The sequence below is a fragment of the Ranitomeya variabilis genome, chromosome 3 (assembly GCF_051348905.1).
Source record: "Ranitomeya variabilis isolate aRanVar5 chromosome 3, aRanVar5.hap1, whole genome shotgun sequence".
In the NCBI taxonomy this organism is placed as follows: Eukaryota; Metazoa; Chordata; class Amphibia; order Anura; family Dendrobatidae; genus Ranitomeya; species Ranitomeya variabilis.
This window is the reverse complement of record NC_135234.1, coordinates 261940964-262013052: the sequence shown is the minus strand read 5'-3', so window position 1 is coordinate 262013052 and position 72089 is coordinate 261940964. Positions and strand designations below refer to the sequence as shown.

The 72089-nt window shown below is 45.9% G+C and overlaps 1 protein-coding gene across 2 annotated transcripts; it reads right to left on the bottom strand.

The window, feature by feature from the left end:
• Positions 1-25847: 25847 nt before the first annotated feature.
• Positions 25848-62069, bottom strand: LOC143815808 (acidic mammalian chitinase-like). Of its 2 annotated transcripts, XM_077295424.1 has the most exons (11): positions 60400-62069; positions 60175-60204; positions 56370-56571; positions 56153-56209; positions 55909-56074; positions 48437-48561; positions 48122-48245; positions 44917-45102; positions 35964-36080; positions 27421-27550; positions 25848-26252 (listed from the first exon to the last, which is right to left on the bottom strand). In XM_077295424.1, the coding sequence occupies exons 1-11, from the start codon at positions 60422-60424 to the stop codon at positions 25918-25920; spliced, it is 1497 nt and encodes a 498-aa protein (XP_077151539.1). In that variant the 5' UTR covers positions 60425-62069; the 3' UTR covers positions 25848-25917. The 2 variants fall into 2 exon arrangements, with proteins under 2 accessions (XP_077151539.1, XP_077151537.1); XM_077295422.1 differs by lacking the exon at positions 60400-62069 and having other exon boundaries at positions 60175-60285.
• Between the last annotated feature and the right edge of the window lie 10020 nt (positions 62070-72089).

Genomic DNA, 72089 nt, shown 5'->3' with positions numbered 1-72089 from the left:
ACATCTGGCTTATATCAGGAAACTTAAGCAATGTTGACATTTCCTTTTATGGACGCATTCCTTCTTGATATTGTAACCTTTTACCTACATACTAGAAGCTGTACCTTATCTCTAGTATAGACTGTTTTTGTAAAAGGATGTGAAATATGAGCGCTTGTGCGCATGTCTGTAAAAGTATAACTCTTTTCTATATAAAGGAGGGGTAGAGCCCAGTGAGTCAGACGTGCTCCTGGGCTTCCCCTGTATATGATCACACAACCTTTTGTGCTGCGTGTCATTTCACTCGGATCCCTACCTCTAGTAAGCCAGGGACTGAGAAGGACTCAACAGTCACCATGTGACAAGTGGGCCTGTGTGACTTCAAATGCCAGGGCTGAATTTTAGTCCCAGTCCGGCCCTGCCATCCAGTATGTGGGTTCCAAGGCATAATGGGGTGCACATGACTGACTATGCAGCAAGTCTGGCCTTGCTGCCAATGTGTAAAACAAATGAGTAGTGGAGTACAAAATGCATATTGTGAAGTGGATTTTCATGAGCCCATCCAGTATGTGGGTTCCAAGGCCTAATGGGGTGCATATGACTTACTATGCAGCAGGGCTGGCCTTGCTGCCACTGTGTAAAACAAAGAAGTTTGGGCGTTCACAATGCATATTGTGAAGTGGATTTTCATGGGCCCATCCAGTATGTGGGTTCCAAGGCGTAATGGGGTGCATGTGACTGATTATGCAGCAGGGCTGGCCTTGCTGCCATTGTGCAAAACAAAGGAGTACGGGAGTACAAAATGCATATTGAGAAGTGCATTTTCATGGGCCCATCCAGTATATGGGTTCCAAGGCGTAATAGGGTGCATATGACTATGCAGCAGGGCTGGCCTTGCTGCCAATGTGTAAAACAAAGGAATACGGGAGTTCAAAATGCATGTAGTGAAGTAGATTTTCATGGGCCCATCCAGTATGTGGGTTCCAAGGTGTAATGGGGTGCATATGACTGACTATGCAGCAGGGATGGCCTTGCAGCCAATGTGTAAAAAAAAAAAAGAGTACGGGCGTACAAAATGCATATTGTGAAGTTGATTTTATTGGGCTTATCCAATATGTGGGTCCCTAGGCATAATGGAGTGCATATGACTATGCAGCAGGGCTGGCCTTCCTGCCAATGTGTAAAATAAAGAAGTAATGGGGTACAAAATGCATATTGAGTAGTGCATTTTCAGGGGCCCATCCAGTATGTGGGTTCCAAGGCCTAATGGGGTGCACATGACTGACTATGCAGCAGGGCTGGCCTTGCTTCCAATGTGTAAAACAGAGGAGTACGGGCATACATAATGCATATTGTGAAGTGGACTTTAATGTGCCCCATTCAGTATGTGGGTTCCAATGCATAATGGAGTGCATGTGACTATGCAACAGGGCTGGCCTTCCTGCCAATGTGCAAAACAAAGGAGTACGGGCGTACTAAATACATATTGAGAAGTGCATTTTCATGGGCCCATCTACTATGTCGGTTCCAAGGCGTAATGGGGTGCATATGACTTACTATGCAGCAGGGCAGGCCTGGCTGCCATTGTGTAAAAAGAAAGGAGTACGGCCATACAAAATGCATATTGTGAAGTTGATTTTAATGGGCCCATCCAGTATGTTGGTTACTAGGCATAATGGAGTGCATATGACTATGCAGCAGGGCTGGCCTTCCTGCCAATGTGTAAAACAAAGGAGTACGGGAGTACAAAATGCATATTGTGACGTGGATTTTCATGGGCCCATCCAGTATGTGGGTTCCAAGGCATAATGGGGTGCATATGACTGACTATGCAGCAGGGCTGGCCTTGCTTCCAATGTGTAAAACAAAGGAGTACGGGAGTACAAAATGCATATTGTGAAGTGGACTTTAATGCGCCCCACTCAGTATGTGGGTTCCAAGGCATAATGGAGTGCATGTGACTATGCAACAGGGCTGGCCTTCCTGCCAATGTGCAAAACAAAGGAGTACGGGAGTACAAAATGCATATTGTGAAGTAGATTTTCATGGGCCCATCCATTATGTGGGTTCCAAGGCGTAATGGGAAGCATATGACTGACTATGCAGCAGGGCTGGCCTTGCTGCCAATATGTAAAACAAAGGAGTACGGGAGTACAAAATGCATATTGTGAAGTAAATTTTCATGGGCCCATCCATTATGTGGGTTCCAAGGCGTAATAGGGAGCATATGACTGATTATGCAGTAGGGCTGGCCTTGCTGCCAATGTGTTAAACAAAAGAGTACGGGAGTACAAAATGCATATTGTGAAGTGGACTTTAATGGGCCCATCCAGTATGTGGGTTCCAATGTGTTAGCAGCGGGTTAATCAGCGTTTTGTCCACAACAAGCAACAGAGAATGTTCATTTATTAAGAATTAAGAACATCCAGCTTACAACATGAGAACAGGATCAATCTGGTTTGGAAGAGAGAGAGAGATCTGCTGTGACCTTCAGCTTCAGCTGCACACACTAGAATGTGCTTACAGGGAAGGGGAGGAGGAACATCCGGTCTGTAAATGAGGACTCTTTTTTTTTTTAACTTTGTTGAAATGTGAACATTATGCATGCAGATATATAAATCACATCATATTAAACAAACAATAGTTGTTGCAATACATAAAGATCAATGCATTAGGCCAACACAATGCATAATGGAGTGCATATGACTATGCAACAGGGCTGGCCTTCCTGCCAATATGTAAAACAAAGGAGTACGGGAGTACAAAATGCGTATTGTGAAGTTGATTTTAATGGGCCCATCCAGTATGTGGGTTCCTAGGCATAATGGGGTGTATATGACTATGCAGCAGGGCTGGCCTTCCTGCCAATGTGTATGTAAAACAAAGAAGTATGGGCCAACAAAATGCATATTGAGAAGTGCATGTTCCAAGGCGTAATGAGGTGCATATGACTATGCAGCAGGGCTGGCCTTTCTGTCAATGTGTAAAACAATGGAGTATGGAGTACAAAATGCATATTCTGAAGTGGATTTTCAGGGGCCCATCCAGTATGTGGGTTCAAAGGCTTATTCGGGTGCATATGTTTTGGTAGCAGGGCAGGCCTTGAATTCAATGCAACACTTTTTCAGGAGTCCCCCCTAGACATGTTAGGAAAGGGGTATTGTGGTGTGTCGTAATTCTTGGTGGCCCATCCACTCACAGCATAGGCTACAACAGCTTAGGAGACCCACTGTTTAATAATGGCCCTTTAAGAAGATTAATGCCGCCTGATGCACCAGTAAAATAGACTCTGTGACTTTAAGAGTCCCTCCTTGATAAATGAAACAAGATGGGTCTGCTTATGTGTCACACACCACATGGCCAGCTAGGGTTTTTAAATGTTACAATGACATTTCCCAGTGAATGCATTTGTAGTGGTTGAAAGCAATGTTAAAGTTGAAAAAACGCTTCAAAAACACTGCGCCTGAACTAAGCCTAAGTGGGGGAGGATTTTTACGGTCTGGGGTTAAATATTTGGCCTTACAGGCAAGTCATTAACCTGCAAAGGATGTACCTTGACATATTTCCCAGCAAAATCTGTTTTGGTTTTGTTTTAGTGTGTTTTTTGTTGCTCCGGGAAAAATTGCATGAATCTCGGAAAAAAATGTTTACCATACCTCCCAACCGTCCCGATTTCAGCGGGACAGTCCCGCTTTGGCACCGGGGTCCCGCTGTCCCGCTTCGGGCATTTAAAATCCCGAATTTGCGGCCGCCGGTGAAGCCCCGCCCACTTCCGGGACGTAGAGACGATTAGGACTAGTCCCGCACTCCGGGCGGGGTCAGTGACGTAAGCGGCCGGCATGATCACACTCTGCAGCCTTTGTTTAGTAAATCTGGGCCAGGAGATCGGGGAAGGAGGGACCAGCTGCGTGCGCGGCGCCGACTCCAGCCTGGTGTCTCCCCCACCACGCACCGCAACGCGCATGCGCGGGAATCTGTGGTACCCGATGCTGAGGCGCAGAGTCTGGTCCTTGTGTCACTCGGAGGCGGCAGCGGCGTGTGAGGGGGAGGGAGGCGGTCATCATTACCGGCACACACCGGCATGCATTGTGTATGGCGGATAAGGGGCGGCAGGGAGAAGCCTGCAAACCAGATAGTGCAGTGTGTCCATGCACCTCTCCATCCACAGGTAGCACTGTAACACCTCTAACAGTGCCAGCCAGCACCCTCCTAGTGCCAACCTGGCTGTGGGTGTGTGTGTGTGATGGCTGGGTGTGTGTGTGATGGCTGGGTGTGTGTGTGATGGCTGGGTGTGTGTGTGTGTGATGGCTGGGTGTGTGTGTGTGATGGCTGGGTGTGTGTGTGTGATGGCTGCGTGTGTGTGTGTGATGGCTGCGTGTGTGTGTGTGTGTGTGTGATGGCTGCGTGTGTGTGTGTGATGACTGCGTGTGTGTGTGTGATGACTGCGTGTGTGTGTGATGGGTGTGTGTGTGAAGGCTGCGTATGTGATGCATTTGTGTCAAAGCTGCATGTGTTTGTGAGCTGCGTTTGTGATGCTGCGTGTGTATGTGTGATACTGTGTGTGTGATGCTGCATGTGTGTGAGCTGCGTGCGTGTGTGAGCTGTGTGTGTGCTGCGTGTGTGTGGGCCGTGTGTGTGAGCTGTGTGCGTGTGCATGTGTGTGAGCGTGTGTGTGTGAGCTGCGTGCCTGTATGTCATTATACAGTATGGAGAACTGTGGCCATTATACAGTATGGAGCATCATGTGCGGTCATTATACAGTATGCAGCATCATGTGCGGTCATTATACAGTATGGAGCATCATGTGTGGTCATTATACAGTATGAAGCATCATGTGCACCCAGCATACAGTATGGAGCATCATGTGTGGTCATCATACAGTATGGAGCATCATGTGCGGTCATTATACAGTATGGAGCGTCATGTGCGGCCATTATACGGTATGGAGCATCATGTGGGGCCATTATACGGTATGCATGCCGTCATTATACAGTATGGAGCGTCATGTGTGTTCATTATACAGTATGGAGCGTCATGTGTGGCAATTATACAGTATGGGGCATCATGTGCGGTCATTATACAGTATGGAGCGTCATGTGTGGCAATTATACAGTATGGGGCATCATGTGCGGTCATTATACAGTATGGAGCATCATGTGCGGTCATTATACAGTATGGAGCATCATGTGCGGCCATTATACAGTATGGAGCATCATGTGCAGTCATTATACAATATGGAGCATCATGTGCAGCCAGTATACAGTATGCAGCATCATGTGCGGTCAATATACAATACGGAGCATCATGTGCGGTCATTATACAGTATGGAGCATCATGTGTGGCCATTATACAGTATGGAGCGTCATGTGTGGCCATTATACAGTATGGGGCATCATGTGTGGTCATTATACGGTCTGGAGCATCATGTGCAGTCATTATACAGTATGGAGCATCATGTGCGGCCATTATACGGTATGGGGCATCATGTGCGGTCATTATACAGTATGGAGCATCATGTGCGGTCATTATACAGTATGGAGCATCATGTGCGGTCATTATACAGTATGGAGCGTCATGTGCGGTCATTATACAGTATGGAGCGTCATGTGCGGCCATTATACAGTATGGAGCGTCATGTGTGGCCATTATACAGTATGGAGCGTCATGTGTGGCCATTATACAGTATGGAGCGTCATGTGTGGCCATTATACAGTATGGAGCGTCATGTGCGGTCATTATACAGTATGGAGCACTGTGTGGCCATATTTTTTTGTTTATAACTATTGTATATGAAACAGTGTGATCAGCAGTGCTAAATGGGTGTAGTTGGGACGTGGATATGGGTGTGACTAATTATGAATGGGTGTGGTCAGAGGCGTGGCCTAAAATTTGCCGCGGCGCGCTTCGCGCGCCGCTAACTTTGTCCCTCTTTCCCTTCTTCAAAAGTTGGGAGGTATGATGTTTACAGCTGTGAACTAGGATTCAGGAATGCTTCCAGGAGCGATCCCCATGATGTTCCTGTGTCTTTTGAGCAGTGTTTCCATCATTTTCAGATGTTTTTAGACCTTAAAAGGACCCCCGGAGGGGATCATCGTAAAAATACTCGGGTCTCCCATAGACTTACATTGGGCTCGTTGTTCTGGCTGAGTACCCAAGTATTCAAATTTGCTCGACCCGAGCAATGAGCACCCAAGCATTTTAGGGTATGTGCACACGTTGCGGATTTTACTGCGGATCCGCAGTGTTTTTGACACTGCGGATCCGCAGCAGTTTTCCATGCGGTTTACAGTACCATGTTAACCTATGGAAAATAAAAACCGCTGTGCACATGCTGCGGAAAAAAACGCGCGGAAACGCAGCGGTTTATTTTCCCGAGCATGTCAATTCTTTGTGCAGATTCCGCAGCAGTTTTACACCTGCTACATATTAAAAAACCGCAGTAGAATCCACGCAAAAACTGCGGTAAATCCGCAGTAAATCCGCAATAAATCCGCAGGAAAAACGCAGTGTTTTTGACCTGCGGATTTATCAAAAACAGTGCGGAAACATCCGCACACCAGTCCGCAGCATGTGCACATACCCTTAGTGCTCGCTCATCACTAGTGAGCAATCCTCAGACGTGAGGATAAAGACTTGTGATGGTGTCATGCGTTCCTTATATACTAATACAGACTGCTCTATAAGAAACAAAAGGGTATGTTAGTATACTGGCAGGAAACATATTGTATCATAAATGTCAACTTCAATGTCCAGTATACATTTCAATCATACTGCATTGATCACCAGTAATATCCATTATATAAAGGCTGATAATGCATACTCCCTATTCAGGCCTTTTTTTCTCATTATATCTAAAGTATGGATCCAAAAGGCTTCACGCCTTTTCAGGGTAAGGATCCTATTGCCCCCCCCCGACGTGGGGGTGGTATCTGTTCTACCACCTGGTACCTAAGTTGAGAAATATTGTGTCCATGAGTAATGATATGATAAGGAATGGGAAGGAGAAGATTTTTGCACCGGATTGTGGATTTGTGTTTCGAAACTCTATCACAAATCAGATGAGATGTTTCTTCTACATATTGGAGGCCGCAAGGGCATTCAATAATATAGACTACATATGCAGAATCACATGTAAAGTAATTTTGAATTTCTTACCAGAAAAGGGGTGTACAACTTTGTCCCCTTTGAGAACGTTATTGCATTGAACACAATGTAGGCATGGAAAGGTCCCCCCTTTTGGTTTCAGTAGAAATCGTTGTTTATTAGTAGGTGTCACGCTCACAACCAGACTGGTTGGCGCGGGCGTGTGGCCCCACTGGACCACAGACCAGACTACCCTGGAAGGTATGTAACTAAGTAGCTTCCTTGGTCTTCGCTGCAGCCTCTGATGGTGAGGTCAGATTTGTGCGGCTGGAAGCTACCAGGTACCACTCCAGGGTGGTGTATGGCTGTGGCTGCTGATCTCACCGGGGGAAATGGAACATAGACAGGCAATCGGGCACGGCTGGCACACTGGTAGACAGGCGGGCACGGCTGGGACACAGGCAGGCGGATACAACAGAGACACTGGCAGGCGGGCACGGCTGGCTCTCTGGTTGGCAGGCAGGTACGGGTGGCTCTCTGACAGGATAGGCGGACTGGGCTGGTAGACTGGAAGAACAGGTAGGGACCGGTCTGCAGGCAGGTATGTAAAACAGGTAAGAACCTGTTCGGACAGGAGAACTTAAGAATAGGTAGAGAAAGACCGCAAGAGCGGATGCAGAGCGAAAGCACAGGAGCTAGAGCCAAGAACAGAGACGCAGGAGGCGGAGCCAGGAGGAGGAGCCAAGTGCAGAAACGCATGAGGCGGAGCCAAGTGCAGAAATGCAGGAGGCGGAGCCAAGAGCAGGAGGCAGAGCCATGAGCATAAATGCAGGAGGTGGAGCTGCAGCGCCCCAGAGTCCTGGTCGTTGCAGTAATGTCGCTCTGCCACTAAGGGGAGTGATGTTACGTCTGATTGCACTAAAGGAGTTTCTCTGACCAGGTAACACTCACACTACACTTCACACTCCGGCCACCAGGGGTGGTGGTTCTATCTAGTAGGCCACTCCTCACACTCTGGTAAAACTGGGGGTTGGACAGGAAGACAGGGAGAGAAGTAACTGGGAAGAGCTAGTGAGAGGACCTGTCAGGGATGGGATCCTGGCAGACTCCTAAGAGCAGAACTAACCAGTGAACAACGGGAATACAGTAAAGAGGAATTAGGACCAGAAGGAGTCGTGCTGTTAGACCGAGGCAACATCCTTCTGAGGCGCAAACAGTTGGTGGCCGGAACGCTGAGCAAGTAAGAGACTCTAAGTACTACTGCAAATCACGGCCGGACAGCCAATTATAGGTTGGCTGTCTCACACAAATCACATAAGCAGACAACGGAGGCAGCTGTGGGAGAGGGGCGACTCTAGGGTCCCGGAAGAACTCCAGGCCTACCCCGTCATACGGGTGCGTCCTACCATATCACCTGGGGGACGGAGAGAACGAACATCAGAGACAGGCAGAATCAGTTGTGAGGACTATCCTGGGAGCTCAGCAGGGAAGAACTACAACACCCAGCGCTAGAAGGTAGACACTGATTCCCACCTGTAAAGGGAGCTCCTGATGTGCCTTTGGACCGGCCGGTCTCTGACAGCCCTGTTGACAGCACTCTGGACTGAGGACTCTAAAACCTTCAGTAAAGAGGTAAAGAGACTGCAACCTGGTGTCCTCGTTATTTACTACGACCTCCACTGCACCGCAACATTACCATCACATCTATCATTGTGCGCCCCGCAGCAGGGTCACGGACCGGGTCTAGCCACCGTGACAACCCCAGAGCAGAGACTCAGAGGCCCGGTACCGGGTACCCCTCGGCCCTGCAGCAGTGGGGGCGCTACAACTTGGCGTCACGAACAGGATCTACTTAAGCCTGAAGAATCAGGTCATGTGTGCCTTGGAACTGTGATTTATTGTGCTTGGACTGTAACTTATTGCAAAGACTGTGCGTCGACAATTGCCGCCAAGAGTTCCCGCCACGATTCGCCATCGCAGTGTGCGGAGGGAGGAGCCACAGCTTCGTGGGCGGAACCGGCCAAAAGAAGCGCGGAACGAGAAAGCGCGGTAACGTGCCGATCCCGAAAGAGGGACCCCGATCTCCAGCAGGTTAGTGGAGGAAGGGCCAGCCATGTCCGAGTCGGGAGGAGCGGAGGAGGAGGCCGCAACCGGGGATGCAGGGGCACCTCCGGGCCCCGCAGCGGGCGAAGCCGCGGCCCTAATACCACCACCGGCTGCCGCAGAACCCGCTGCCCCCAGCAGTCAGTCGGACACTGCCGCTACCACAAAGGCCATAATGCCCTTCTCTATGCCGTACCTGCCCGGAGCGGCCTGGCTCCCGCGATACTCCGGGGAGTCGCATACATTCACTGACTTTAAGGAAGGGCTCTGCAGCCTGCTCGAGTTCTATCCCCTGACAGAGCCTCAGAAGGTTCACATGATAACCGGCCAACTCTTTGGGGCGGCTCTGAGAGAATTGAAGTCCTGGCCCACCGAGGATAAGGGAACTGCACAGCAGATTTTCGCAAAGCTTAAAGCCACCTTCGATACTCGCACTGCTACAGAAATTAAACTGACTTTCTATGGATGCAAACAGAGACCGCAGGATAGCTTACGGGACTATGCCCTTAATCTCCAGGAGGCGATGCGGGCCATTAAGCAGAGTGACCCCGGCAGCATGCAGGATGAGGATAAACTCCTGAAGGAGCGGTTCATTGAGGGGCTCCTGTGCAGTCACCAGCGGGGCCAATTGCACTTCTTGGCCATGCAAAATCCAGACTTAACTTTTGCGCAATTCAAAGATAAAGCTATCCAGGCATTGCAGGAGCGACAGCCCAGCCGTGCAGCACCTCCCCGGCGCCCCGCGCTCACATACCACCAGGAGGTGGCGTCGGATGCCCCAGTCGCCGCCGAGACCGATGCCCAGAGCCTAGAGGACGACTCCCCTGCAGGACTTCGCCTCCAGATGCAGGAGCTAACCAAGAGCGTTGCTGCCCTGGCCCGGACGGTGCAGTCCCTACAGGAGGCCCCCAAGGAGAAGATCCAGTTGGCCTCCAGACCAGAGGATGTCCCTTGGATGCGACAGAGGAGGACTCCGCCGACCAGAGGCCGGAACGACGATCGCTTCCACCAGGACGGACGACCCATCTGCCGCCGCTGTCACCAGGTGGGCCACCTTGCAAGGTACTGTCCTTTAAACGAGCAACCCCTGGGGCAAAGGGCCAACCCCCAGGAGTAGGACGGTCCAGCCCCCAGCATTGGAGAACCAAGTACATTGGAGGACGACCAGTTCTCCCTGTAGTGGTTGATGGAATCCCCTTGAACGCTTTGCTGGACACCGGTTCTCAGGTGACGACTATACCTTACGTGCTTTATAGACGGTATTGGGAGGACACCGATATTACTCGTGGCCCTGACGATGATTTCACCATAATAGCCAGTAATGGTCAGCCGTTGCCACAAGTGGGGTATAAGGAGGTCACCTTCAAGGTGGGGCGGGTGGAATTGAAAGCCCAAGGGATTGTGATTGTTGATATTGACCGTCGAGAATGTAATCCCATGATGACTCTTGGTACTAATGTTATAGAAAATTGTCTTGCAGAAGTTATTGTTTTATTGCAGCAGGTGGCAGAAACCGCTGGCCACAGTGAGCAACGTGCCTTGCAGAAGGAAATCAGAGCTCTGATGCAGAGACAGCAGGTAGAGCTGACTGGTGGTGAGATTGGTCGTGAGTGATTCAAACCCCATCGCGATACCCCCCAGGAGTGAAATGTTAATATGGTGTCGGGCAGCCATAGGCCTCAGGGGAAAGGACTACCAGGCCTTGGTAGAACCCGTATATTCAGACAATAGGCCTACTATTCTGACAGCCCGGGGGGGGGTGGTCGACGTTCGCCAGGGGAGAGTGCCCGTACGTGTCCTCAATTGTGGGGAGGAAGAGGTTCACCTCACCAAGTATGCCACGCTTGCCAAATTGTTCACTGTTAATAATAGTGTGATACAGACACCTGAACCCTTGGTCCCGTCAAACGTGGCGGAGGACAACGGTTCTGCAGAGCACTCGAAAGACTGGTGTCGGGAATTGCATGTGGGCACTGACTCCACCCCATCCCATCAAAAACGGGGCCTACAGGGTGGTACACGAGTACGAGCAGGTATTCAGCAAACACCCCTTAGATTTTGGACAGGTGAAAGGGATCCAACACCATATCCCCACGGGAGATCACCGACCCATAAAAGAGAGATATCGCCCTGTACCCCCAGCTCATTACCAGTGTGCCAAGGACATGTTGCGGGAAATGAAGGAGGCTGGGGTGGTGAGAGACAGCTGTAGCCCCTGGGCAGCTCCGTTAGTCCTTGTTAAAAAGAAAGATGGTACAATGAGAATGTGTGTTGATTACAGGCAGTTGAATCGCATTACACATAAGGACGCATACCCACTGCCCAGGATAGAGGAGTCTCTGGCTGCCTTAAAATCTGCTAACTACTTCTCTAACTTAGATCTCACCAGTGGGTACTGGCAGGTTCCTGTAGCGGAGGCGGACAAAGAGAAGACAGCCTTCACGACACCAATGGGTCTCTGCGAATTCAATTACATGCCCTTCGGATTGTGCAATGCTCCCGGGACGTTCCAGAGGATGATGGAGTGCTGCCTGGGACACATGAACTTCGAAACCGTGCTGCTGTATTTGGATGATGTCATTATCTTCTCTAAGACCTACGAAGACCATCTGAAGCACCTGGCCGAGGTTTTTGAAGCCCTGTCCAACTTTGGCTTAAAGGTGAAACCGTCCAAGTGTCATCTGCTGAAACCTAAAGTGCAGTACCTGGGCCATGTGGTGAGCGCTGAAGGAGTGGCCCCAGACCCCGACAAGGTCACGGTGATCAAGGACTGGCCAAAGCCCAGTGACCTTCACGAAGTCCAGCAGTTCCTCGGGCTGGTAGGCTATTACCGGAGGTTCATTAAGGACTTTACCAAGAAGGCCGCACCCTTGCAAAACCTGTTGGTGGGCCAACCAAAGAGGACCAAGGGGAGGAACACCCCCTTTGATTGGAACGAGGAGCTGGAGGGATCCTTCACTTGTTTGAAGTCGGCACTGACGGGAGAAGAGGTACTGGCTTACCCCGAATACGACCAACCGTTTGTGCTGTACACAGATGCCAGCAATGTGGGATTAGGAGCCGTACTGTCCCAGGTCCAGAAAGGCAAAGAAAGGGTGATCGCTTACGCCAGCAGGAAACTCTGTCCCACGGAAAGAAACCCTGATAACTACAGTTCCTTTTAGCTGGAATTCCTTGCCATCGTCTGGGCAGTGACAGAGAGGTTCAAACACTACCTGTCCTCCGCGAAATTCACCGTCTTCACGGATAACAATCCGCTAACTCATCTGGATACTGCCAAACTCGGGGCCTTGGAACAGCGGTGGATGGCCCAGCTGTCCAACTACGATTTCACCATCAAGTACCGGGCAGGACACAAGAATGCCAATGCTGATGCCTTGTCCCGAATGCCCAATTTTCCAGAAACGGGAGAAGACCCGGAGGCACTTGAAGAGGTGGAGCTGCCTGCATTCCATCGCCCCAAAGCCACTCAGAACTCTCATCATGTGAAGAACAGGCACAGGAACCAACCGGATGCCACGCTGAATCCCCTGCCCCATCACGGATGGGTGGAAACTCAGGATGGTGACCCCGCGGTCCGTCGGGTGAAAGAGCTCTTGACGCAGGCAGGGTTGCATCCCGGCCCAGATGATCCACAAGAAACCCAACAGCTGTGGAAGGGGAGAAGCAAACTGTTTATCCATGATGGCAAGCTGTGCAGGAGGAGCATCGACCCACGTACTCATGAATTGGTGTGGCAGACAGTGGTGCCAAGGCGAGATGCGCCCATGGTTCTGGGAGCCTACCACAATGGAGCCGGACACTTCGGATGGAGGAAGCTAGAGAGGCTACTCCGAGGGAGGTTCTATTGGATTGGTATGAATAGAGCCATTGAGAAGTGGTGTCGGGAGTGCGGTCGGTCCATGTAGCCTGCGCAGGAAGGACCGTGGCAGCCAACGGGCTCCCCTGCAGCCTATTATCACCAAACGGCCGCTCGAACTGGTCGCGCTGGATCATGTGAAGTTGACACCTAGCCGGTCCGGCTATATCTACGCTCTTACCATCGTAGATCACTACTTCAGATTTCTGCTGGTTGTACCTGTCAAGGATCTAACGGCCAGGACTGCCACCAAGGCCTTCCAGCAGTACTTTTGTAGGCCCCATGGCTACCCGGAGAAGGTGCTGACTGATCAGGGACCAGCATTCGAAGCAGAAGTGTTCCAAGGGTTCTGCCAACTGTAGGGGTGTAAGAAGATCCGAACCACGCCATACCATCCTCAAACCAATGGGATGGGCGAAAAGATGAACCAGGTGGTGATCGACTTATTGAAGACCTTGCCCGTAGAGGAACGGAACCTGTGGCCGACAAAGTTGCCTGACTTGGTGGATATCTACAATCACATCCCAGTAAATTCCACCAACTGTACTCCAGCGTACCTAATGAGGGGAAGGCCTAGCCAGCTACCCGTTGATCTGGACATGGGGGTCCTAGTCCCCGAAGATACCTCGCCGGATGCAGATTGGGATGCAGAAAGGCAGCGAAGGTACCGCAAAGTACAGGAGTGCGTGGAAAGAAGTCTCGCCCAGGCTGGGCAAAAACAAGAAAGGGACTACAACCAGCACGCTCCTGCGATTCCCCTGTTACCTGGTGAGCAAGTACTTAAACGAAAGAGGAGACTACACAAGCTCGATGACCAATGGGAAGCAGAACCGTATACCATCCTGCCATCCGATTTCGACAACACGAAGGTCTGTCTCATCAGCAAGGACAGAGGGGAGACCTCGACAGCGGTATCCAGGGATCACCTTAAGGTCTGCCCCAATAAGTTGAGAGAGAGGGACACGGCCCCAGGAATCTCCCCACCGGTGGAAAAGGAGAAGATGATCCATACCGTCCTTGGTGACTTTCCCCAGTCCTGGGCTCAGATAAATCAGGCCATCGTGGTACCTGTTCTAATGTTTCAACAGCCGGACCCACCAGAAACAATGGTGGTACCAGATCATCCGGCCCCGCAACCTCAACAAGCCCTACCTGAGGATGCCATGCCAACCGTTGAACCGGCAAATCCTCCCTCTGCTATCGGTGAGCCTGCCATACCTACTGTTGCCAGCAGCGGCAGCCCTGAGAGCTTCAGCCTGCCAGTGCTACCCAGACTCACTGAAAGTGTAGCTAGAAGGCAGTACACTACACCAGGGGTAGCAAGTATAGTGGGCCCTGTTAGGCCAGTAGCAACCCCTGTGCTGCGAAGGTCCACACGCAGCACTCAGAATCAAATTCCCCTCCGCTACAAAACTTAGAGATACTAATAAGGGCTGTTATTTAGTTGAAAATGTTTGTGTATATATCTTCTGTTACAGGTTTTAAAATGGACAATAGAGTAATGGACGGTGAATTGCTCCAAAAACTTCTAAAAGGGGACCCCTTTGTTTACCCGGGGTCCCCGCTGTTTCAACCACTGAACTGAGAGTCATAAACTGTGCATGACCTAACTTTCGCAACGTTCAAGAGTCCTCACCTCCCATAAAGGGAAGCACTGATATGTTTAATTGTTTAAGATATTTCAAAAATTTTGTGTGTTTTCTGTTAACATGTAATGTTGTTCTTGTTTTCCCAGTCCGGGAGTACTGGATTTAACCGGGGGGGAGTGCAGCGCCCCAGAGTCCTGGTCGTTGCAGTAATGTCGCTCTGCCACTAAGGGGAGTGATGTTACGTCTGATTGCACTAAAGGAGTTTCTCTGACCAGGTAACACTCACACTACACTTCACACTCCGGCCACCAGGGGGGGTGGTTCTATCTAGTAGGCCACTCCTCACACTCTGGTAAAACTGGGGGTTGGACAGGAAGACAGGGAGAGAAGTAACTGGGAAGAGCTAGTGAGAGGACCTGTCAGGGATGGGATCCTGGCAGACTCCTAAGAGCAGAACTAACCAGTGAACAACGGGAATACAGTAAAGAGGAATTAGGACCAGAAGGAGTCGTGCTGTTAGACCGAGGCAACATCCTTCTGAGGCGCAAACAGTCGGTGGCCGGAACGCCGAGCAAGTAAGAGACTCTAAGTACTACTGCAAACCACAGCCAGACAGCCAATTATAGGTTGGCTGTCTCACACAAATCACCTAAGCAGACAACGGAGGCAACTGTGGGAGAGGGGCGACTCTAGGGTCCCGGAAGAACTCCAGGCCTACCCCGTCATAAGTGTGCGTCCTACCATATCACCTGGGGGACGGAGAGAACGAACATCAGAGACAGGCAGAATCAGTTGTGAGGACTATCCCGGGAGCTCAGCAGGGAAGAACTACAACACCCAGCGCTAGAAGGTAGACACTGATTCCCACCTGTAAAGGGGGCTCCTGATGTGCCTTTGGACCGGCCGGTCTCTGACAGCCCTGTTGACAGCACTCTGGACTGAGGACTCTAAAACCTTCAGTAAAGAGGTAAAGAGACTGCAACCTGGTGTCCTCATTATTTACTATGACCTACACTGCACCGCAACATTACCATCACATCTATCATTGTGCGCCCCTCAGCAGGGTCACGGACCGGGTCTAGCCACCGTGACAACCCCAGAGAAGAGACTCAGAGGCCCGGTACCGGGTACCCCTCGGCCCTGCGGCAGTGGGGGCGCTACAGAGCCACGTGCAGAAACGCAGGAGGCGGAGCCAAGAGCAGAAATGCAGGAGGCGAGCCAAGAGCATGAGACGTAGAACCGCAAGGAGCGGAGCCAGATAGAACCACAAGGAGTGAAGCCACAGAGCAAAGCCACTGAGTGCAGAGCAAGGTCAGAATGCATAGCAAAGTTACAGAGAGCAGAGCTGAGAACAAAGCCACAGAGTGCAGAGCTGAGAGCAGAACAAAGTCAGAGTGCAGAGCAAGACGCAGAGTGCAGAGCCCAGAGCAAATTCACAGAGAGCAGAGCAAGGTCACAGAATGCAGAGCAAGGAGCAAAGCAAGATCGCAGAGAGCAGAGCCAAAATCAGAGCAAAGCAAGACACAGTATGCACAGCAGGGAAAGGAAACCAAGGCAGGGATATAAACAGACACAGGAACTGGACTAGGCTAAGACAAAGTAAGGAACAGGAGAAGGCACAGAGACATGGACACAAGCCAGGGTACGATGCCCCTCTGGGAGGCGGACATAGGCCAGGGTACGAAGCTCCACTGGATGGCAAACACAGGACACAGACCAGGGTACTACGCCCCCCTGGGTGGCAGACATAAGAGTAACAGAGACAGGGCCTGGCACCTCAGCAGCGAAGATCTGACTGAGGGAGTAAGTTGCACAGGCCCCCACCAATGGGTGGGGATGTCTTAAATACAGGAAGCCTCATGACGATTGGCCGGGACACCTTAGCAAGGTGCACACAGTCTCAATAAGACGCAGGAGTTGCCGGCGTCACCCCCTATGCACGCAGACAGAGCATGCACAGAGCAAGCAGACAGCATGGAGCTGGCAGCAGAGAGAAGTCACAAGATGGCCCAGAGAAGTGAGTTTGAGTGTAATGCAGGTGGGGGATGGGAGGCCATGCAGTGATGCCAGCAGGGTTGTTACAGTAGGCAATTTAGGGCCTATGTCGGCTTTTACCAGAGTGTCCCTAAGATTAGGTGCTCTCTTGAAGCACGGAATAAATGGTTGTGCAAACTCAGGTAAATCAGGATAGGTGGTCGAAAGTAAAGACCAATTTTTACTTATTGATTTGTGAATTCTATGGGTAAATGGGTGGAATGAGTGAACGAACGGTATGTGTTTAGAGGTGTTCATTTTTGGTTTTCTAGTGATAGCCCTAGACTCCTCCAATAATGAAGGTGGGTAACCCCTCTCTAGGAATTTGGTAGTCATTTCATTTAGGCGCTGATCCCTGGTGTCTATATCCATCACAGTACAACGGACTCTGTGGTATTGGGCCTTGGGAATCGACCTTTTAGTCGAAGGGCGGTGAAGGCTCTGAAAGAGTAAAAGGCTATTTCGGTCTGTATCTGTAATATAGAGGTCTGTGGACAAGGAACCACTAGAGTTTTAATAACCATGGTATCCAGGAAGTTCATGCGCCAAGGGTCGTACCCCATGGTGAATCCAATACCGGGCCAGGATACGTTAAAGAAGTCAAGAAACTGTAGTAAGGACTCAACGAAATAGATTGTTGTTATAAATGATACTCTCCTCAAAGTCAGACATATAGGCATTTGCATATGGGGTTGCTACGTTGGAGCCCATTGCAATCCCGGGTAAAGGTAGATAGAATTCTTCTTGAAAGAGAAAGAAATTGGAGGTACCAACTGCATTTGGTCCCTATCCATATCAGTAGTCCTTAGTAGCCGATACATGGAATCTACGCCTTCAAGATGAGGGATGGAGATGTAAAGGTCTTTGACATCCAGTGTTACCAATAGGGCATTTTCTGGTATGGCATCTAGTTGTTGAATAATGTTGAGGAAGGCGCCTGTATCTAGGAGAAATTATTTAGATTGTTGGATTAAGGGAGTGAGGATTTCTCCAGATATTTTGCAATTCGTGACAGTATCGAATCTGTTGATGCCACAATAAGTCTACCAGGGTTTTTTTCAAGGTTCTTATGAATTGTAAGGAGAGTGTAGAAAACCGGGGTGGTGGGGTTACAGTTAGTTAGCCCTTTCTATCTCTCCATATTATAAGATTGCCTCTGGCCATCACACTGCTCGGCCATCCCCCCACCCACGGCGATCTTATTGCCTTGTCCCTGCTATTCCCTGTTCTTTCCCTGTAACTGCCACGTCTAACCACTAGACTGCGATAAGCCTTGATGCATTACTCCATGTTAATCACAGCATGGATTTGCTGGAACGCAAACATTACAAGCGGTGGCACGCACATCCATTGGACCCCGCTACGTCACTTCCGGCAATGTCATATCCGGTTCACACATTGGCTGCTCACCATCTAGGTCCGCCCATTCCCTTATTTAACCACACGTGGGATCCCGCCCTCGTAGACATGTGGTGGATTCCACGTCCGGTGGCACCTGTACCCGATCTATCTGCGCTCATCGGGTATTTCCATTAGACTGGTATCCCCACGCGGTAGGATATGCCTCACTTCTATTTATAACATACACAACCATTTTATTTCCGTGCACCATTAAGTGCGGGCTCCCACTGTAAGTACTCACTCTCCTCCTTTATACTTTATCTTATCAACACAATTCTTACAGGGGCATATGTACTTTTCTTTATAGAAAGTGCCAAGCACATCCAGACTTTTATTTGGGAACTACATACTCTATATGCTCAGCACAAAACGGTATGTGTTACACACCTTACACGGGTGTTTGGTCTTACTTTATCTCACTGCCTGTGATCTCTCATCTATTCATCCGATCTTGAATAGGATTGTGCAACACTATTGGCTATGATTATCTGCTTTTCTAGAATTATTGATGTATGATGCAATGACCATTTGTCTCGCAATGTATATACTTTAATTTAATTTTCCTTAATTGTGTTAAATTTATACACTCACTGGCCACTTTATTAGGTACACCTGTCCAACTTCTTGTTAACACTTAATTTCTAATCAGCCAATCACATGGCGGCAACTCAGTGCATTTAGGCATGTAGACATGGTCAAGACAATCTCCTGCAGTTCAAACCGAGCATCAGTATGGGGAAGAAAGGTGATTTGAGTGCCTTTGAACGTGGCATGGTTGTTGGTGCCAGAAGGGCTGGTCTGAGTATTTCAGAAACTGCTGATCTACTGGGATTTTCACGCACAACCATCTCTAGGGTTTACAGAGAATGGTCCGAAAAAGAAAAAAAATCCAGTGAGCAGCAGTTCTGTGGGCGGAAATGCCTTGTTGATGCCAGAGGTCAGAGGAGAATGGGCAGACTGGTTCGAGCTGATAGAAAGGCAACAGTGACTCAAATCGCCACCCGCTACAACCAAGGTAGGCCTAAGAGCATCTCTGAACGCACAGTGCGTCGAACTTTGAGGCAGATGGGCTACAGCAGCAGAAGACCACACCGGGTACCACTCCTTTCAGCTAAGAACAGGAAACTGAGGCTACAATTTGTACAAGCTCATCGAAATTGGACAGTAGAAGATTGGAAAACGTTGCTTGGTCTGATGAGTCTCGATTTCTGCTGCGACATTCGGATGGTAGGGTCAGAATTTGGCGTAAACAACATGAAAGCATGGATCCATCCTGCCTTGTATGGAGCATCTTTGGGATGTGCAGCCGACAAATCTGCGGCAACTGTGTGATGCCATCATGTCAATATGGACCAAAATCTCTGAGGAATGCTTCCAGCACCTTGTTGAATCTATGCCACGAAGAATTGAGGCAGTTCTGAAGGCAAAAGGGGTCCAACCCGTTACTAGCATGGTGTACCTAATAAAGTGGCCGGTGAGTGTATACTAAACCTGATTTATTTACTGTTGTAGTTACTGAAGAAGGTTCTGTTTGGACCGAAACGTTTTTTTCGTGTACTACAATAAATTTGTCTTCATGCATTTAAGCTGAGTGCTAGGTTTATATTGATTATATTGATGGTTTGAAAACCTAACCTTAGCACCACCCCTTAGCTGTGCTCACGGTGTTTTTTGTAAATGATCTGACAATAGTCACCAGCAATGGCCAGCCTTTGCCACAAGTGGGGTATAAGGAGGTGACCAATAAGCTGAAGCGAATAAAATTGAAAGACCAAGGTCTGATAATTGTAGATACTGATCGGCGAGAACGTAACCCAATGATGACCCTAGGTACCAATATGATAGAAAATTGTCTTAGCGAGGTTATTGTTTTATTGCAACAGGTAGCCGAGACCGCCAGTTCCTGTGAGCAGCGAGTCCTGCAAAAAGAGATCAAAGCCCTGATGCAGAGGCAACAGGTAGAGCTGTCTGGTGGAGAAGTCGGCAATGTCAGAGTGAGTGATCCGATCCCCATTCTAATACCCCCTAGGAGTGAAATGTTAATCTGGTGTCGGGCAGCAATAGGCCTCAGGGATCAAGACTACCAGGCCCTGGTAGAACTCGTGTACTCTAATAGTAGGCCCACCATCCTGACAGCCAAAGGGGTAGTCGATGTCCGTAAGGGAAGGGTACTGATATGCATCCTGTATTGTGGGGGAAAAAGAGGTCCATTTACCCCGATACGCCACCCTTGCTAAGCTATTCACGGTCAGCAGCAATGCAATACAGGCAGAAAAACCCTTTGTTCTGTCCGACCAGGTGGAGGACAATGGCTCTGCAGAACAGCTGGAGGATTGGTGTCAGAAGCTGCACATAAACATTAACTCCACCCCTTTGCACCAAAAACATAGGGCTTACTGGGTGTACCAACGTATCCAAAAATTGCATCCTCTCCTGTGAGCACTCCATAGTGAATTTAAGTTCTGGATATATCCCATTGAGGAATTGGAAAAACAGATCCAACTCCTCCCGGCTGCCGTCCCATACAAGAAAAATGTAATCGATGTAGCGTCGCCAGCTCCTCACATGGCGCCAGTGTGAGGACCTGTACACATGTTCTCCCTCCCAGACAGCCATATAGATGTTAGCATACGTGGGGGCCACATTGGACCCAATGGCTGTCCCGCGACGCTGCAGGTAGTAATAATCACCAAAGAGAAAATAGTTCCTCCTTCGGATGAACTGCAACAGCGTCAGGGCGAGCCATGCACAGTCCGGCGCCATGTCGGAGCCGGCGAGCGCCACACCGTAATTTGAAGGTGAGTAGACCAAATTTGAATGCCTCTGAGAGGAGGGAAATCAGGGCACTTAAGGAGAATAAAGCAATCACTATAAAGCAGGCCGACAAAGGCGGAGCGATTGTAGTGATGGATACACCCCAATATCGAGGGGAGATATTGAATCAACTGTCTGACCCTGAGGTCTATGAGAAACTATCTCTCAACTCCACCCAGAGATTTATGGTGGAGTTGGGTGAAATTATTGATGAGGCTTGTGCTAATGGAATTATTGATGAGAAGTTGACTAAGTATTTGAAGGTGGATCATCCTGTTGTATCAATCTTGTACACCCAGCAAGTGAGACATGGTCTGGATCATCATACACAAGGTCTAGAGACCATAAACCAACCATAGAGACAATGAGTCTGATGGAAGTGAAAAGACCCAGGACTGAGGATCTCTTTAAAAGAGAGAATTAACAATCTCAACCCATTGCTCCATACTCCCAGATGAACGAGGACAAAGCCTAAAATAAAGCTTGCAGACTTCATGGAACACAAGAAATTTATCCCGTCCCAGGGAAAACTTACTCCAGGTCTTCCAGGTGGACGTGACACCCTTGTGACACTATGTTACTATAATTTACCTAATTGTGCAGCCGCCTCGTGTGGCTGCCGAGCATTAACCTGGAAAACTGGAACAATCAAAGTGACCTATTGATGCTGCAGCACAGCAGTTTATAAACTTAACAAGATGACTTTAAACCCCTAGGTAGAACCCAGTTATAGAATTATGCAATGTCGTGTTCACTTTAAGGATCATGTGAGTGCAATGGGCAGCTCCTCAGATCACCTCTGAATAGTTTGGCAGATCCCCTTTAATACTGTAGTGTCTAAGTCTCTAGTGGTTCAGCAAACTGAGTCTGATGGGCACCGATGCATTCATGAGCCTGTATCTGCTGGTATGAGTTTGGTGCCAAACTAATTATGTGTGTGCACGCTCAGACTGCAATCCTTGCAGTGGGCCTGAGCTCAGGATTTAGTAACCTGTGTCTAGTCGTTCTGTTGTTTCAGAGATGAGCCCGCCTGAATGACAGATATTTGAAAAGGGAATTACATGTTTCTAACCTGTGCATGATACCACAGATGACGTGTTGGAGGGCCCTTCGGGTGTGTCACGGATGTCGGAACCTGGGGATTTCAGCTCCGTGAAAGGCACTCGATGGAGATGTCACACGTAGAGATGGGCGGGCCCCTGGATATTTTGGCCAGGCAGGTTCGGTCGAACAGTTAAAAAAAAGTTTGGGTTCGAGTACCAGAACAGTACCTGAACCCCATTCACTTGAAAGGGGGGCTCGAACATCCAGTGTTTGCCAAGGTGTCATGACAGCATGGCAAACAATGCTTCTGATCAGCTGTAAAATCATTACCGCTATTCAGACAACCACAATCCCCACGTGGTCAAATTACAGTATGAGCCTGCAGCTGTGATCAGAGGTAAAAAGATTACCTTTGGTCACTGGCGTCGACTGATGTGACTTCGACTCTGATCAGCCTATGCCTTCTGCCGCTAATAACAGCAAGAGCATTCGGCAGCTGATGGGAGTATTCATCAGCCATCACCTGCGCTCTAAATAAATCATTTAAAGAAAAATGGTGTGGGTTCCCCTGTATTTTTGATAACCAGCTAGGCGAAGCTGACAGCTGGGGGCTGCAACCCTCAACTATCAGCTTTAGCAAAGCTGGTTATCAAGAATAGAGGGGTCCCCATGCAGTATTTTTTAATTATATAAATAGATCTTTTTAAAAAGCGGTGTGGGGTCCCCCTCATTTTTGACAACCACCCTTGCTAAAGCAGACAGTTGGGGGCTGGTAGTTTCAGGCTGGAAAGGGGCCATGGAAATTGGCACCCCAGCCTAAAAATAGCAGCCCACAGCTGCTCAGAAAAGGCACATCTATTAGATGCGCCAATTTTGGCACTTTGCCCAGCTCTTCCCACTTCCCCTGTAGCGGTGGCAAGTGGGGTTCATATTTGTGGGGTTGACATCATCTTTGTATTTCCCGGTGACATCAAGCCCACGGGTTAGTAATAGAGAGGTTTTTTTATTTATTTCTTTATAGCACAGGCGGCAGCTTATGAAAATAGTCCCAATAGCCGTCACCTGCTCTCGCTGTTATTAGCGGGAGCAGGCGTAGACTGATGGGAGCCCCATCAGCTGATGCCAGTGACAGGAGATAAACTTTTTACCTCCGATGACAGCTGTGGGTTCACATTGTCATTTGACAGTTTGGGAACTGCAGCTTTCTGACCAGCGGCAATGATTTTACTGCCAATCAGACACAGTGTTTGCCGTGCTTTCATGCACATGACAGCGTGACAAACACTTGGTATTCAGGGGCTGAACCCAAACAGTATCATGGACTTCCTGATGAAGTCTGTGTTCGGAGTCCATGCCCGAACAATAGGTGTTTGGTACGGATGAGGCACTTTACTGTTCGGGTTAACCCATCACTAGTCACACGTCCTCCTCCTTCCAGATCACACCAAGCTTTCTCAAGATGGCCACCAAACAAATCCCTTCTAGTCAGGCACTTCTTCCCAATTGCTTGTACTGCAGCCTGGCCTGGGGCTCTGTCTGGTTCTGTCCAAACTGCAGTTAAAACCATCAGAACAGAGTTCATTTAACAAAACACCTGTCTTTGCCAACAGAATGTCTGTTTTTTTTTATTTCTCCTCACAGAACTGGAGTCACCGCCTCAGAATAAAAATCCTGCACAAGACAGTTTAAGCCAGAGTCATCAAGCTGTTGCAGGGGAGACAGTGGCTGCGATTAGCACTGCAGGCAATAATATTGTCAATTCTACATTACTAACAAAATAGAATGGCAGCTGCAAATTACATGCAAAAGGTTAATCGTAGCCTGGTAAGTGACGGTCAGCGGCATATTCCCCATCACCTCACACTTGCAATAATTTCTGGGAGAAACACATTTCCTAGAGCAATTTCAAGGATGCCAATACTTTTGGCCATGACTGTATTTACACAATTAGGCATACAGTGGGTACAGAAAATATTCAGACCCCTGTAAATTTTTCACTCTTTGTTTCATTGTAGCCATTTGGTAAATTCAAAAAGTTCTTTTTTCTCATTAATGTAAACTCTGCACCCCATCTTGACTGAAAAAAACCCAGAAATGTCAAAATTTTTGCCTATTTATTAAAAAAGAAAAACTGAAATATCACATGGTCATAAGTATTCAGACCCTTTGCTTAGACATTCATATTTAAGCCACATGCTGTCTATTTCCTTGTGCTCCTCCTTGAGATGGTTCTACTCCTTTATTGATGTCCAGCTGTGTTTAATTAAACTGATAGGACTTGATTTGGAAAGGCACACAACTGTCTATATAAGACCTCACAGCTCACAGCGCATGTCAGACCAAATGAGAATCATGAGGTCAAATCAACTGGCCAAAGAGCTCAGAGACAGAATTATGACAAGGCACAGATCTGGCCAAGGTTACAAAATAATTTCTGCAGCACTCAATGTTGCTAAGAGCACAGTGGCCTCCATAATCCTTAAATGGAAGACGTTTGGTACCACCAGAAGTCTTCGTAGACATGGCCATCTAGCCAAACTGAGCAATCGTGGGACAAGATCACTGTGGCTGAGCTCTAGAGATGCAGTAGGGAGATGGGAGAAAGTTCCACAAAGTCAACTATCACTGCAGCCCTCCACCATTGGGGCCTTTATGGAAGAGTGGCCCAATGGAAGCCTCTCCTCAGTGCAAGACATATGAAAGCCCGCATAGAGTTTGCTAAAAAACACATGAAGGACTCCCAGAATATAAGAAATAAAATTCACTGGTCTGATGAGACTAAGATAGACCTTTTTGGTCATAATTGTAAGCGGTATGTGTAAAGAAAACCAGGCACTGCTCATCACCTGCTCAATGCAATCCGAACAGTGAAACATGGTGGTGGCAGCATCATACTATGGGGGTGTTTTTCAGCTGCAGGGACAAGATGACTGTTTGCCATTCAAGGAAACATGAATGCGGTAAATTGCAGAGATATCCTGGATGAAAACCTCTTCCAGAGTGCTCTGAACCTCAGACTTGGCCGAAGATTCACCTTCCAACAAGACAATGACCCTAAGCACACAGCTAAAATAACAAAGGAGTGACTTCAGAACAACTCTGTGACCATTCTTGACTGGCCCAGCCAGAGCTCTGACCTAAACCCAATTGAGCATCTCTGGAGAGACAAGAAAATGGCTGTCCACCAATGTTCACCATCCAACCTGACAGAACTGGAGAGGATCTGCAAGGAAGAATGGCAGAGGATCCCCAAATCCAGGTGTGAAAAACTTGTTGCATCATTCCCAAGAAGACTCATGGCTGTACTAGCTCAAAAGGGTGCTTCTACTCAATACTGAGCTAAGGGTCTGAATACTTATGACCATGTGATATTTCAGTTTTTGTTTTTTAATAAATTAGCAAAAATTTCTACATTTCAATTTTTTTTTCAGTCAAGATGAGGTGCAGAGAGTACATTAATGAGAAAAAAAAGAACTTTTTGAATTTACCAAATGGCTACAATGAAACAGAGTGAAAAATTTACAGGGGTCTGAATATTTTCCTTACCCACTGTATTGTGCAGTACCACTTATCCTGTCCTTTATACCAATTGAGTCTTATTCTAGGCATCTTAAGTCTATATCAGGGAGCTGGTCTTTTTAAAGGGGGTGACAAAAGTCCATAAACAATATAGATTGTGTGTGAATTTTGGGTCAGTTTTCCAGAAAAACTTGAATAGTAGGTTGATAACTCTGTTTACATGATATCTATAGCCAATACTGTTGCACAGTCTGTCTGGGCTTACAATGTTCTATGGTCCATCTGTCGCTGACATATTTGCGAGAGGAACTCATAACAGGAGAGTTTAATATTGAAGGTGAACACTTTATAAGAGTGTGGAAGTGCAGCAATGTTTTAACTAGATATATTTAACCTGAAAAATAGAAAACAAATACACAATAGCAGACTGACAGGAACATTTATTAGAAATTATTCATTGAGGGTCTCAGATTAAAGGAGACAGATGGATCTTCACGGCCAGTTGCAACACTTGCAACTCATGTCAAATACTAAGCCATCAGAACATTTCATTGAATGCGTTATTTCACCTGCACACATGTAAAATTTGTTGGAGTTTAGTGGGTTTACATGAAGGCCATCAGCTCTACCAACACAGAAGTTTGTGTCAACATCATCAACAGGAGGATCAGGTGGAGGAGTGACTGGAGGCGCTGGTGTGCTGCCTCCATCAGGACTGGATGTTGTGGCTGTTGTGGTTGTTGCAGTGGTGGTGGTCGTTGTTGTGCCTGGAGTTGGCGGAGTAATGATGTCACCACATATCTCCCCAGGGCAGTTCACTGTTGTACCTAAATAAGTTATAGAGAAAACATTCCATGAAAAGTTTCCTTATCTACAGCAAAACTTGCTGAACAGAAAATTCCTTCAAGATATTGTTCACTACTCTGACAACCCCTTCTCAATCCCTATGCTGCCCCTTTGTAAAACAATAACACCTATACTCTCTTCCCATGCAGGTGCCATTCTAGCAGTGGCTCTCCCGGGGATCATTGTTATGTCACACATGTCTTGCAGCTAATCAGCGCTGGCTTCACTCTCCTGTGTGCAAATCACAGACGCCGCAGGGTGGACACACATCGGACAGGACCTTCCTCATTTACATACAGCGCAGGAGCAATTAAAATAGTATTTTGAGGGGTTTACAGGAGCAGCAAAGAGACGACAGACACGTGTGTGGAATGCAGAATAAAAGCAAATAAAGGTCATAAGAGACTCAAAAACTGATGACAGGTTTTCTTTAACATATTTGTATTTTTTTAGGAACTTGAAAGACTTTAGCCCCAATTTTCCACGATTACAAGGAAATTTTGAGGGTATTAGAAAACACCTCCCCTACAAATTAACCCATTTTTAGTAATTGCACCCCTCAAAAGTATTCACTGTGGCTTCAGTAATTTTTTTTTTTTTACTTTAAAATGCACTTCAAAGGAATCATCACAATGTGGAATGTAAGAATTATAGATTTTTTTTCCACTATAAACTTGTTTTAGCTTCAAGTTTTTCTTTTTCACAAGGCATTGTGGGAAAAAAAATCACCCCTCCTTTGATCACGAATTTTTTCAAACAAGAAAATAATTGATGTCTGAATGAGACCTAAGTGTGAAAAAGTTGAATACAGGTATACAATTACTGCAGTTTTAAGAAGAGGTTTTTGGCTTTGTGGCTTGTACAGGTGAAGCACACCAAGTTCGGCAAATTAGCGTAGGTTATCTCTATTCAAGAATTTCTGTTAAAAAATTTAAAAATGGAAATAACTACCGTAATTGTTAGGTGCAGGTAATATGCAGAAAATAGAGAATGGGAATATTCCAGGGTTAAAAATGTAAAGTGTTAATTCCCATTTAAGATGTCAGCATATGTCGTTCAAAATACAATGTACAGGTCCATCTTTTGCTGTGTAGGTTTGATACTGCTTAATGTTAATATCTGCCTCCTCTCTGTAAAATGGTCACTTACCTTCCAGCAGGGACTTTAGGTGATTGATCAGTGGATATTTCCCTTCATTGCAAAAACTTCCTCGGAAATCATCCAAATCAAGGGCCCAAACCATGGCCCCACCAAACCCACTTTCTTTTAAGAACTTCACCTTGAAAAAAGAATAAGATCATAGGGCTAGATTAATTGTTATGTTTTTCTCCTTTTTTTAAATTAATAACACTTCAAAACCCCTTATGGTAATCTTATGTATGCTAAAATAGGTTTTCTTCATTTTAACAAACAAATAGCACTGCATGTAGCCACATTTTTCCCCTTAAAAACAATGGAATCTGCAATGGGGGCTACTCAAACAGAAGATGTAAACAGGGGTTGTCTGCACATATACTATTGAAGAACTATCAATTAGAAAGATAATCAATGTCAGATTGGTGGGGGTCCGTCACCCAGCACCGACACCCATGAGTTGTTACCATGTCCGGTGGTGGACAGATGTAAACACTGAATGGAGCTGTACAGCACTGCTCCATTCTCTGTGTAGTATTGTGGAGGCAGTGCCTGCTATACATTAAGCAGAGCTAAGTCATTCAATGCTAAAACCCAGCATGCACTGGAACTCATAACAGCGTATCACTAGTGTTGAGCGATACCTTCCAATATTGGGAAATATCGGGATCGGATTGGATCAGCCGATATCCAAAAAATATCGGATATCACCGATACCGATACCGATACCGGAAACCAATGCAAGTCAATGGGACACAAATATCGGAAAGAAAATAAGCCCTTTCTGTCCTTGTACATCCTGTTCTGGAGGAGGGGAAGAGTGTGGGCGGTGCGTGGGTGGAGACTGTATGTCTGTGTGGGACCATGGGGGGCCTGTACGGGCCTCTCAGAGGTCTGTGCGAACTGCCAGGGGTCTGGACGTGCCTCTCGGGAGTCTGTGCGGCCCTCCGGGGGTCTGTGCGGCCTGCTGGAGGTCTGTGCGGCCTGCCGGGGGTCTGTGCGGCCTGCCGGGGGTCTGTGCGGCCTGCCGGGGGTCTGTGCGGCCTGCCAGTGGTCTGTGCGGCCTGCTGGGGGTCTGTACGGGCCTCTCAGGGGTCTGCGTGGCCTGCCGGAGGTCTGCGTGGCCTGCTGGGGGTCTGTACGGGCCTCTCGAGGGTCTGTGCGGCCTGCCAGTGGTCTGTGCGGCCTGCTGGGGGTCTGTACTGGCCTCTCGGGGGTCTGCGCGGCCTGCCGGGGGTCTGTGCGGCCTGCTGGCGGTCTGTACGGGCCTCTCGAGGGTCTGTGCGGCCTGCCGGGGGTCTTTGTGTTTGTGTGCAGGAATCGTCCTATGGGACTACAAGTCCCATTGGGCTATGCCTGCTATAATGGCAGTGATTGACACATTAGCCAATGATGGGACAGTAGCAGTCCCATCATCCAACTAATGTGTTGAATGAAAAAAAAACACAAACATACATACTACCTACTACATACATACAACATACATACAACATACTGCATACATACATACAACATACATACAACATACTATATACTACATACATACAACATACTACATACATACATACAACATACATACAACATACCACATACATACAACATACATACAACATACTATATACTACATACAACATACATACATACAACATACAACATACATACAACATACATACATATAACATACATACTACATGCATACTACATACATACATACTACATACATACCACATACATACAACATACATACAACATACTATATACTACATACTACATACATACATACAACATACATACAACATACAACATACATACAACATACATACATATAACATACATACTACATGCATACTACATACATACATACTACATACATACAACATACTACATGCATACTACATACATACAACATACTACATGCATACTACATGCATACTACATACAATACATTCATACACTACATACAATACATACATATAGACATACAGTACATATAACAGAGTACATACTCACCATCACTTGTCACTTTGTTCCCCGAAGCCAGTGTCATCTGTAAAAAATATGAAAATAACAAACAAACAATATACTCCCTGATCCGCAGAAATCCACGAGTGTCCCACGACGAACTCCCGTGGAGAATGGCAGCATCAGCTGACGCGACCGCTCTCTAGGGGCTCCAGGAATACAATGACGGGAGAAAGGTATCCTTCCGCACTGTATTCCTAATTTGGCATTGCTGTGTGAGAAATTTTCCCACTCAGCAATTGCCATAAAGTGAGACTCTGAACTATAGTAACCTCTAAGTGATGTACTGCAGGAGCCATTGTCTCCAGTCAGTGTGTCACTGGAGGTCCTATAGAGCAGTGACATCACCCGATGTCACTGTTCTATAGGGGAGATCGTCGTGAGACACTCGTTATTAATTGGACTACAGCACACAGGTAGTATACAGTTTATTTTTTTACGTTTTTTGCAGGCGTTAAAGTATGGTAAGTATGGTTAAATGAAGAATATTAAAATACTTTTTTCCTAATGTGTGTGTGTTTTATTAACCATTTCCTAGTATTGGATTAATAATGGATAGGCGTCTTATTGATGCCTTTCCATTATTAACCCAGCTTAATGTCACCTAACAATAGCAAAGTGACATTAACCTTTTATTACCCCATATCCCACCGCTACACGGGAGTGGGAAGAGAGGGGTTAAGTGCCGGAATTGGCTCATCTTACAGATGCGCCATTTCTGGGGCGGCTGCTGACCGGTATTTGTAGCCGGGGGGGGCAATATCCATGGCCCCTCTCTAGGCTATGAATATCAGCCTGCAGCTGTCTGCGTACCCTTTCTGGTTATAAAATATAGGGGAACCCCACGTTATTTTTTACAGATGACACTGGCTTCGGGGAACAAAGTGACAAGTGATGGTGAGTATGTACTCTGTTATATGTACTGTATGTCTGTATGTATGCATTGTATGCAATGTATGAATGTACTGTATGTAGTATGTCTGTAGTATGTATGTAGTATGTTGTATGTATGTAGTATGCTGAATGTATGTATGTAGTATGTATGTAGTATGTTGCACGTATGTTGTATGTATGTAGTATGTTGCACGTATGTTGTATGTATGTAGTATGTATGTAGTATGCATGCAGTATCTATGTAGTATGTATGTATGTAGTATGTATGTATGTATGTAGTATGTATGTAGTATGCAAGGTGTATGTATGCATGTATGTTGTATGTATTATGTATGTATGTAGTATGTATGTTGTATGTAGTATGTATGTAGTATGTTGTATGTAGTATGTATGTAGAATGCTGTATGTATGTATGTAGTATGTATGTAGTATGTTGTATGTGTGTATGCAGTATGTAGTATGTACACTCACCGGCCACTTTATTAGGTACACCTGTCCAACTTCTTGTTAACACTTAATTTCTAATCAGCCAATCACATGGCGGCAACTCAGTGCATTTAGGCATGTAGACATGGTCAAGACAATCTCCTGCAGTTCAAACCGAGCATCAGTATGGGGAAGAAAGGTGATTTGAGTGCCTTTGAACGTGGCATGGTTGTTGGTGCCAGAAGGGCTGGTCTGAGTATTTCAGAAACTGCTGATCTACTGGGATTTTCACGCACAACCATCTCTAGGGTTTACAGAGAATGGTTCGAAAAAGAAAAAAAATCCAGTGAGCGGCAGTTCTGTGGGCGGAAATGCCTTGTTGATGCCAGAGGTCAGAGGAGAATAGGCAGACTGGTTCGAGCTGATAGAAAGGCAACAGTGACTCAAATCGCCACCCGTTACAACCAAGGTAGGCCTAAGAGCATCTCTGAACGCACAGTGCGTCGAACTTTGAGGCAGATGGGCTACAGCAGCAGAAGACCACACCGGGTACCACTCCTTTCAGCTAAGAACAGGAAACTGAGGCTACAATTTGTACAAGCTCATCGAAATTGGGCAGTAGAAGATTGGAAAAACGTTGCTTGGTCTGATGAGTCTCGATTTCTGCTGCGACATTCAGATGGTAGGGTCAGAATTTGGCGTAAACAACATGAAAGCATGGATCCATCCTGCCTTGTATGGAGCATCTTTGGGATGTGCAGCCGACAAATCTGCGGCAACTGTGTGATGCCATCATGTCAATATGGACCAAAATCTCTGAGGAATGCTTCCAGCACCTTGTTGAATCTATGCCACGAAGAATTGAGGCAGTTCTGAAGGCAAAAGGGGGTCCAACCCGTTACTAGCATGGTGTACCTAATAAAGTGGCCGGTGAGTGTATGTTGTATGTATGTAGTATGTATGTTTTTGTTTTGTTTTTTTTACATTCAACACATTAGCCGGATGATGGGACAACTACTGTCCCATCATTGGCTAATGTGTCAATCACTGTCATTTTAGCAGGCATAGCACAATGGGACTTGTAGTCCCATCGGACGATGCCTGCACACACACACAACCCACAGGAGGCCCGCGCAGACCACCAGCAGCCCGTACAGACCCCCGGCAGGCCCTCACAGACCCCCGGCAGGCCCACACAGACCCCCGGCAGGCCGCACAGACTCCCGGCAGGCCCGTACAGACCCCCCCACGGTCCCGCACAGACCCCGCCCGCACACACAGACACGCAGTCTCTGCCCACGCAGTGCCCACACTCCATTATAGTGCATCATTGCACTATAGGAACTTCCGATTCCGGTATCCGATATCTTAAAAGTATCAGAACTCAGTATCGGAAATTCGATACAGCGAATATCGGCCGATACCCGATATTTGCAGTATCGGAATGCTCAACACTACTTATCACATAACATAAGCAGTTCTATTCTGCTACTGCCACCTCAACAGTATATGCAAAGGAATAAGGTAATCAGCTTTTGTTCATAAAGTGATCACTGGGTGTCCAAAGTACTGACACAGGGTTTTACCAGAGACAGGGCCTTACCAGGGCAGGGCTTTACCAGAGACAGGGATTCACCAGAGACCATGCCATATCAGAGACAGGGACTAACCAGAGAAAGGGCCTTACCAAAGGCAGGGCCCTACCAAACACAGGGCACTACCAGAGACATTGCATTACCAGAGATAGGGCCTCATGAGAGACAGGACCCAACCAGAGACAGGACTGTTAGGGTTGGCGGCATGCACCGTAACCGTATTATTAGGTGCATTCGCAACCCGGGGTCGACCGTGCAGGAGAGGAACTTGCTGCTGGCAAATGGCGGCGCTATATGGCGGTATAAGCGAACGCTGTTAACTCCACAGAGTCGCTAGAAACAAGATGTTGTGCCCTGTTAACCTAACAGAGGTACACAGCTACCAACCAGAGCAAACTGTGGTCATGCAGTCAGAGAAAACAGACAAACAACTCCTCACCGGAGGTGTCGGTATTCTAGCGGCTTATTTCAGCCAAGGCCCTGAATACACTCAGATAAACTCCTCACTGGAGGTGCCGGTATTCTAGGGGCTTATTTCAGCCAAACCCTAACTGCATCTAGACATGACCACACTGGCGCTGAGCTCATAGACATTGGTTTGATACTAGCGCATGGCCGTGCGGCCATGCAAACCTTTTATAGCTGCAGTAACTTCAGGACCTTCCTAGAGGACTAATGGGAGCTGCTACAGTACCTGAGCAACTTCAGGACCTACCTAGAGGACCAGTGGGAGCTGCTGCAGTATCTCAGCAGGTGACCCCCGACCTCCAATGAGAGGTCTTACCTGGGCATGCCTAGAAGGGGAAAAGCAGGACTTAGTCCCAGAGACGTCTGCTCACCGCTGACCAGTACTGGCTACAAAGGCAGAGCCTGGAAGAACAGTAGTAACCAGTTGCCCAGTATCAGCCTGAGCCAGACGCTGGGACCGACGTCTCCGCTGAGCAGGCTCCACTGCGGCTCAAGAAGAATGGGAGACCGCAGCGGAGGTGGTTCGAGATTTCTCCTGTGCACAGGTGGGTACTCGACACCTAACACAGGACCTTACCAAAGACAAGGTCCTACAAGAGGCAGGACACTATCAGAGGCAGGGCCATACCAGAGACAGGGTCTACCAGAGGTAGGGCTCTACCAGAGACAGGGCCTAACAAGACCTAGAATATATCTCTGTTGGACAAATGGAACACTAAGGTTTTGTTCACATCTGGGTAACACATTGCGCTGCTTTTTCTGGTAAAATAACAAACTTAAAAAAACACTCCAGCATCTTTTTGTATTTCAGCACTGGAGTGGCGCTACTAAAGCAAGATCCCTGCACCTATTATACTCACTAGCCACTCCAGTTTCAGCTCTTACCAGTCCCCCGCCACAGTCTTGTGTCCCCAATTTCTGGCAAGTCTAGGAGCTAGAATGAGGCTCTCATAGACTTGCATTGAAAAGTGACCATTGACTCGCTGCAGCAAACACTAGCGCGATCCAGCAGGTCACAAACTTCTGGAAATTAACTGGAGCGGTGAACAAAACAGCAGAAGACAGTGGATGGTAAATATGAGACTAAGTGAAGCAACTGTAGATTAGTAGCACCACTCCAGAGTTGCAATAAAAAAAAATGCTGGAGTGGCATTTTAAGGACACTATTATAGTCACTGGACCCAGGCACAGCTCACTGATAGCTATGAATTCCATTTTTCTCTTAATGTGATGGCAAAGAAAAACAGAATTTGGCACAGCCTAAAGGTGATTTCCACTGTAACTGATACTAAAAGCACCTACAGTGCCTTGCAAAAGTGTTCGGCCCCCTGGAACTTTTCAACCTTTTCCCACAAATCATGCTTCAAACATAAAGATACCAAATGTAAATTTTTGGTGAAACAACAAGTGGAACACAATTGTGAAGTTGAACGAAATTTATTGCTTATTTAAAATTTTTGTGGAAATTCAAAAACTGAAAAGTGGGGCATGCAATATTATTCGGCCCCTTTAACTTAATACTTTGTTGCGCCACCTTTTGCTGTGATTACAGCTGCAAGTCACTTGGGGTATGTCTCTATCAGTTTTGTACATCGAGAGACTGAAATTCTTGCCCATTCTTCCTTGGCAAACAGCTGGAGCTCAGTGAGGTTTGATGGAGATCGTGTGTGAACAGCAGTTTTCAGCTCTTTCCACAGATTCTCGATTGTATTGAGGTCTGGACTTTGACTTGGCCATTCTAACGCCTGGATATGTTTATTTGTGAACCATTCCATTGTAGATTTTGCTTTATGTTTGGGATCATTGTCTGGTTGGAAGACAAATCTCAGTCCCAGGTCTTTTGCAGACTCCAACAGGTTTTCTTCAAGAATGGTCCTGTATTTGGCTCCATCCATCTTCCCATCAATTTTAACCATCTTCCCTGTCCCTGCTGAAGAAAAGCAGGCCCAAAACATGATGCTGCCACCACCATGTTTGACAGTTGGGATGGTGTTTGTTCAGGGTGATGAGCTGTGTTGCCTTTACGCCAAACATATCGTTTGGCATTGTTGCCAAAAAGTTCGATTTTGGTTTCATCTGACCAGAGCACCTTCTTTCACATGTTTGGTGTGTCTCCCAGGTGGCATGTTGCAAACTTTAAATTACACTTTTTATGGATATCTTTGAGAAATGGCTTTCTTCTTGCCATGCTTCCATAAAGGCCAGATTTGTGCAGTGTACAGACTGTCCCACCTTAGCTGTAGATCTCTGCAGTTCATCCAGAGTGATCATGGGCCTCTTGGCTGCAGCTCTGATCAGTCTTCTCCTTGAAATAAAAGTTTAGAGGGACGGACGGATCTTGGTAGATTTGCAGTGGTATGATACTCCTTCAATTTCAATATGATCGTTTTCACAGTGCTCCTTGGGATGTTTAAAGTTTTGGAAATCATTTTGTATCCAAATCCGGCTTTAAAATTCTCCACAACAGTATCACGGACCTGCCTGTTGTGTTCCTTGGTCTTCATGATGCTCTCTGTGCTTCAAACAGAACCCTGAGACTATCACAGAGTAGGTGCATTTATACAGAGACTTGCTTACACACAGGTGGATTATATTTAGCATAATTAGGCATTTAGGACAATATTGGATCATTCAGAGATCCACAATGAACTTCTGGAGTGAGTTTGCTGCACTGAAAGTAAAGGGGCCTAATAATATTGCATGCCCTACTTTTCAGTTTTTGAATTTCCACAAAAATTTAAAATAACCAATAAATTTAATTCAACTTCACAATTGTGTTCCACTTGTTGTTGATTCTTCACCAAAAATTTACATTTGGTATCTTTATGTTTGAAGCATGATATGTGGGAAAAGTTTGAAAAGTTCCAGGGGGCCAAATACTTTCGCAAGGCACTGTAGATATACATAAAAAGGATGGCGTGGCACAAACATTTTCCACCTAATGCTAGATGTGTCCAGCTAACACAGGAACAGACAAATATATAGATCTCTACTAAAGATTTATATTACATAATAAATGAATCAGTATGTGTTCAATATTAGATTTTTTAACACCTCATCATGTGCTCTATACAAAGACAATTCCAGATTTAACAGTAGTTCTACAGAGTTATACAGAAGAATTTGCAACAAGTTATTTAAGCTCCATCTTACTTTGCATTCATAACTTTGTTGGTTGTCAAATCCAACCCACTCATTATCCTTACAAGCATATGGCACCCTCTGGTCAGCAATCCACCTCACTGTGGTCCCTTTAAGCCAAGTGCAGATCTAAGAACATATAGAACAGAATGTTACACAGCGATTAATGCATTTGTGTGTCTCACCCGACCCTGACAGTCAGCCATGGCCAACCAACAGGTTTGTTATAGTATTATGTAATGCTAAACTGATAGTATTAAAACAATAAACAAGTTTCATTAACGTTAAGCTATGAAGCTTATACAAGTAATTAAAATCATATAAAATAAAATGCATCATTTATGAATTTGATTATGATGAACATATTATTTTCTAAAAACAGGTTAAATTTATTAATAATATTAAATATTGTCCAAACATGAATAAATTATACATTAATGAAACACAGTTAGAAATATTTGGACACCTTTTTTGAACTTAATGCTTCTTAGCACTATGCAGGATAGAATATATACAGTAGAAGACAATCGGAGAAGAAACGACTGCTGGTAGAAACGTCTGCACTCCCACATATAAAAATGTTGAAGATATGAAAAGCCTAAACCCTAAATATTAATTTGGATTCAATTAGGCCCAATATGCACAGTTGTGTTTAGGCTGCTTCAGTGCAAAGACCACATAACTGAGTATGTCCAATTTCAACTCCACGGACATTGGAAGGGCCTGAAGCTCAGTCCATGAGTCCTCTACAGGCAGGGTCGGACTGGCCCACCAGAGAACCAGAGGATTCTCCAGTGGGCCCAGGCACTGACACCTGCCCTCATACAGGACCAGCAGATGTCTAGGGCCCCTGCAGCTCCAGGGGCCCCAAGCCAGTGGCGTGTCGCTAATAGCGGCATACCACACAGCTGCGATGGGGGCCCATGGTGCCAGCGGAGCAGCAGCGAGTGACAGGAGACAGAAGCCATCTTCTGCGGCTAAAGCCTGTCCCCACTACTAAAGAGAAATTAATATACACTCTTCCCCACGGAGGATCTGAATATTCATTTCACTTTAATAGCAGGCAGTGTTATCTGCAGGCAGCAGCTAACACTGCCCGCTATCAGGGTCGGCAAACCAGGGCCCCTGCTCCCCCACGGACCCCCAGCCCATGCAGCCTCTATGGAGCAGTAAGTCGGGGGTCCCGGCGCCAGCACCGCCCCCCCAGTACGCGTCGCAATAAACTGTATAGGCGTCACAGATGCCGATAAAGTTGAGAGCAATAATGGGGGATAGAGAATCAGATGACGCTCCCTCTCCCATCATTCCCCTCTGTCTCTGACACAGCCGGTGGGCGATGACGTCACTTCATTGCGTACCTGCTGTGTGCCAGGCAGAAGGCAGTGCAGCTCCTGACATCTGAGCAGAACCAGAATCAGCGTGGGAGCAAGGAGGAGAGGTGAGTATATATATATATATATCTATATATATAATTGTCTAAGGGTTTTTCCGTCTGTCTGTCTGTCTATCTGTCTGTCTGTCTGTCCTGGAAATCCCGCGTCTCTGATTGGTCGAGGCCGCCAGGCCTCGACCAATCAGAGACGTGCACAGCATGGCGACGATGATGTCATAATGGAAATCAATCGACCAATCAGCGACGGGCACAGTCCCTGTCAGATTTACCCAGTGGTTTCCCGTTCAGTGTGTAATGGTGATATTGATTCCTTCTTCCCATGTGTATAACCTTACATTTATCATTGTTAAACCTCATCTGCCACCTTTCAGCCCAAGTTTCCAACTTATCCAGATTATTATTATGTCATAATGGTTGCCATGGCGACGATGATGTCATAAAGGTTGCCTCGACCAATCAGCGACGGGCACAGTCTGCCGCGAATTCTGGAATCATCATTGTCCATATACTACGGGGACATGCATATTCTAGAATACCCGATGCATTAGAATCGGGCCACAGTCTAGTATATATATATATATGTATCTATATATATAATTGTCTAAGGGTTTTTCCGTCTGTCTGTCTGTCTGTCTGTCTGTCCTGGAAATCCCGCGTCTCTGATTGGTCGAGGCCGCCAGGCCTCGACCAATCAGAGACGGGCACAGCATGGCGACGATGATGTCATAATGGAAATCCCGCGTCTCTGATTGGTCAGCGACGGGCACAGTATCGACGTAGATGTCATAATGGTTGCCATGGCGACGATGATGTCATAAAGGTTGCCTCGACCAATCAGCGACGGGCACAGTCTGCCGCGAATTCTGGAATCATCATTGTCCATATACTACGGGGACATGCATATTCTAGAATATCCTGGTTGCATTATGCCCTATGGAAGGGGCAGCTTTATACCCTATGAGGAGCAGCATTATACTCTATGAGGGGGCAGCATTATACACTATGAGGGGGGTGCATTATTCCCTATGATGGGGCAGCATTATACCCTATGAGGGGGCAGCATTATACCATATGAAGGGGGTGCATTATACCCTATGAGGGAGCAGAATTACACCTTATGAGGGGGTGCATTATACCCTATGAGGGGGTGCATTATACCCTATGAGGAGGCAGTATTATAACCTATCAGGGGACTACATTATATTATATGGGGGGGGCTGCATTATACCTTATGAGGGGTTGCATTATACTCTGAGGGGGCTACATTATTTCTGTGGGGGCTGCATCATACTATATCAGGCGGGCTGTATTATACCCTATGAGAGGGCTACATTCTATTCTATGGGAAGCTAAATTATATTCTATATATATATTATATATTATATTATCTATTATATATATACTAGCTGTTTCCAGCCAGCTAATGCTCGGCATACTCATTGCTATCTAATTAACGCTGCTAGTGATTAAACTAAAGTAAATAATGACAACATTCAATAGAGCTTACGCAGGTGGTAAATTAACTTAAAATGAAGTTAATAACAATAATAATAATTAAAAATCAGAATAATACTAATTCATTTTATTCACCGTGTAAAATCAAAAGCAAACTGGATTCGTGTGGTAATGTGTGGGGACAGAGCCTTGTGTGGTAATGTGTGGGGACAGAGCCTCGTGTGGTAATGTGTGGGGACAGAGCCTCGTGTGGTAATGTGTGGGGACGAAGCCTCATGTGGTAATGTGTGGGGACAGAGCCTTGTATGGTAATGTTTGGGGACAGAGCATCGTGTGATAATGTGTGAGGACGGAGCCTCGTGTGGTAATGTGGGGGGACGGAGCCTCGTGTGGTAATGTATGGGGACGGAGCCTCGTGTGGCAATGTGTGGGGATGGAGCCTCGTGTGGTAATGTGGAGGGGGCGGGAGTATGTGTGGCAAAATGGTGGGGTGGCAGGATTATGTGTGGTAATGTGGTGGGGGGGCGGGATTATGTGTGTATATGTGGTGGGGGCAGGATTATGTATGGTAATGTGGTGGGGGCAGGATTATGTGTGGTAATGTGGTGGGGGGCGGGATTATGTGTGGTAATGTGGTGGGGGGCGGGATTATGTGTGGTAATGTGGTGGGGGGCGGGATTATGTGTGGTAATGTGGTGGGGGGCGGGATTATGTGTGGCAATGTGGTGGGGGGGCAGGATTATGTGTGGTAATGTGGTGGGGGGCGGGATTATGTGTGGTAATGTGGTGGGGGGCGGGATTATGTGTGGTAATGTGGTGGGGGGTGGGATTATGTGTGGTAATGTGGTGGGGGGGCGGGATTGTGTGTGGTAATGTGGTGGGGGGGCGGGATTGTGTGTGGTAATGTGGTGGGGGGGCGGGATTGTGTGTGGTAATTTGGTGGGGGGGATTATGTGTGGTGATGTGGGGGGCGGGATTATGTGTGGTGATGTGGTGGGGGGCAGGATTATGTGTGGTAATGTGGTGGGGGGGCGGGATTATGTGTGGTGATGTGGTGGGGGGGTGGGATTATGTATGGTAATGTGGTGGGGGGCGGGATTATATGTGGTGATGTAGTGGGGGGTGGGATTATGTGTGGTAACGTGGTGGGGGGCGGGATTATGTGTGGTAATGTGGTGGGGGCAGGATTATGTGTGGTAATGTGGTGAGGGCGGGATTATGTGTGGTAATGTGGTGGGGGGATTATGTGTGGTAATGTCGTGGGGGGTGGGATTGTGTGTGGTAATGTGGTGGGGGGCGGGATTGTGTGTGGTAATGTGGTGGGGGGCGGGATTATGTGTGGTGATGTGGTGGGGGGTGGGATTATGTGTGGTAATGTGGTTGGGGGGCGAGATTATGTGTAGTAATGTGGTGGGGGGCGGGATTATGTGTGGTAATGTGGTGGGGGGAGGGATTATGTGTGGTAATGTGGTGGGGGGGCGGGATTATGTGTGGTGATAGGGTGGGGGGCGGAGCTACTGTGCAGGGGCGGGATTATGTGTGGTGATGTGGTGGGGGTGGGATTATGTGTGGTGATGTGGTGGGGGGCGGGATAATGTGTGGTGATGTGGTGGGGGGTGTGATTATTATTATTATTATTTATTTATATAGCACCATTAATTCCATGGTGCTGTACATGAGAAAGGGGTTACATACAGAGTTATAGATATCATTTACAGTAAACAGGTTTACAGTGACACACTGGTACAGAGGGGAGAGGACCCTGTCCTTGCGGACTTACATTCTATGGGATAGTGGGGAAGAGACAAAAGGTAGGGGTGAGGCGGCGGCTCTGGCGGTGGTGAGGCGGCGGCTCGGTTATTGTAGGCTGTAGGCTTTCCTGAAGAGATAGGTTTTCAGGTTCCGTCTGAAGGATCCGAGGGTGGTGGATAATCGGACGTGTTGAGGCATGGAATTCTAGAGGATGGGGGATATTCGGGAGAAATCTGATTATGTGTGGTGATGTGGTGGGGGGGCAGGATTGTGTGTGGTAATGTGGTGGGGGGCGGGATTATGTGTGGTAATGTGGTGGGGGGTGGGATTGTGTGTGGTAATGTGGTGGGGGGGCGGTATTGTGTGTGGTAATGTGGTGGGGGGGCGGGATTGTGTGTGGTAATTTGGTGGGGGGGATTATGTGTGGTGATGTGGGGGGCGGGATTATGTGTGGTGATGGGGTGGGAGGCGGGATTGTGTGTGGTAATGTGGTGGAGGGGTGGGATTGTGTGTGGTAATGTGGGGGGCGGGATTATGCGGAGTAATGTGGTGGGGGCGGAATTATGTGTGGTGATGTGGTGGGGGGGCGGGATTGTGTGGTAATGTGGTGGGGGCGGGATTATGTGTGGTGATGTGGTGGGGGGGCGGGATTATGTGTGGTAATGTGGTGGGGGGCGAGATTATGTGTGGTAATGTGGTGGGAGGCAGGATTGTGTGTGGTAATGAGGTGTGGGGCGGGATTATGTGTAGTAATGTGGTGGGGGCGGGATTATGTCTGGTGATGTGGTGGGGGGCGGGATTATGTGTGGTAATGTGGTGGGGGGATTGTGTGTGGTAATATGGTGGGGGGATTGTGTGTGGTAATGTGGTGGGGGGCAGGATTATGTGTAGTAATGTGGTGGGGGCGGGATTATGTGTGGTGATGTGGTGAAGGGGCGGGATTATGTGTGGTAATATGGTGGGGGGCGAGATTGTGTGTGGTAATGTGGTGGGGGGGCAGGATTGTGTGTGGTAATGGGGTGGGGGTTGGGATTATGTGTGGTGATGTGGTGGTAGGCGGGATTATGTGTGGTAATGTGGTGGGGGGCGAGATTATGTGTGGTAATGTGGTGGGGGGGCGGGATTGTGTGTGGTAATGTGGTGGGGGGCGGGATTATGTGTGGTAATGTGGTGGGGGCAGGATTGTGTGTGGTAATGTGGGGGCGGGATTGTGTGCGGTGATGTGGTGGGGGGAGGGATTATGTGCGGTGATGTGGTGGATGGATGGATTATGTGTGGTGATGTGGTGGGGGGGTGGGATTATGTGTGGTAATGTGGTGGGGGTGGGATTGTGTGTGGTAATATGGTTGGGGGCGGGATTGTGTGTGGTAATGTGGTGGGGGGGCGGGATTGTGTGTGGTAATGTGGTGGGGGGGCGGGATTGTGTGTGGTAATGTGGTGGGGGTGCGGGATTGTGTGTGGTAATGTGGTGGGGGTGGGATTGTGTGTGATAATGTGGTGGGGGGCGGGACTGTGTGTCGTAATGTGGTGGGGGCGGGATTGTGTGTGGTAATGTGGTGGAGGGGCAGGATTGTATGTGGTGGTGGGGCGGGATTTTGTGTGGTGATGTGGGGGGCGGAGCTACTGTGCAGGGGCGGGATTAGCGAGTAATCACGATTAGTGTTGAGCATTCCGATACCGCAAGTATCGGGTATCGGCCGATATTTGCGGTATCGGAATTCCGATACCGAGATCCGATACTTTTGTTGTATCGGGAATCGGTATCGGGATCGATATAATGTGTAAAATAAAGAATTAAAATAAAAAATATTGATATACTCACCTCTCCGATGCAGCCTGGACCTTACCGAGGGAACCGGCAGCCTTCTTTGCTTAAAATGCGCGCGTTTACTGCCTTCCGTGACGTCACGGCTTCTGATTGGTCGCGTGCCGCCCATGTGACCGCGACGCGACCAATCACAAGCCGTGACGTAATTTTCAGGTCCTGAATGCCTAATTCTAGGCATTCAGGACCTGAAAATTACGTCACGGCTTGTGATTGGTCGCGTGCCGCCCATGTGACCGCGACGCGACCAATCACAAGCCGTGACGTAATTTTCAGGTCCTGAATGCCTAATTCTAGGCATTCAGGACCTGAAAATTAAGTCACGGCTTGTGATTGGTCGTGTCGCGGTCACATGGGCGGCACGCGACCAATCAGAAGCCGTGACGTCACGGAAGGCAGTAAACGCGCGCATTTTAAGCAAAGAAGGCTGCCGGTTCCCTCGGTAAGGTGCAGGCTGCGTCGGAGAGGTGAGTATATCAATATTTTTTATTTTAATTCTTTATTTTACACATTAATATGGATCCCAGGGCCTGAAGGAGAGTTTCCTCTCCTTCAGATCCTGGGAACCATCAGGGATACCGTCCGATACTTGAGTCCCATTGACTTGTATTGGTATCGGGTATCGGTATCGGATTAGATCCGATACTTTGCCGGTATCGGCCGATACTTTCCGATACCGATACTTTCAAGTATCGGACGGTATCGCTCAACACTAATCACGATGCCTCTTATATATATAGATTCTATGAGGGGGCTACATTATACTATATGATGGGGCTACATTATACTATATGAGAGGGCTACATTATTTTCTATGAGGGGGCCACATAATATTCTATAAGGGAGGCTACCCCAACTCCTGCTACATAAGTAAGACATGTACTACCTTATATTGCACCCGGATATTAGCACGTTTTACCACACAATTGGTGGTCTTGTATTTATTTCTATGTAGCTACATAGTGGGCCTAAAGGATGATTTTCTCTGGTGGGCCCAATGTGCTCCAGTCCGATGCTGTCTACAGGCCAGTGGATCGCCCACAGGCACAGGGCAGTGGGGTACTCGGCACCGGGTCGCTCTGTCTCGGTTCTGGGGATGTCACGGTGGCCCGACCCGGTCTGTGGCCCTGCTAAGTGGCGCCCAATTAAAAGGCGGTGTAGTTGAAAGTTTGTCAAGTGTTCGTGACGCCACCTGTGGTGTTCGGTCAGGGTGACCGACGCTGCTTAGGGGTCCGCTGGGGTGGTGTTATGGCAGCTAGATGGAATACCTTCCCGCAGGTGAAGTATGTCTCCAGGGCTTCCCAGTAAGGTAGATGATGATGGTGTAGGTCGCAGTAAATAACGAGGACACAGGGTTGCAGTCTCTTTACCTTTTACTGTAGACTTCAGCATCCACAATCCAGAGCACTGCTAACAGGGCTGGCTGAATCCGGCTGGTCCGAAGGCACATCCAGAATTCCATTTGCAGGTGGAAATCAGTAGCCTTCCTACTTGCGCCTGTGTGTTGTAGTACTTCCCTGCTGAGCACCACGGGATAGTCTGCACAACTGTTGTGTATGTTTCTGATATTCTCTCTCCGTCCCCCAGATGATATGGCTAGGACGCACCCGTTTGACGGGGTAGGCCTGGAGTTAGTTTATAGGGACCCTAGTGACGCCCCTCTCCCACAATTGCCTCCGTTGTCTTCATAGGTGTAAAGGTGAGACAGCCAACCTAGAGTTAACTGCCCTGCCGTTATCTGAAGTAATGCGTAGAGCCTATTACTCCCTCGGTGTTCCGGCCACCGGCTACATGCCTCAGAAGGATGTTGCCACGATCTTAAGGCAAGACTCCTCCTGGTATTATCTCCTTGTGCTGTGATCTCGTTTCTCACTTCTCCACAATATACTTTGCTTCTTGTCCTTTCTTAGGAGGCTGCCGCAATCAGGTGCAGGCGCAGATCCGTAACGCTCTATCTTGTGCTAGGTCACTGTCAGGATCCCACCCCTGACAGGTCCTCCCTTGGTCTCCCCAGTCATCTCTCTCTCTCTCTGACTCGATGTTACCGGGGCCGAGCCCAGTCAGCTTCTCTCCAACTTCCTATCTGACCCAGTTTTACCAGAGTGTGAGGAGTGGCCTAATAGATAGGACCTTTTGCTCCCCCTGGTGGCCAGAGTGTGAAGTGTAGTGTGTGACTGTGATACCTGGTCAGGTGAACTCCTTTAGTGCCATCAGACGTACCATCACTCCCCCTGATGGAAGAGCGACAATACTGCAACGACCAGGACTCTGGGGCGCTGCACTAGCACATAACACCAGGCCAGGACAAGGTGTTATTTTTCTAAAAAGCAGGAATAAATACCAACAGAGTGTAGAGAAAAATAATTTTCCCCTTCCCTCCTCTGAAATCTGTAATTTGGGCAAAATATTAACACAAACAAGGAAATGAAGCCATACAGATACACATTAATTTATAAATTCACACACAACATCCCATAATAGTGACCCTCTGCGCTATTGTGATGCTCTGCCGAAAGTAAAGTAATACTATTGAATCTTACCTCATAGTAGGCCCAGAAACCAGCCTCCCTTGTGTATGGTCCAGCTGATCCTGCTCCAGCCACAGGGATGCCCACATCACACTTGCTAGGATTTGGGTTTCTGAATATTCGGCCATATGTTGGGAATCCAAGAATTAGTTTCTCTGCAGGAGCTCCATTGTTTTTCCAATAATTCATGGCATAATGCTAGGAACAAAGTAACCATATGATGTTTAGGATTACATAGGACAGGGATGTCAAACTCATATACACAGTGGGCCAAAATTAAAAACTTGGACAAAGTCTTGAGCCAACCTTGATATTTATAACATTATTCACAACAAAAAAAGGTTGGGGAGTTATGGTGAGGGGTAAAAAATGGGTTTGGGGGAATCTGCCTATGGTAGGAAGAACCCCAATACTGCAGGAGAAGTTAGGGTTATGGGGATCGTAAACAGCAATAGGAGATTGCAAAAGGTGAGATGACTCTCATATACAAGGAAATATAGGGAAGTAGCGAACACTGAAACAAAGAGTTTGCAGAGTCAAGATGATAGGAAGTGAACAAAATGTTAAGATACAATGGGAAAATATTACAATGTATAAAAAGCAAAACGGAGAATACATGACCAAATAGAATATCAAAATAACTCATGGTATGATTGCATCAGCTCAATGGCATACCTGTGCCTCGATTGTGGAGGAGATAGAGGGTAGTAAGTGCTTTGCGCAATGAGATGTATGAGAGAGCACAAAGGGACTGAGAGCTGATGTAGGAAGAGGAGGGAACTTCCTGCTCATTGGAATCCTGGTCAGGAAATGCGTCATAACTAGGCTGCGCGTTACTACAGGAGTGTTGTAAATAGCCTTGTGTCAACCAGTGAGTGTGCTAGTTCGGAAATGAAGGATATGTAGTATTAGCAGTAGTGTTGAGCATTCCGATACCGCAAGTATCGGGTATCGGCCGATACTTGCGGGTATCGGAATTCCGATACCGAGAGCCGATACTTTTGTGGTATCGGCAATCGGTATCGGGATTAATATCAATGTGTAAAACAAAGAATTAAAATAAAAAATAGGGATATACTCACCTCTCCGGCGGCTCCTGGACTTTACCGCCGTAACCGGGAGCCGTTGTACCTAAGAATGCGCGCTTGAAGGGCCTTAGATGAGGTCACTGCGCTCTGATTGGTCCGTAGCGGTCGCGTGACCGCTACGCGACCAATCACAAAGCAGTGACGTCAACTAAGGTCTTTCAAGCGCTTGAAATACCTTAGGTGACGTCACTGCTTTGTGATTGGTCGCGTAGCGGTCACGCGACCGCTATGGACCAATCAGAGCGCAGTGACCTCATCTAAGGCCCTTCAAGCGTGCATTCATAGGTACAACGGCTCCCGGTTACGGCGGTAAAGTCCAGGCTGCGTCGGAGAGGTGAGTATATCCCTATTTTTTATTTTAATTCTTTCTTTTACACATTGATATGGATCCCAGGGCCTGAAGGAGAGTTTCCTCTCCTTCAGACCCTGGGAACCATACAGGATACCGTCCGATACTTGGTGTCCCATTGACTTGTATTGGTATCGAGTATCGGTATCGGATTAGATCCGATACTTTGCCGGTATCGGCCGATACTTTCCGATACCGATACTTTCAAGAATCGGACGGTATCGCTCAACACTAATTAGCAGTGCATGCGCTGCCTACCAGCCGGCGCCATCTAGCAGACATTTGGTATTTTCTCATGGGCCAAATATAATTACACTATGGTTTAGGTTTGACATCTATGACGTACAGAATTATATAAAGCCTTAAAAACAAGATTAGAAGCGAGATTTAGAATAGTACAATCCATCAGAATTCTGACACACAAAGTGACAAAAAAGTGGTTTACATGCCACACCAGATCCTTTCAGAGCATTTTTGTAGTCTTTATGTAAGCTCCACCAGGTTTTTGGAAAACGGGCGGAGCCTAACAGGGAGACGGACAAGTTCATCATAATTACTCCCCAAAGTGATGTAAATGATGACAGGAGTGTACTCCAGTCAACTACTCAGCACTACTTGGTTGCACAGCAAGTGGAAGATGCACCAAATTTAATGAGAAGGGCACACCTCTTAAAAAATTTGGCGCATATTACGTCATCGGCCTCTTAGTGTTTTAGACACAACTTACATCTCAGTACACAGTTCTGAAAAGTGTTTAGGAAAGGAGTCACAACTAAGAATAATCATAAAATACAGCAGTTCAACTTTCATGTGGTCATAAATCAGCTGAGAGGTAATTAGAGAGAGAAAAATTAGCATTAGAGGCTCTTGTGTCAGAACAGGCTCTCTGAGGGATTCATTCAATCTGTAGCCAGTAATAGACAGTGCAACAAACACTGAGGTGTACAATTTGTAGCCAAAAATATATGAATATAAATAGAAAATATTCTGTCAATTAAATCCATATCCTTTATACTGCTCTAAGGTATATTGATGTCCATCAGAAAAAATAGTGAGGTAATGTGTTGTGAAATCTATCAGATTTTACAAAGAAAAAGAAAAAAATTGTCAATATAGTTCCCTTTAGGTTTCCTCGCTGTTACCTTGCACACATCTGCCGCATTCCTCTATACACACCCGTGTAATTGTGCAAAGGGATCACATGTCACATTAGTGGCCAACCAATCACAGCCCCTGTGATGACATCACTAGTGACTACATACTTCTGCGGCAGCTTATAATTGGTTGGTCTGATCACATGACATCTATATGAGCAACGCATCACTGCACAGGTGTATAGACAGTGGCGGTGAGGGAGCTGAACTCGAGAGCCTGGGACCAAGTACAGCAGAAATCCTAAAGGTTATTATTGCAAAAAGCTTCTAATTAATAAGTTGACCTCAAACTTTTTTCTTTGAAATATTGTAAAGTATAAAAGTCATGAAACAATAAATGTAAAAATAAAGCATCTAATATTTGTAAAATGTATATATTATGTAAGTAATATAGAACATGGACACAGGGCAGTCTGTTCTGTGCAGAAGTCAAGTATTGGACACATTTAGTTCCCAGCAGGCTGAGGATTGCAGTATATTATCCTTATCTATAGTTAGTGATTGACCAGAGGATGAAGAGGATCATCGCAGGGGAGAGGGCTCGGCTGGTCTATTATACACGCACATATGTACATGAAACATTTACAGAAATATTAATAATAAATTAAATAAACTCATTTTCTTACAATGTTAAAGTATACTAAATCTCCGTAGTCTGTGGAACCCTTACACAGGGGGCTGTTGTGTCCAGACTGAGGGTCCCACCCACCATGGAAATCATAAGTCATCACACTGATGAAATCCAGCAATCTATGGAGAAACAAGCAAAGTCATTCCCAATTTCTCTCTCAATGTTGTACAACATGTATCTGTCACACTCATCTTGTGATTTTCTTTTACGCAATGAAAACCACTAAATATGACAGATTGGTCACATTGCAGAAGATTACAGAACCTCAAGAACTTCACTGTAGCGCCTTAGTGTATTTCTCCATACTCACTGTCCGATCTCTGCTATCTCATATCCAGCATCTATGGTGCCTTTTCCTGCAGACACTGCTGCTGTGATTAGGAGCCGTGGAAGACCTGAGGATCTCGCATCTTCATTAAATGCATCAAGCATTTCCTAATAGAGGAAATGGAAAAACACAGTTTAAGGCCCTCTTCCCAAGTCCATTTTTTGTCCATATGCGGTCTGTTTTTTAAGGACCGCAAATACGGACACACGTACACCCACAGTATTCAAAAGTGGTGAGCACATGCCATGTTTTTCACACGGACCATTTTCGTGTGTCCGTATGAAAAACCTGCAGACATCCTTTTTTTAACAGCAGCACAGAGCACTGCACATGTGCACACTGATAACACATAGATGACACTGGAAATGAAAAGCTCCGGCAGCTGGAAAGAGCAGTATAATTAGTGCTTTTCCCAGGTGCTGGGTGCTGATTACAACTATCATCATCCTCGCCTGCTAGGGCCGTATTTAGAGTTTCTGCTGCCCTAGGCACTTTTAGTGCTGCCTCCCCCTTTGGTGAGTATGACACCATGACAGTGACTTTGGCAAGAATCGCTGATGTGAAAGTCGCCTTTTGCAGCAGATCCGGGCAGTTTTTCTGCATCTGCTGCGTAACGGATCACTTACGGCAACACTGCATTCGGCCTCATTCATTCCCTATGGGATTTGCGGCACTTGCCATGATCTGGCAAATGCGGTACCATACCTCCCAACTTTTGAAGAAGGGAAGGAGGTATAAAGTTTGCGGCGCACATAGCGTGCCGCAGCAAATTTTAGGCCACGCCTCTGACCACACCCATTTCACAACTAGTCACACCCATATCCACGTCCCAACCACAGCCATTTAGCACTGCTGATCACACTGCTTCATATACAATAATTATAAACAAAAAATATGGCCACACAGTGCTACATACTGTATAATGGCCACACATGATGCTCCATACTGTATAATGGCCACACATGATGCTCCATACTGTATAATGGCCACACACAGTTCTCCATACTGTATAATGGCCACACATGATGCTCCATGCTGTATAATGGCCACACATGATGCTCCATACTGTATAATGGCCACACACAGTTCTCCATACTGTATAGTGGCCACACAGTGCTCCATACTGTATAATGGCCACACATGAAGCTCAATACTGTATAATGGCCACACATGATGCTCCATCTATATATATAATTGTCTAAGGGTTTTTCTGTCTGTCTGTCCTGGAAATCCCGCGTCTCTGATTGGTCGAGGCCGCCAGGCCTCGACCAATCAGCGACGGGCACAGCATGGCGACAATGATGTCATAAAGGTTGCCTCGACCAATCAGCGACGTGCACAGTCTGCCGCAAATTCGCCTCGACCAATCAGCGACGGGCACAGTATCGACGTAGATGTCATAATGGTTGCCATGGTGAAGATGATGTCATAAAGGTTGCCTCGACCAATCAGCAACGGGCACAGACTGCCGCGAATTCTGGAATCATCATTGTCCATATACTACGGGGACATGCATATTCTAGAATACCCGATGCGTTAGAATCGGGCCACAATCTAGTAGTGTATAATGGCCACACATGATGCTCCATAATGTATAATGGCCACACAGTGCTACATACTGTATAATGGCCACACAGTGCTCCATACTGTATAATGGCCACACATAGTGCTCCATACTGTATAACAGCCACACACAGTTCTCCATCTATACATATAATTGTCTACGGGTTTTTCTGTCTGTCTGTCCTGGAAATCCCGCGTCTCTGATTGGTTGAGGCCGCCAGGCCTCGACCAATCAGCGACGGGCACAGCATGGCGACGATGATGTCATAAAGGTTGCCTCGACCAATCAGCGACGGGCACAGTCTGCCGCGAATTCGTCTCGACCAATCAGCGATGGGCACAGTATCGACGTAGATGTCATAATGGTTGCCATGGCGACGATGATGTCATAAAGGTTGCCTCGACCAATCAGCGACGGGCACAGTCTGCCGCGAATTCGCCTCGACCAATCAGCGACGGGCACAGTATCGACGTAGATGTCATAATGGTTGCCATGGCGACGATGATGTCATAAAGGTTGCCTCGACCAATCAGCGACGGGCACAGTCTGCCGCGAATTCTGGAATCATCATTGTCCATATACTACGGGGACATGCATATTCTAGAATACCCGATGCGTTAGAATCGGGCCACAATCTAGTACTGTATAATGATCCCACATGATGCTCAATACTGTATAATGGCCACACATGATGCTCCATACTGTATAATGACCACACATGATGCTCCATACTGTATAATGGCCATTGGCCACACATGATGCTCCATACTGTATAACGGCAACACATGATGCTCAATACTGTATAATGGCCACACACAGTTCTCCATACTGTATAATGATCCCACGTGATGCTCAATACCGTATAATGACACCCCTCCTGTATGCATGGCTCATCTCCCTCCCATCCCATATACATGGCTCATATCCCCCCTCCTGTATGCATGGCTCATATTTCCCCCCCCGAATGCATGGCTCATATTCCCCCCCCGAATGCATGGCTCATATTCCCCCCTGAATGCATGGCTCATATTCCCCCCCCGTATGCATGGCTCATATTCCCCCCCTGAATGCATGGCTCATCTTCCCCCCCCTGAATGCATGGCTCATATTCCCCCCCCTGAATGCATGGCTTATCTCTCCACCCCCCCGCTCCCGCTCCCATCTTTCATGGCGCTCCGGCTTATGTCCTCCTTCATCCCCCCTCCCCGTCCCTCCGTCCCACATACTTACCTGTTCCTCACCGCGCGGCCGCGCCGACATCCCTCTCGCTCTGACTCCCGGTGCAGCACCTTCTTCCTGCATGAGCGGTCATGTGATACCGCTCATTAAGGTCATGAATATGCGCATATTCATGACCTTAATGATCGGTACCACGTGACCGCTCATTCAGGACGAGCTTTGTACGCGGAGACCAGGCAGCAAGGTGAGTATCGTCTTCAAGGAGGGGAGGTGGGAGGTGGGCGGCCGGGGGGAGGGCGTGAGGGGGCGCGGGGGGGGCGGGGGGATTGTTCGGTCGGGAGGTGACCCAGGAAAAAAAAAACAAACCTTGCTCAGGTGCCGCCCCCTGCATTGTCCCCGCCCTAGGCACGTGCCCTCAAGTGCCTAGTGGCAAATACGGCCCTGCCTGCTATCTCTGCGGTCAGTGAGACTAGGCGACATGGATGACAGTTGTAGTCAGCAGCCGCCACCTGGGAATAGCATGCATTAAATAAATAATAAATAATGAAATAAAAAAATGGCGTGGAGCCTCCTTTTATTTTAAATCCAGTGTAGACAAGCAGACAGCTGCAAGATTCCATTATCAGCCTGGGATGGCCCATAGTTATTGGCTTGTCCCGAGCCAAAAAATAGAAACCCACAGCCACCCAGGAATTGGCACATCATATGAGATGTGCCAATTTTGTCTCTTTACCCGAATCATCCAGGGGCCCTGGTGCTGTGACAGTCGAGGTAATATAGGAATTTGATGACAGCTTTGATTTCTCAAAAATAAATGGTTACTACATTTTTCTAATATATGGGTAAAGGAGGGTAATTGTCAGGGTATGTGACTTTTCTCTGTGTTTATTTCTTTTCATTATGGGGTTAGACACCTCTTCATTCCTAACCACCGGACTGACTAACCCCAAAACCAGCACCACGGCAATCGGGAAGAGCCAAGGTTAAGCTCCAGAATCTAATGGAATTGCCATTTCTGGGGCGGCTGATGGCTGGTGTTATTCATCTGGGAAGGGGCCAATATCCATTTCAGCACACAGCTGTTTGCTTAGCCTTTGCTGCTTATTAAAAAAAGGGGGAACCCCACATAATTTTTTTAGGGTCTCCCCTTTTTAGTAGCCAGCAAAAGCTAAGCAGACAGCTGGGAGCTGTTCTTAATATGCTGGAAAGCTTCATGGATATTGGCCCTTTCCCAGAATAATAGCACCAGCCCCCAGCTATCTGCTTTCCCTCAGCTGGGTTTTAAAAACATTTTTTGTTATTCATATATTTATTTTTGTGCTAAATACAAGTAAAGAAAACTATGCACACAATGCACTGATTATATATCTCACTGAGAAATATCTATGTATTTATCCATCTGTATATCTCTATCTTTGCACACCTCACACCTAATACCTAATCATCTGTTGTTTGCATAGGTGGATTATAAGGAGGCCAATCTTAGCTACCACCTGGAGCCCAACGCTACGGGGGGGGGGGGGGGGGAGGGATCATCAGGTTGCCCTCATCATAATATTTTAGAGGCGCACATATCCAGGCAGGGAGCATTCCTGCCAACAATACAGAATGGCAGCTCCAGCGAAGATCCCATCGCCTCTAATGTGACGTGTCAGTGTGATGATGTCATCAGTTGGCGCCAGCACAATGACGTAATCACACTAGCATGTACACAATTGTCAGTAGAACTGGAGCCTCGGAGACCACTACCAAGTACCGCCACTGGAGTCCATCATGTGCAGAATCTGGCATGGTATTGTGGCTTCCAATTATAATGTGTGAACAGAGCCTAAGGGTTAGGTGAAAATGCTTTGTTTTCATAATGCGCCTTCAAAGGAGTCTTTTCAGTCATTCCTGTGGTGGTGTAGTAGTGGTGAAAGCAATGATCTGCTCCCTGACACTCAAAAGGGGTTAAGGTGTATTTCTGAAAGTGAAATCCTCTGAGCTGCAGTTTAGCCTAGGGTTAACTGTAACAGCCGGCCCAGTAGAGGGAGGAGGGAAAGATTGTTAGTAACATGCTCAGGAAGTGATAGTCAGTGAGTTGTGAGCAGTGACAAGCAGCAGACTCAGGTCAGGGGCTGCTAAGGATAAAGGGGCCTAGAACCTTGGGGCAGTGGATTCTTAACATCCTTTCTTCAAGAGTTCCCTTTTTGCTGGCCTTGGAACCTCTAAATAGACGTCGGGGCCTGGGGGGCACGTTCTGCTGGCGAAGCAGCAAGAATAATTGGACTCAAACTCTCAGAGGCAGAGTGAGTTAGAATCCATATATACTGCTACAAAAGGAGAAGATTCCCTAGGGCTAGAGAAGATAGTTAAAGGGATGCTCTACCTATACCAATAACCAGGGCTGACGTTGTGTCCGGTACCTGTGGGAAAGAATGCTACCTTGTTGGGCCTTATCCTCTACATCTGACTGTACATACAGCTTGTCATCAAGTAAACGTATAATTGTTTTTATGAATCTCATGTCCCCTGGCTTAATTGCTGACTTGGTTCCAGAAGAGGGATTGCTGGAGTCAGAAGAGACCTAAGGGCCAGAAGTAAAGGTACCTTCACACGAAACGACTTTGTAACGATATCGCTAGCGATCCGTGACGTTGCAGCGTCCTGGCTAGCGATATCGTTTAGTTTGACACGCAGCAGCGATCAGGATCCTGCTGTGATGTCGCTGGTCGCTGAATAAAGTTCAGAACTTTATTTGGTCGTCCGATCGCCGTGTATCGTTGTGTTTGACAGCAAAAGCAACGATACCAGCGATATTTTACACTGGTAACCAGGGTAAACATCGGGTTACTAAGCGCAGGGCCGCACTTAGTAACCCGATGTTTACCCTGGTTACCAGCGTAAAATGTAAAAAAAACAAACAGTACATACTTACATGCGTCCCCCGCCGTCTGCTTCCCACACTGACTGAGCGCCGCAAAGTGAAAGCACAGCACAGCGGTGATGTCACCGCTGTGCCCCGCTACTGCCGGCGCTCAGTCAGTGCAGGAAGCGGACGCCGGGGGACGCATGTAAGTATGTACTGTTTGTTTTTTTTACATTTTACGCTGGTAACCAGGGTAAACATCGGGTTACTAAGCGCGGCCCTGCGCTTAGCAACCCGATGTTTACCCGGGGACCTCGGCATCGTTGGTCGCTGGAGAGCGGTCTGTGTGACAGCTCTCCAGCGATCAAACAGCGACGCTGCAGCGATCGGCATCGTTGTCGCTATCGCTGCAGCGTCGCTTCATGTTAAGGTACCTTAAGTGGAAAGCACCACAAACACAGCAGCACATTGGGACGGGGACACCCTTATCTGTAAGGTGCCAGAGCGAGTGAGAACTGAAGCTCGCACACGACTACCTTGGTTGGGCATCAGACAGTAACTAATACTTTCGAGTCTTTGCTCTATACTTTCAAGTATATACAGTATAAAGTGTGGCTTCTAAATATAGCCACCCAAAGAATGTGCATGTTTGTTTTGACATTGTTAATGTTTATTTTTTGCAGCACTTCTGAGGCACTTTTTCAAGCAGATTCCAAGCAGAATACCCCTGAAAAAGATGTTTTGTGTGTAAGGAGATAGACCGGACCTCGGGTACCTGCATTCCGGTCCAGAACTAGAAAGGCTGCATCCTCTGTTCCTGGGGGGAATCTTGAGTGGGACTTACCTTCCCCTGCTGCATGAGGGAAGCAGGAGAGAGACGGGGCTTCCTGGTGACAGGAGGGAGCCAGAAAAGGGCGAGCAGCAACAGGGAGATAAAAGGAGAAAGTACGCAAAGCAGAGCAGTTTGGGGCCAGAGCAGCACGCAGAGCAGTGAGTGGCGCGCTTGGTCTCCTTTGCCCTCAGAGGGTACTGGCGCTGTAGCAAGTTGCATAGAAAGAGCCCTGTCACATGCAGAGACAAGCATGTACAGTAGCACGCCAGAGAGAGAGACCACTGCAGAGCCGTGCAGAGTGGAGCAGAGCCGTGCAGAACAGAGGTGTGCAGAGCCGTGCAGACAGAGCGGAGCCGAGCGGGTGCCGCAGCACACATAGAGAGGAGTGCTCCGGTCAGGAGAACCAGCGCCAAAGCAACCAGCATCGCCTGCAGCCAACAGCGGGGACCGGGTAGAGCAGGACGTGTGGTGTGTGCCTAGTGAAAGCCAGAGAGTACTAGGTGCTGTACACGACGTGACCGTGAGTACCGCACAAGCGTTGCCCCCAAGAGAGATCACACAAGGGAGTGAGACTTGCACCCTGACGTGGGGAGAGAATAGTTGTCCTGACCGTCTGTTACCTGACTACCCTCCATTTGAGATAGTTAATGAGCCACATTGGGCTCGCACCAGAATGTGGCCCGTGCCTTTAATAGCCACATTAGTATATGGACTAGGCCCAGTGGAAGGTAAACCTGTTAACCCTTGCTCTGCCTCCCGTCCGTCACTGCATCCCACGTTCCTGCTTGATATCTTACATGTGCACATAGCCTTATGGAACCCAGGTGAAAACTGACTGATCCTATTTTAGGATTTGCTGAGATCCATTTGAAATAAAACCTATCATGCTGTCTATCATTTTATATGCAGCGTACTCCATGATATGCCATATATACGTATGGTGTCTAATGGAGCATGTAAAGCAATGCACGGAGTCTTCATACCAAGCGGACAACAGATTTATATCAGCAGATCTGACGGAGAGTCCCAACCTTTATCAGTATAGTAAATCTCTGCTTATCCTCTGGAGGGCTGCCTCGAGATCCTGGGTACTCAATATCGAGGTCAATTCCATCAAAGTTATATTTGCGGAGATATGCAATCACTGATTTAATGAAAATTGACCGGTTACCAGGATTAGCAACCATATCAATGAACCTAAATGTCAGAGATGAAAGAGTTATAAAGAAGTTCTATGACTTTAGCACCCATATACATGTATGTGCATTTCCTTACCTCTGTGTCCCAAAGTTCCAACCTCCAATTGCCAATAATGTCACAAGTTTGGTATTGCTGAAAGAAGTGAACAAAAGCAAATCATAACATCATGTGTTTGGTTTATACAGAATATAAGAGGCGGCTTGGCCTTGTAAAGCCTATAAGACAAAAATAAAACCAGGAGTGAATTATTCTCAACAATGGACAGTATGAAAGCTTGTGAGTAAATACTAACATCTTCTTTAGGTCGTTAAACTGTGTGTATAGGACATCATCATTCCACTCATAAGGTGCAATCTTATGCTCATTCATGGTGGCAAAGGCATATACGAGATGAGTGCAGAGCTGCGGTTCAACATCCCCTGGCATGAACTTTCCCTGGTCAGGCCGGTACTGCGACCAGTTAGTAAAGTAACAAACCAGTTTGTAGGTAGAACCTGAAAAAGTATAAAAACATTAATTTTATATTGAATGCAATGTAGTTTTGAATTTCATAATTAATTTTACCATATAATCAACTGAAAAATGGGAACAAATATTCAAGTATACAATATATAATGTGCATGAACATAGATACAAAGGGAAAAACATAAGAAACAAAATAAAGAAACTAAAATTATATACATCAGGGAGAACAAAAACGTCATACTTATTATTGAAATACAATCATATAAGAATACCTGCAACATAAAGAGCTGAATAAATGGAGCTTAAATGAATATTGCAGGACCTTGTAAGGCCACGAAGCTCATATGGACAGGAGTGCAATGTAACTTTAGTGGAGGTGTGCAGAGAGATAAGTGGCCATTTCGTGGCCAGGACTAGATTTCACCATTACATATGATAATCATAAATCAGTTTTCTAGATACACTTGTGATCAAAGATACTAACGGTAACCTCTCCACAGGTCTATATTCCAAACCAACAGATCGTAATAGCCTATTGCATTATGACAGTTTCCACCCCAAGAATATGAAAAGATCCATACCCAAATCCCAATTACACAGAGTCTCCAAAATTGTTTCTAACCCTATACTAAGAGAGACCAGGACCCTCGAAATGAAATCCAAATTTCGTGAGAGAGGTTATCCTACCTCTACTCTAGATACCGCCACTCATGGCACAACTGACAGGGGTACCTCCGCTACTCAACGCATACCTTTCGTTCACCAGTATCATCCATCAGCATACAAGATCCATAGAACTATTCGCCAACACTGGCATATTTTACAAACAGCGTACCCCACAATTAAGGAGTTTCAACAACCATTCTTGCCCTGTTTTAAAAGACCACGTAACCTCCGTGACAACCTCATCAAAGCAGACATTGGTCCCTCACCCCCACCATATACACAACGTTTTTTGAGCAGCCCCAAGACAGGGACATTACCCTGTTTGAACTGTAATTAGTGCAATAATGTACTCAAAGGTGATACCATCCACCATCCACACACTGGCAGACGATACCACATTGATAATTTCTTCACTTGTGATACCAACTTTGCCGTATATTTGATCAAGTGCCCCTGCGGCCTGTTGTAGGTGGGCGAGACTACTCAATCAGTCAAAGACCGAATATCGAAACATAAATCGACAATTAGATGCCAAAATCTTTTACTCCCCATACCTGCTCATTTTGCCGAGAAAAATCACAATGTATCTCAACTTAAGTTTCAAATCATAGAACAAGTAACACCTCCACGTCGAGGAGGAAATAGGATCCTTATGCTCAAACGGAGAGAGGCATTTTGGATCCATGAACTCAATACCCTAAGCCCAAAAGGACTGAACAAAGACTATGATTTGCAATCATTCATGTGATTATTTATACTCTGTTATCCGTATCATCTACCGTCCTTGTGTATTTATTCTTATTACCCACTCCATTTATCTGGTCTTACTGTTGGTTTTCCAGCTTTACCATTTTAGTATGATATGCTGTCAGTTTTATCATAACTGTATGATGTGCCGTCATGCTGCTGTTTTCAATATATACCATGGCCGTCCGGTATTTCTTTAACGTATGATCGCCGTTTTATGGCTGCCCATAATGTATGATGTGCCGTCAGCTTTACCTTAACTATATAATGTGCCGTCATGTTGCTGTTCTCGATATATACTATGGCTGTCCTCAATGAATTATCGCCGTTTTATGACTGCTCATAATGTTTTCCCCTTTTGTCAAGCTTGTGCCTTGCTAGAGATTAATCTATTATTTCTTCTCTACAGAGCCGCCCCTTGTGACTCTAGCCACGCCTTGTGACGTCACGTGACTGGCACTGCACTGAGATCAGCAGCACTCAATCTCTGCTTTGGAACACACCTCCACTTCCATTAGTCTCCGTGGTATGCACTGGGCCCCGCCCCCGTGATCATGTGACGTGCACGTCACTGTGGCCCCGCCCCTTCCGGCTCACACACGCAGGTCCTAGCACACATTTCACTGCTGCTTTAGAGCCCGCAGACACTCACCTAGGCACAGTCTACTTGCGGTGGATACCGCGTAGCTGCACCAGTCCTGTGCGCGCCTTTTTCCTTTCCTTCAGCGGCTGGGTAAGTCTTTTGTTGCACAGGGCACGCCATGTCACATACATGTGATACAAGCACTGTTACTTACTATCGCTATATCTCTCTACAGACTGCCACATCATGTAGTGTTTTCCTCAACACTCTCCAGTTGGTATGTACTAGTCTGGCCCTCCCAACCTATTGTTACCGTTCACCTAGTTATTGCATCACTCCCTGTTTTCTCCTCAGACTAACTGTATTGGGGCCCATTACATCATCTCAGCTATATATCTAGGTATGTTGTCATTTACCTACTATACCCCAATACCTTCTCTGCACACCTCCACTAAAGTTACATCGCACTCCTGTCCATATGAGCTTCGTGGCCTTACAAGGTCCTGCAATATTCACTTAAGCTCCATTTATTCAGCTCTTTATGTTGCAGGTATTCTTATATGATTGTATTTCAATAATAAGTATGACCTTTTTGTTCTCCCTGATGTATATAATTTTAGTTTCTTTATTTAGATTATGTTTTTCCCTTTGTATCTATGTTTATGCACATTATATATTGTTTTTTGTCCCTGTAGCACACTGATGAAGGTCCACGCGGACCGAAACGTTTGTGACTACTGTATGTACATTAAATATTCCCCTTTGCATCACATTTCTGGAGTGTGCCAATTATAAATTATTTCACGTATTAAGGTTTGGGAACCTATATTTGTGCACCTCCCATGCAGGCTGTGCTGAAACATTTTCTATACTACAATTACAGAAACACCAAAATAGTATAGCTTTTTTATCTAAATGGAGAAAAAAAAATCAGAAATGAATAAAAAAAAAGGTTGAATGTGTTGCCATGTTCAGAGACCCATTAAATTTTAGATTTTTCATTTGATGGAAGTGTGTGAAGGCTTTTTCTGTGGAGAGCTTTGTTTTAGTTCATACCATTTTGGGGTACTTATATAATTTGAATCACTGTTTATTGCAATGTTCCAGTGACCGAATAAAACCCCTGAAATTCTGTCTGATTTTTTTTATCTGCCAGCATTAACCGGTTTGGTTAATCCATTTTAGGTTTTGGTAGATCACACATTTATGGATGTGGTGATACCAAATATGTTGATTTTTTTTCTAGTCAGGAAAAAGAGAGTGATTCAAATCTAGGTTAATACTCTGCAAGTAATATTTAAGAAGTTATAGGTGGACAGAAATCCATTGTTCTCACTGATGTTAGAGGCAGATTATGGCTGTAGGACACAGCCACTAGCTGCTGGGACCAACTACTGAGCCTGCATCAAAAATAAAGACTGGACAAATGATGTACCAGCTCGTCATATGTCAAGAATGGCTGAATTACAAATTCCTTCGTCAGCAGTAACATATCTAAAATACAGTTCAAAATCCTGCTTCCTCCTACAATTTCTTGCTAATACTATTTTCTTGTTCTTCCACTATATTATGTTGCTTATTTACTTTTTGTTTTGGCCTTTTTTTGATATCTAGAGCAAATAAGCTAATATCTTACCCAGCTGAACATGCAGCAGCAGGAATAGACCTGTATCATAGAAAACACATAAACTTAATTTCATATAATGGCAACAAATTACATGATTAAATCAATCATAAATCCTCAAAACTCAGATCATGCATAATTGCAGAGATGCTGGAGAATAAGTATGGTATGCATCAATGTAACGAACCTGATGTGTAAACAATCAATGGACATTCAACTAACATTATTGATAGTTACCCGCCCAAAGCAGCATCTTCCTCATGTCTCCGTCTGTCTCAGCAATGCCCAGAGGTTGCGATAGCAGTTTATAGAGTAGGAATTCCAGCTATCAGTGTGAAAACTGTACAAGTGAATACAGTGATAAAAAATAAAAACATAATTTTGGCATAAAAATAAATGCACCTGGATATTGGATAGGGAACACTGAAAAACATGTTGGAAATATAAAATCTGGTAAAGGTAGGGTGATATTAAATATGCAAGGGCAACCATTACAAAAACACAGTTCAAGGCTAGAATTAAGGACATTAAATCTAAAATTATATAGTGATACATTTTATATAAAGATGATTGTATGTCACAAAGAGAGATTCTAAATATAGCCTTTTTTTGACTTGAGATTCTAGAGTGCTACACCTTCAAAAAAAAAAATTGCCATACCCAATATACTACCACTTAGTAAAAAAAAAAGAGGAGATTGAATTGGACTCATGCTTCAAACATGCCTCAATCACACTTATCCTCAAAAAGCCCTCTCTTGACCCATCCTCTGCATCTGTATCATTTCACTTCTCCCCTATGCCTCAAAACTAATGGAATAACACATCCATCTAAAACTGTCCTCCCACTTCTCTTGCTCCCTCTTAGACTGCTTACAATCTGGCTTTTGACCGCATCACTCCACTGAAACTGCCTTGATTAAAGTCACCAATGACTTACTAACCGCTGTGCTTTTGACACAGTGGACAATTCCTTATTACTACAGACCCTCTATTCTCTTGGCATCACAGACTTGGCCCCATCTTGGATCTCGTCATACCTAACAAACCATACATTCAGTGTCTCCCACTCACACCCCTCCTCCTCACCTCGCCCTCTATCTGTTGGTGTCCCATAAGGTTCAGTCCTAGGTCCCCTGCTCTTCTCCATTTACACCTTCGGCCTGGGACAGCTCATAGAATCTCACAGCTTTCAGTATCACCTCTATGCTGATGACACACAGATCTACCTCTCTGGACCCGATATCACCTAACTACTTACCAGAATCCCACAATGTCTGTTCGCTATTTCTCACTCGCCCCCGAACAGTCCTATCCATTAAGGTAAATGACTGCTCACTCTCCCCAGTCCCACATTGCTTGTGGCTTTGGGGTAATCCTTGACTCTGATCTTTCCTTCAAACTACATATCCAAGCCCTTTCCACTTCTTGCCAAATTCAAAAATATTTACCGGATCCGTACATTCCTCATCCAAGAATCTTCAAAAACCCTAGTCCATGCACTCATGATTTCCTGCCTTGACTACTTGACTACTGCAACCTCCTGTTTTGTGGCCTCCCTTCTAAAACTCTTGCACCCCTCCAATCTATTTTAAACTCTGCTGCCCGACTAATACACTTATCCCCCTGCTATTCCCAAGCCTCTCCTCTCTGTCAATCTCTTCTCTGGCTCTTCTTTACCCAGAGACTCCAGTTCAAAACCCTAACTATGGCATACAAAGCCATCCACAACCTGTCTCCTCCATACATCTGTGACCTAGTCTCCCGGTACTTACCTGCACACAACCTCCTATCCTCACAAGATCTACTCCCCTTTTATCTCCTCTTCCCACAATAGCATGCAATATTTCTCCTGCACATCCCCCCTACTCTGAAACTCTACCCCAACATATCAGACTCTCACCTACCATGGAAACCTTCAAAAGGAACCTGAAGACCTACCTCTTACGACATGCTAACTTGTTCCTGGGGCTGTGGGAAAGAGGTGGTCTATAATTTGGAGGACTTCGCTGCCGTGATCTCATGGTCTAGATATATTGATGACATACTGTTTATCTGGCAAGGAACTGAAGACCATTTGATCTCATTCCTCAGTGGTCTAAACAACAATTTGCTCAATATTAATCTGACTTAGAAATACAGTAAACGTTGTGTGGAGTTTTTGGACATCTTTATTGAAGTTGGTGACAATAGATTTTCACCCACAGACTATTAGGTCCGTCCCGGTGGGGCAATTTTTGCGGATGAAACGTATCTGTTCTGATGATACGAGATTTGAAAACCAGGCACAGATACTGAGACACAATCTTAAACAACGTGGTTATAACTATAAAAACATTCGAGAGGGGTATCGACGTGCTAAGTTTACATCTAGAAATCAACTCCTGATGAAAAAGACAAAAATTCCACAACAATCGGAACAACAAGTGAGATTAATTACTGATTTCAATTCTAGATGAACAGAAATTTTACAAATATTCAAGAAACATTGGTCAGTCTTGAGGGTAGATAGAGATCTAGCCAAATATCTCCCTTTAACTCCATCTATTACGTGTAGACGATCAAAAAATCTTAAAGACATTCTAACTCGTAGCCACTATGTGGCGCCTCATAATTCACCTTTTTCTCAGAGAAAGGGTCCACAATGGGGCTGTTTTAAATGTGGCAATTGTTCAGCCTGCAAATTTATAGAGCATACATTTACGTTCTACAATAGTGACCAGTCTCGAACTTTTGTAATTACTCATCACATTACATGTAAAACAGATATGGTTGTTTATTTTGCATCTTGCCCTTGTGGCCAAATTTATATCGGCATGACTACGCGCCAATTGAGAGTCAGGGTATTAGAACATGTCAGAGACATCAAAAATGCCGCTCAAGTACAAGATGCTACAACGCCTAAAACAGTCCCTAGGCACTTTAAGGCCTGTCACAACAGTGACCCTAGAGGACTCAAAGTTATAGGCATAGATAGAGTTCAGTTAGGCATTAGAGGGGGTAATTATCAAAAAGAGTTACTGAAAAGGGAGACCAAATGGATTGTATCCCTGAATACCCTTATACCAAATGGTCTGAATGAAATGTTAAGCTTCATATCCTTTATCTAGTTTATGGCGTGAATTTTAGCATTTAATGTTGTCTGTTTTTATTCTTATGTTTGTTATTTGTGTATTTTAATTTGAATTAGGTCATCTAGTTATATAGGTCTCCATTTACTGGTTTTGGCTCCCAGAACTAAAGATATATTGAATAAGTGCTGGATTTAAGGTGAATGCAGTGGCCTGTAATATGTCGGTCGCTCGGACAAGAATCAGCGAATTGATTTGTTGTAATAAATTATTATGTGATATGTTTAATGTTACAAATGTGGCCATATTGATGTTATCCTTTTCTATTATACCCGCACCCCATAATAATGTTAATAATGCACTTATTGCACTTTAATATACACATGGTGATGCTATATCACCATTTATATAGATTAGTCATGTTGGGCTAGGGATATATATTTATATATGTTTCACAATTTTTAGTTGTGTTAATTATATGTTTACCTTATTTGTATTTTTATTCTTTTTGTAACTCACAAGTTCACACATTATATGTATTTATGTATATTATGTTTTTTATACTTGTGCACTGCATATAATTATTCTTAATTATGTGGTTATGGGTGAGGATTGTAGGTTGTAAATATGTATTCAGTTTGTAACATGCCTCTTAGTTATACGTATTGTGATGGATTAAGACAATGACAGCTCATGTCCATTCTTGTATTGCTAGTCTCTGGGTCTCTTTACCTGTTAAATGTTTTGATATATGCAGACCGGTGCGCGTCCCGTGCATGCGCTGTTGTTTGGTGGGGGCCGGTGCTCTATTTAGGCATCGCGTTAACTTGGCAACCGGTCTGGTCAGCTGACCGGATCATGTGGCCGGAAGACGCGATCCGTGAGCGCCGCTCTCACTACTGAGCGACAACATGCTGGGTACGCGCCGCTACAGGTGCAGACAATTAGGTAATTACTATCACTATACAGATAGATGCCATATACAATATGGGCTACCTCCTGATGAAGCTGCGGTGCCAGCGAAACGCGCGTCGAGGTGTTATAGTGTGACCGCTATCCTTTTACTATAATGGCCGCAGGTAATATGTCTATTCATATTTGAGCATGTTCTTTATAATAGAGCCCATTTATACCTATATGGGTAGGATTTAGTTATGCTTTATATGTTCATGCCCCTTCATGTGTGATTATACTTAGCGGCTATATTAATCCACATTCATGGGATCTTATTTCATGATACTATATTTGTACTACACTAATGTGGTTTAGTATTTGGACAAGTCACTATCTATATTCTGTCTCTGTTCCTGTTATGACCCCAGTGGACAGGGTCTCAGAGGAACGTGTAAGTCTGCAAGATACAAAAATCCAGCTCATAGGGCTGTGGTAACTGGGTTGACCAAATAGCTACTCCTAACGCCAACACTAGAAGTAGCCGGGGATCATGCCTACGGTGATCGCTAGATGACACGCGCCAGCCGGAGAATCTAACTACCCCTAGGAGAAGAAAACAAAGACCTCCCTTGCCTCCAGAGAAAGGGACCCCAAAGCAAGATACAAGCCCCCCACAAATAATAACGGTGAGGTAAGAGGAAATGACAAACACAGAAATGAACTAGGTTCAGCAAAGAGAGGCCAGCTTACTAATAGCAAGATAACTTATCTGGTCAACAAAAACCCTATAAAAATCCACGCTGGAGATTCAAGAACCCCCGAACCGTCTAACGGTCCGGGGGGAGAACACCAGCCCCCTAGAGCTTCCAGCAAAGGTCAGGATACAGATAGGAACAAGCTGGACAAAAATACCAAACAAAACAAAAGCAAAAAGCAAAGAAGCAGACTTAGCTTGGAAAACAGGAACCAGGATCAGAGGACAAGAGCACAACAGATTAGCTCTGATTTCAACGATGCCAGGCATTGAACTGAAGGTCCAGGGAGCTTATATAGCAACGCCCCTGAACTAACGGCCCAGGTGAGGATATAGAAAAAGACAGACGCTCCAGAGTCAAATCACTAATGACCACTAGAGGGAGCAAAAAGCAAAATCACAACAGTTCCTGGCTTATTCTAGTCCATGTGCAGCAGAGGTGTTGGTTCATCTCTGTTGCTAATTATATATGTGTTTATTCTGGTTATATTTACTCATATTTTATGTGATATTTATGGAATATCCTTGCTTGATACATTAATAAAATTATATATCCATTTTATTTTGGATCATGTTGTGACTTCACTACCTCTGTTGGTTATACCTCTACCGACAAGCCTACAACCTGCAATAGCCGATGATCCACCAAACTGCTGCAAGACCAGCTCTACCCTCACCCACTGTATCCACACCCATTGCTTGTAGATTTTGAGCCTCGCAAGCAAGGTCCTCTCTCCTCCTCTAACAGTTGTGACTTCTATTGTTTAAGATTATTGTACTTGTTTTTATTATGTATACCTTTTTCGCATGTTAAGCGCCATGGAATAAATGGTGCTATATTAAATAATAATAATAATAATAATAATAGGGCTTAACTTGACTCCAATAGACAGAAATGAAGAGACTCACATATATGTGAAGTCAATTCGCACATGCTTCTTCCATTTGTAGTCTTCTAAACGCAATGGGTTACATACTTTTTCCTAATAGGTGAACATCTTAGCAGAAGAATACCACTTTCATTGCATAACCCTATTTAAAGGAACCTGTCATTTGATCACTGATGCCCAAACCATGGCGAGAATAAATCAGATCCTGGCTGCACAATTGCAGCCAGGTACAGTTGTGTGAAAAAGTGTTTGCCTCCTTCCTGATTTCCTATTCTTTTGCATGTTTATCACACTTAAATGTTTCAGATCATCAAACAAATGTAAATATTAAATGAAGATAACACAAATAAACACAAAATGCAGGTTTTAAATTAAGGTCTTTATTATTAAGGGAAAAAGAAATCCAAACCTACAGGGCCTTGTGTGAAAAAGTGATCCCCCCTCCCTCTTAAAGAACATAAATTAACTGTGGTTTATCACATCTTTGGGAAGCTTCTTTCAAATTCTCTAGCAATACACAGGCCTGATTACTGCTACACCTGTTCTCAATCAAAAAATAACTTAAATGACAAAGTCAAGTAGACCAAAAGATCCTCAAAATCTAGACACCATGTTGTGATCCAAAGAAATTCTGGGACAAATGAGAAACAAAGCAATTGAGATCTATAAATCTGGAAAAGGTTATAAAGCCATTTTTCAAGCTTTTGGACACCAGCAAACCACAGTGAGATCCATTATCCACAAATAGTGAAAACATGGAACATTGTTCAACTGTTTCAAAAGTGGCCTGCTGACCAATAAATACCCCAAGAGTGCAGTCTTGACTCATCCAAGAGGTCACAAAAGACTCCACAACAACTTCTAAACAACTACAGGCCTCACTTGCCTCAGTTAAGGTTAGTTATCATGACTCCACCATAGGAAACCGACTTGTCAAAAATGCTAATTATGCAAATTGTCTCTTCAGAGAAGAGAGCTAGATCTCTAGTGCCACCTATTGGAAGGTAGCAATCCTACAAGTCAATGTTGACCCTTTAACGAGCCTTGTCACATGACTTAGGATAATAGCCAAACCAGAATCTCAATTTGCAGACACTGTGTTTTGGGGTACTGCCCCTTCTCAGTGCAAAGCGGTTTGGCTGTGTGAGAGGCGTCAGACCGTTATCCAAAAAGTAATGTTTCTCCTTGCGGAGATCGACATGCTAAGTATACCGAGATGAGGAGACTTAAAGCCGCAATGCTCCTCTGGGTAATATGCTAATTATGCAAATTGTCTCTTCAGAGAGGAAGAGAGCTAGAACTCTAGTGCCACCTATTGGAAGGTAGCAATCCTACAAGTCAATGCATGCATGACAGAGTTTTAAGATGAAAACCACTGCTGAGCAATAAGAACATAAAGGCTCTTCTCAGTTTTGCCAGAAGACCTCTTGATAATCCCCAAGACTTTTGGGAGAAAATTCTGTGGCCTGACGAGGCAAAAGTTGAACTTTTCGGAACGTGTATGTCCCATTGCATCTGGCCTAAAAGTAACACCGCATTTATGAAAAGGAACATCATGCCAACAGTAAAATATGGTGGTGGTAGTCTGATGTCTGGGGCTGTTCTGCTGCTTCAGGACCTGGAATAATTGCTGTGGTAAATGGAACCATGAATTCTGCTCTCTACCAAAAATCCTGAAGGAGAATTTTATAAAATCTGTTCGTGACATGAAGCTAAAGCACATTTGGGCTAGGCAGCAGAACAATGATCCAAAATACACCATCAAGTACACCTCTGAATGACTTAAGAAAAACAAAATTAAGACTTTGGAGTGGTCTAGTCAAAGTCCTGACCTTAATCTGATTGCGATGCAGTGGCATGACTTTAAAAAGGCGTTCGTGCTTGTAAACTCTCCAATGTGGATGAATTACAACAATTCTGCTAAGATGAGTATGTCAAAATTCCTCCAGAGCATTCTAAAAGACTCATTGCAAGGGGGCAATCACTTTTTCTCATAGGACTCTGTAGGTTTTGATTTTTTTCCCCTTAGATATGCATAAAGTTCTGGCCGGGTATCACAGTTAGAGACCAGAATTGTCCAGCGTCACTCCAGGCTGCATCTTCCCAGTGCTTCTAGAGCTGATTGAGAGATATTTTGCTATGCGAGAGACCTGTCAATCACTTGCAGCAGCACTGAGACAAGCCAGCCAGTCTGACATACCTAGAGAGGATGCAACATAATAAGGGACAGCACCATACATAGATATAGAGGATGCTATGTAATAAGGGACAGTGTAATATGTGTCACGATTGACATGGTTAAGTCCAGCGGACCACACAACATATACCAAAAATGGGATGGAATTGGGTGAGGAAGGCTCTAAAAGGAACAAGGGATGGGACACCGCCTAAACTCCAACCTGTGCCTGTCCCTAAACTCCCCTAATCCCCTAAGTGGGTCCTTCCCCCGCCGCTGTCATGTGCCAAGTCCAGATGCTAGCCTTACCTCTGCAGATGGTGAAAAACACAGGGAGAGGGACAACAACAAGACAGACAGAGAAAGGGGAATTAATACTGAACACTGGCCCCACTGTAAAGCTCCACACAGCAGAGGATTAGGGACCAGGACCACAAACTCTATGAAAACAGCAGATTCACCACTGAAACCAGAGATCTCTTTATTCCAGGCTAGTCATCATAGATTACTCTATCACTGACAGTCCGCTGATGGGTCATGTGACTTTTTAAAGGATGGTATAAGTGGTCACCACCTACATCAGCTGACTAGCAACAAAGCTGCTGCCGGCAAGGAAACACATTAACCCTTGCTGGCCTGAAAGAAAAAAAGCTACATTTAAATTATAGCAGAACCAAAGCTGTCAAGAATCCCAAAATGAATCATGACAATATGTAGCTAGAAAGGACGCTACATAATAAGGCACGATGCGGTACATAGCTAGAGATGATGCTACAAAAAAGGGATGGCACCATACATGGCTAGAGAGGATGCTGCATAATATGGGACAGCGCCATATGTAGCTAGAGAGGGTGCTATGTAACAAGGGACAGTGCCAGCTGTAGCCAATAAGGCACAACACTAATATACAGGTGCTTCTCACAAAATTAATATATCATCAAAAAGTTAAGTTAGTTCAGTTATTCAATACAAAAAGTGAAATTCATGCATTATATAGTCATTACAAACAGAGTGATCTATTTCAAATGTTTATTTCTGGTAATGTTGATGATTATGCTTACAGCCAATGAAAACCGAAAAGTCAGTATTTGAGTAAATTAGAATAATTAACAAAACACACCTGCAAAAGCTTCCTAAGGCTGTGTGCACACGTTCCAGATTTTCCACATTTTTTCCGCGTTTTTTCGCTATAAAGACACGATAAAACCGCGAAAAAAACGCATTCATTAAGCATCCTATTAAATAGAATGCAATTCGCAATTTTTGAGCATATGTTGCGTTTTTTTCCAGAAATAAAATGCTTCGTGGAAAAAACGCAGCATGTTCATTAATTTTGCGGATTTTTCGCGGATTTCCAGCTATTTAATGCATTGAGAAGCTCCGGAAAAAAACGCGAAAAATCCGCACATAAAATGCACAAAAATAGCGAGGAAAAAGCGAGAAAAGCGCATGCGAATTTCCTGCGTAAAAAGTCCGGTTTTCAGGAATTTTCTGCAAATAATCCTGACGTGTGCACATAGCATTAGTGTTTAAAAAGGTCCCTTAATCTGTTTTAGTAGGCTCCACAATCATGGGGAAGACTTCTGACTTGACAGATGTCCAGAAGGCAGTAATTGACACACTCCACAAGGAGGGTAAGCCAAAAAAGGTCATTGCTAAAGAAGCTGGCTGTTCACAGAGTGCTATATCCAAGCATACTAATGGAAAGTGGAGTGGAAAGAAAAAGTGTGGAAGAAAAAGCTGCACAAACAACCGGGATATCCGCAGGCTTGAAATGATTGTTAAGGAAAGGCCATTCAAAAATTTGGGGAACATTCACAAGGAGTGGACTGCTGCTGGAGTCATTGATTCAAGAGCCACTACACACAGACGTATCTAGGACATGGGCTAGAAGTGTCACATTCCTTGTGTCAAGCCACTCATGACCAATAGACAACACCAGCTGGGCCAAGAAGAAAAAGAACTGGACTGTTTCTCAGTGGTCCAAGGTGTTTTTTCAGATGAAAGTAAATTTTGCACTATCCCAGAGTCTGAAGGAAGAGTGGGGAGAAACACAATCCAAGGTGCTTGAGGTCTGTTGTGACGTTTACACAATCAATGATGGTTTGGCGATTCATGTCATCTGCTGGTGCAGGTCCACTGTGTTTTATCAAGACCAAGGTCAGCACAGCTGTCTACCAGGAAATTTTAGAGCACTTCATGCTTCCTTCTGCTGACAAGCTTTTTGCAGATGGAAATTTCATTCTCCAGCAGGACTTGGCACCAATCCACACTGCCAAAAGTACTAATACCTGGTTTAAAAACAACAGTATCACTGTGTTTGATTTGCCAGCAAACTCACCTGATTTAACCCCATAGAGAATCAATGGGGCATTGTCAAGAGGAAGATAAGAGACACCAGACCCAACAATGCAGACGAGCTGAAGGCTGCTATCAAAGCAACCTGGGCTTCCATAACATCTCAGCAGTGCGACAGGCTAATCACCTCCATGCCACACCACATTGATGCAGTAATTGATGCAAAAGGAGCCCTGACCAAGTATTGAGTACATTTACTGAACATACATTTTATTAGGATAACATTTCAGATTTTAACCCCTTTCTGCCATCGGACGGAATAGTCCGCCTGGCTGGAAATGTGTGCTCCGGTGACTTTTTTTAGCAAAGTTTGGAATTTTTTTACCGCTTAGATAAAAAAGGACCTAGACATATTTGGTGTCTATAAACTCGTAATGACCTGGAGAATCATAATAACAGGTCAGTTTTAGCAAGTTTGGGATTGCCCTTTTTTTGCAATTTCACCGCACTTGCCATTTTCTAGTACATGACATGGTAAAACCAATGATGTCGTTCAAAAGTGCAACTCATCTCATAAAAAATAAGCCCCCACATGGCCTTATTGATGGAAAAATAAAAAAGTTATGGCTCTGGAATGGAAGGGAGCGAAAAACTGAAACACACAACTGAAAAAAGCTCTGGTCATTAAGGGGTTAAAATCATTTTTCAAGCTGGTGTTATAAAGCATTCCAATTTACTGAGATAATGAGTTTTGGGTTTTTATTGGCTGTAAGCCATAATCATCAACATTACCAGAAATAAACACTTGAAAGAGATCACTCTGTTTGTAATGACTATATAATTGTTATGACCCCAGTGGACAGGGTCTCAGAGGAACGTGTAAGTCTGCAAGATACAAAAATCCAGCTCATAGGGCTGTGGTAACTGGGTTGACCAAATAGCTACTCCTAACGCCAACACTAGAAGTAGCCGGGGATCATGCCTACGGTGATCGCTAGATGACACGCACCAGCCGGAGAATCTAACTACCCCTAGGAGAAGAAAACAAAGACCTCTCTTGCCTCCAGAGAAAGGGACCCCAAAGCAAGATACAAGCCCCCCACAAATAATAACGGTGAGGTAAGAGGAAATGACAAACACAGAAATGAACTAGGTTCAGCAAAGAGAGGCCAGCTTACTAATAGCAGAATATAGCAAGATAACTTATCTGGTCAACAAAAACCCTATAAAAATCCACGCTGGAGATTCAAGAACCCCCGAACCGTCTAACGGTCCGGGGGGAGAACACCAGCCCCCTAGAGCTTCCAGCAAAGGTCAGGATACAGATAGGAACAAGCTGGACAAAAATACCAAACAAAACAAAAGCAAAAAGCAAAGAAGCAGACTTAGCTTGGAAAACAGGAACCAGGATCAGAGGACAAGAGCACAACAGATTAGCTCTGATTTCAACGATGCCAGGCATAGAACTGAAAGTCCAGGGAGCTTATATAGCAACGCCCCTGAACTAACGGCCCAGGTGAGGATATAGAAAAAGACAGACGCTCCAGAGTCAAATCACTAATGACCACTAGAGGGAGCAAAAAGCAAAATCACAACAGTACCCCCCCCTTAGTGAGGGGTCACCGAACCCTCACCACGACCACCAGGGCAATCAGGATGAGCGGCGTGAAAGGCACGAACTAAATCGGCCGCATGAACATCAGAGGCGACCACCCAGGAATTATCTTCCTGACCATAGCCCTTCCACTTGACCAGGTACTGAAGCCTCCGCCTGGAGAGACGAGAATCCAAGATCTTCTCCACCACATACTCCAACTCGCCCTCAACCAACACCGGAGCAGGAGG

Excerpts from the sequence above, each read along its gene's own strand:
- LOC143815808 (XM_077295422.1), bottom strand. The coding sequence starts at position 60,238 with ATGAAATTAAGTTTATGTGTTTTCTATGATACAGGTCTATTCCTGCTG. Across the intron at positions 56,572-60,174 it reads GCTGCTGCATGTTCAGCTGG|GTTCTACCTACAAACTGGTT; the intron begins GTAAGATATTAG and ends ATACTTTTTCAG. Across the intron at positions 36,081-44,916 it reads GTTTCTGGGCCTACTATGAG|ATCTGCACTTGGCTTAAAGG; the intron begins GTAAGATTCAAT and ends ATATGTTCTTAG.